Source organism: Cryptomeria japonica, chromosome 10 (assembly GCF_030272615.1).
Source record: "Cryptomeria japonica chromosome 10, Sugi_1.0, whole genome shotgun sequence".
Taxonomy (NCBI): Eukaryota; Viridiplantae; Streptophyta; class Pinopsida; order Cupressales; family Cupressaceae; genus Cryptomeria; species Cryptomeria japonica.
Window position 1 is genome coordinate 592,681,263 of NC_081414.1, and position 72,089 is coordinate 592,753,351.

The 72,089-nt window shown below is 36.2% G+C and overlaps 2 protein-coding genes across 2 annotated transcripts; both read left to right on the plus strand.

Moving 5' to 3' along the window:
* Window positions 1-9,618: 9,618 nt before the first annotated feature.
* On the plus strand, window positions 9,619-39,153 carry LOC131859088 (cytochrome P450 750A1-like). Its single transcript, XM_059212616.1, has 5 exons — window positions 9,619-9,719; window positions 10,014-10,117; window positions 10,508-10,575; window positions 38,318-38,403; window positions 38,574-39,153. The coding sequence occupies exons 1-5, from the start codon at window positions 9,619-9,621 to the stop codon at window positions 39,151-39,153; spliced, it is 939 nt and encodes a 312-aa protein (XP_059068599.1).
* A 26-nt stretch (window positions 39,154-39,179) lies between these two features.
* Window positions 39,180-40,231, plus strand: LOC131859089 (cytochrome P450 750A1-like). The gene is made up of 2 exons (XM_059212617.1): window positions 39,180-39,341; window positions 39,611-40,231. Exons 1-2 carry the CDS (start codon window positions 39,180-39,182, stop codon window positions 40,229-40,231), a joined length of 783 nt encoding a protein of 260 aa, XP_059068600.1.
* Window positions 40,232-72,089: the final 31,858 nt, after the last annotated feature.

The window sequence follows — 72,089 nt, forward strand, 5'->3', positions numbered from 1 at the left end:
GCTCTAGCTTCCATATATAATGGACTACAAACTTCATCTACAACACCTCCTTATTTTTTGTTCTCTTTTGCTATCACTTCCTTTCTATTTACATCAAAACTTATGACAATTCCATAAGTAATTTATCTTTAACTTTCTCTATAGTTTCTTTATCTACTAGAGGAGAATCATTGTATAGATCAATAGAAAATTCCAACAATTTATCTGGATAGATATCATTTACTACACTCTCAAGCTTCAAAGACACATAATTTAGATCATCCTTAGGTTTCTTCTTGTTCTTGGTCTTCTCTGCCTAGATTCTTTTTCTCTTTCTTCTTTTTAGTAGGGGTCTCTTCTGAAGAGACAATAGTTCTCTTTCTTTTAGCCAAAGGTTTTATCCTCTTCCTTTTCTTTGTCTTCATCTACCTTACTCCTTTTATGTCAAGTTCATATAAAATATTATTCCTTTTATATTCCTCATCAAAGTTGTTGCTCTCAACTCTTTCTACTTCAATATCTAGATCATGTGCCTTCCTCATAGCCTCTTGTTTCTTGTTGGGTTCCTTCTTCACATTTTTCTCTAATAGATTAGGTATTATAGAGGAGCTTAAAAACATCAAAGGGGGGTTGGACATAGACCTTGTCCTCCTCTATCTATATCCCGATGACCCCTCAAGAGGAGTCACACCAAAAATTTCTGATATTGTCCTCAATCCAATATTTTTGAACATTTTCTTTATTCTTTTATCATGCCCTTGTTAGCCTTCCATTCTTATTCTTGCTTCAAGATCCTCTATAGTACCAAACTTGGTCTCAATAGGATCCCTCTCCAATTGAATAATAAGAGATTTTTTTCTTCCACCTCTTCTATTGAAACTTCATAGGGTAATTCAAGAATCCACGATGTCCTAGGCTCTACTACCTCAATGTAATAATTATCTTTACATACCATGAAGGTAAAGTTGTCTTTCTACTTCCAAACCACATCTAGAGGAAATCTCCTTGTTGCTTGCATAGTACCTCAAAATTGTTTTAGCCACCCAAATAAATATTATTGATTCTTTACTATCTATTCCAAAACTTCTAATGTATTGACTGATGTGTATATAAATGGGGAAATGTTTGTCCCAAGTATGATTACCCTTCTAAGAAGTTCATTTAAAGCATTATTGCTAAAAAAATAACCAGGGACCCATATTTGAATGCATACTCACTTTTCTTTATTTTCTCTAAATTCTCTATCAATTGTTGTCTCAAGAGCTCATAAATATCAAATATATTGTTCACAACCACCATCTGATGTGTTGCATAAATTGTAATTGCAGTTGTTGAACCCTCTCAATTTTGAAAATAGACATTTTAGGCTAGACACTTATTCACATACTTGACTCTTGGATCCTTTGTATTTTTAACCATCATTGCTCTTATATTTTACCTAGACCCAGTTAGGGTAACAACTATGTCATTCTTCACCAACTTCTTAACTAGAACTATCCTATTTATTCACATCCTAAATCAATCCCTAATAGCTTCTATATGCGGGAAAAGTGGGTCGATAGAACTCAATATGTGAAAAATGGAGCTCTAGGGAGCCTTGCCCACACACCCACAAGACTTCTTGGTGCAAGCTATGGAGTCATGAAGTATGGCTCAGCTTCCCAAGGTTGGTTCCATGGTTCTCTATTTTGCACGGTCCCTCAAACCAATGTTTTTGCTCTCAGATCACTGAGCAAAATGGTTTAGGGATGACAAATGCAAGAACGAGGGATGCTTTTGTTGATTCTACGATGAGATGCATCCTAAGCTATGCATGATGGTATAAATGCAATAAAATAGTTATAAGATGACAAGGTTAGTAAACAAGACTATCCTAGCATACTATGTTAGTTTGGTATAGTGAAAGTTTCTATATGCTGGAAACAATATTTAATGTTTGGGTGGAAAAACATATTGTATTATTCTATATGACAAAGACCATGTGCTATTATTTGAATACAATTCTTATATTCTATGTGTGTTACTCTATGAAGTTCGTAGATGATCTATGGATAATTCAAATGGCTATTTATTACTATTTTTTCTAATGGTAAGGATATCTGTATACTTCTTTCTAGCTCTATGATTTAGGACATACCTTAGATGGACCATGCGAAGGGGAGTGAGCTTGTCCAAATCCAACTTTCCTTGAGTTACCAATACTTAAAACATATCTTGTGTTATTAATAGTTCAAATTTCATTTGCAATTTTAAAAGATCTAGTCCAGAATGAAAAGATTCACCTAAAGACATTCTCCATATCTCCTTATCGCCTTCTCAAAAAACTTGTTTTCCTTGTCTTCTATCTTCTCTTTATCTTTCTTTTCTTCAATCTTTTCTTCTTTCTCATTTTCCTTTTCTGATTCCTCCTCTCTTTTTTTTTAATCATTTCCTTTCCTATCTCTTCTTTGTTATTTATCTCATTTCTTCTAGAATTTTGCTAGCAATGACATCAATTCTTTGTTTCCTATCTAGCTAACCATCTAGATCAAGTTTCTAAAACTTCTGCTCATCCACTCTGTCTTTCAGAATATACCTATTGCAGCTTGTTTCTCCAATACAGATTCTTACATTTGTCTTTTCTAAAGAAGAAGACAAAAATTTTCTTTCTAAAATCTTTATTTCTAATACACCAGTTTGATAGACTAATATCTTTTAGTCATTTGGAAAATCTCCCATTATCAAATTCACTCTTTATTTTATTCTTAATCTTATATTGAGTGCTTCTACAATCTTAGCTCTAGCTTCCATATATAATGGACTACAAACTTCATCTACAACACCTCCTTATTTTTTGTTCTCTTTTGCTATCACTTCCTTTCTATTTACATCAAAACTTATGACAATTCCATAAGTAATTTATCTTTAACTTTCTCTATAGTTTCTTTATCTACTAGAGGAGAATCATTGTACAGATCAATAGAAAATTGCAACGATTTGTCTGGATAGATATCATTTACTACACTCTCAAGCTTCAAAGACACATAATTTAGATCATCCTTAGGTTTCTTCTTGTTCTTGGTCTTCTCTGTCTAGATTCTTTTTCTCTTTCTTCTTTTTAGTAGGGGCCTCTTCTGAAGAGACAATAGTTCTCTTGCTTTTAGCCAAAGGTTTTATCCTCTTCCTTTTCTTTGTCTTCATCTACCTTACTCCTTTTATGTCAAGTTCATATAAAAAATTATTCCTTTTATATTCCTCATCAAAGTTGTTGCTCTCAACTCTTTCTACTTCAATATCTAGATCATGTGCCTTCCTCATAGCCTCTTGTTTCTTGTTGGGTTCCTTCTTCACATTTTTCTCTAATAGATTAGGTATTATAGAGGAGATTAAAAACATCAAAGGGGGGTTGGACATAGACCTTGTCCTCCTCTATCTATATCCCGATGACCCCTCAAGAGGAGTCACACCAAAAATTTCTGATATTGTCCTCAATCCAATATTTTTGAACATTTTCTTTATTCTTTTGTCATGCCCTTGTTAACCTTCCTTTCTTATTCTTGCTTCAAGATCCTCTATAGTACCAAACCTGGTCTCAATAGGATCCCTCTCCAATTGAATAATAAGAGATTTTTTTCTTCCACCTCTTCTATTGAAACTTCATATGGTAATTCAAGAATCCACGATGTCCTAGGCTCTTCTACCTCAATGTAATAATTATCTTTACGTACCATGAAGGTAAAGTTGTCTTTCTACTTCCAAACCACATCTAGAGGAAATCTCCTTGTTGCTTGCATAGTACCTCAAAATTGTTTTAGCCACCCAAATAAATATTATTGATTCTTTGCTATCTATTCCAAAACTTCTAATGTATTGACTGATGTGTATATAAATGGGGAAATGTTTGTCCCAAGTATGATTACCCTTCTAAGAAGTTCATTTAAAGCATTATTGCTAAAAAAATAACTAGGGACCCATATTTGAATGCATACTCAATTTTCTTTATTTTCTCTAAATTCTCTATCAATTGTTGTCTCAAGAGCTCACAAATATCAAATATTTTGTTCACAACCACCATCTGATGTGTTGCATAAATTGTAATTGCTGTGGTTGAACCCTCTCAATTTTGAAAATAGATGTTTTAGGCTAGACACTTATTCACATACTTGACTCTTGGATCCTTTATATTTTTAACCATCATTGCTCTTATATTTTACCTAGACCCAGTTAGGGTAACAACTGTGTCATTCTTCACCAACTTCTTAACTAGAACTATCCTATTTATGCACATCCTAATTCAATCCCTAATAGCTTCTATATGCGGGAAAAGCAGGTCGATAGAACTCAATATGTGAAAAATGGAGCTCTAGGGAGCTTTGCTCACACACCCACAAGACTTCTTGGTGCAAGCTATGGAGTCATGAAGTATGGCTCAGCTTCCCAAGGTTGGTTCCATGGTTCTCTATCTTGCACGGTCCCTCAAACCAATGTTTTTGCTCTCAGATCACTGAGAAAAATGATTTAGGGATGACAAATGCAAGAACGAGGGATGCTTTTGTTGATTTTAAGATGAGATGCATCCTAAGCTATGCTTGATCCTATAAATGCAATAAAATAGTTATAAGATGACAAGGTTAGTAAACAAGACTATCCTAGCATACTATGTTAGTTTGGTATAGTGAAAGTTTCTATATGCTGGAAACAATATTTAATGTCTGGGTGGAAAAACATATTGTATTCTTCTATATTACAAAGACCACGTGCTATTGTTTGAATACAATTCTTATATTCTATGTGTGTTACTCTATGAAGTTCGTAGATGATCTATGGATAATTCAAATGGCTATTTATTACTATTTTTTCTAATGGTAAGGATATCTGTATACTTCTTTCTAGCTCTATGATTTAGGACATACCTTAGATGGACCATGCCAAGCAGAGTGAGCTTGTCCAAATCCAACTTTCCTTGAGTTGCCAATACTTAAAATATATCTTGTGTTATTAATAGTTCAAATTTCATTTGCAGTTTTAAAAGATCTAGTCCAGAATCAAAAGATTCACCTAAAGACATTCTCCATATCTCCTTATCTCCTTCTCAAAAAACTTGTTTTCCCTGTCGTCTATCTTCTCTTTATCTTTCTTTTCTTCAATCTTTTCTTCTTTCTCATTTTCCTTTTCTGATTCCTCCTCTTTTTTTTTTTAATCATTTCCTTTCCTATCTCTTCTTTGTTATTTGTCTCATTTCTTCTAGAATTTTGCTAGCAATGACATCAATTCTTTGTTTCCTATCTAGCTAACCATCTAGATCAAGTTTCTAAAACTTCTGCTCATCCGCTCTATCTTTCAGAATATACCTATTGCAGCTTGTTTCTCCAATACAGATTCTTACATTTGTCTTTTCTAAAGAAGAAGACAAAAAATTTCTTTCTACAATCTTTTTTTCTAATACACCAATTTGATAGACTAATATCTTTTAGACATTATAGAGGAGCTTAAAAACATCAAAGCAGGGTTGGACATAGACCTTGTCCTCCTCTATCTATATCCTGATGACCCCTCAAGAGGAGTCACACCAAAAATTTCTGATATTGTCCTCAATGCAATATTTTTGAACATTTTCTTTTTTCTTTTATCATGCCCTTGTTAACCTTCCTTTCTTATTCTTGCTTCAAGATCCTCTATAGTACCAAACCTGGTCTCAATAGGATCCCTCTCCAATTGAATAATAAGCGATTTTTTTCTTCCACCTCTTCTATTGAAACTTCATATGTTAATTCAAGAATCCACGATGTCCTAGGCTCTACTACCTCAATGTAATAATTATCTTTACATACCATGAAGGTAAAGTTGTCTTTCTACTTCCAAACCACATCTAGAGGAAATCTCCTTGTTGCTTGCATAGTACCTCAAAATTGTTTTAGCCACCCAAATAAATATTATTGATTCTTTGCTATCTATTCCAAAACTTCTAATGTATTGACTGATGTGTATATAAATGGGGAAATGTTTGTCCCAAGTATGATTACCCTTCTAAGAAGTTCATTTAAAGCATTATTGCTAAAAAAATAACCAGGGACCCATATTTGAATGCATACTAACTTTTCTTTATTTTCTCTAAATTCTCTATCAATTGTTGTCTCAAGAGCTCACAAATATCAAATATTTTGTTCACAGCCACCATCTGATGTGTTGCATAAATTGTAATTGCAGTGGTTGAACCCTCTCAATTTTGAAAATAGACATTTTAGGCTAGACACTTATTCACATACTTGACTCCTGGATCCTTTATGTTTTTAACCATCATTGCTCTTATATTTTACCTAGACCCAGTTAGGGTAACAACTGTGTCATTCTTCACCAACTTCTTAACTAGAACTATCATATTTATGCACAGCCTAATTCAATCCCTAATAGCTTCTATATGCGGGAAAAGCAGGTCGATAGAACTCAATATGTGAAAAATGGAGCTCTAGGGAGCCTTGCTCACACACCCATAGGACTTCTTGGTGCAAGCTATGGAGTCATGAAGTATGGCTCAGCTTCCCAAGGTTGGTTCCATGGTTCTCTATCTTGCACGGTCCCTCAAAGCAATGTTTTTGCTCTTAGATCACTGAGAAAAATGGTTTAGGGATGACAAATGCAAGAACAAGGGATGCTTTTGTTGATTTTAAGATGCAATAAACTAGTTATAAGATGACAAGGTTAGTAAACAAGACTATCCTAGCATACTATGTTAGTCTATGATTAAGCTAAATGATAAGGAACATACTCTAAATTTGCATATTTAGATTAATTCCTATTTAAAAGAGAGGCTAAATGATGAGCACAAATGAAATATGAAAGCTTTGAATGGATTTTAGTATAAGTGTGATGCTAGAGACTTGGATATATGAAAATGGAGGAATGAGAGCTCTATTTATAGAAAAAACAAGGCAATGGATGGTTAGGATTGAAAGAGGCAATCAAGGGTTAAGTTTGAAAGTTGGGAATCCATGTTTGCAATTGGCACTAATGAAATGGTGAGAATTGTCAACATGAGTTTGGTTGAGAGGAGATGTAAGAAGCATTAAATGCTTGAGAAGACCTTATGGTTACCCTAGGGGTTAAAGGTTAAGGTTAAGTTAGGTTTATCAATTGGATGAAGAGTTTACCCAAAGGATAAACTCTTGTGCAAAGGTTTTAGGATAACCATGGTCAAAGTAATAAATGCTTGATGAGACCCCTGGGTTATATGGAGGTTGAGTTTATGGAAATTCTTTAACCATGTAAGAGGGTTGAGTTAACCATAAATGGTTATCAAGACTTTGGGGACAAATTTGTAAGAGTCCTTCCAAATTTGGGGGTTTTCAACAAGTTAGCTTGTTGAATGGATAAAGGCTTTAATGCCTTTTGAAGACTTTACTCCAAATTTGAGAAGTGACCTCCTCAAATTTAGGGAAAAGGGATAATGGATGGGTTTGGGTTAATTAATCAGGATTAGAAGAATCTTAGAAGAGGTTAGAAAGAGGGTTAGGATGCAAGTGGGAGGTGTAGGATTTTGCAAGTGGGTGAGGGAAAATAGAATTAATTTAAAATAAATTGTTTTATTTCTAATTGGTTGCAATTAAATAAATTAGATTTATTTAATTTAGGATAACTATTTTAATTAAATTTGAATTTAATTAAAAAGTGGATAGGGGCTTTAATTGAATAAAATGAATTTATTCTATTAAATGGGTATAGTGAATTTAATTGAGTAATTTACTTATTTAAATAGAGGAATACGGGTAATTTAACTAAATTAGATTTAATTAAATAGAGAAATGAACATAAAATATTCATTTAGGAATATGGTCTTTTTTATATGTGTACATTTTGCCCCTCTTTGAAGCGACGTGTGTGCACATGTTATTTCAAAGAAAATGATGTGTCGTTGCAATTTTATGATCAATGTCATTTTTATGAATTTTCATGTTGTGCCCCAGATTTGATATGTGATGCTCCAGATTTGATGAACGATGATGATAATGCCCCCTTGGGAGATGAATCAAATTTTTTTTGGAAAAGTTGATTTGATTTGATAATTGCATTTGGTGTGTAAAATTTTGGCTAGGTGAAATGTTTAAATTGATTCATCTCCCAATAATTGATGTGTGCGAGGGTATGAGGGATTCCGCAAGCAAATTACATGCTCATTTTCCTAACCCTAATTTCGTTTTACCCTATAAAAGGGAAAAAGTGCATTCTTTTGTCTCATTTGTGCTTGTTGACTTTGGAGAAAGAGACGTTTGGAGAGAAGACAAAATGCCTATTACCTATTCTACGCATCGATTTGAGCGTGTTCGGAGGCATCGGAGGCCCATCGCGTATGGACCACCGGTAATTCAACCCTTTTGACCCCTTTGGGATTTTTTATTTGATCATTTTTGGTTAGTTTTTAATTTTGGAAATTCGGTTTTAACATTTTAGCACATAAAAGTCTTAGTTTTGCGCATACAAAAAATTCAGTAGCGCATAGGGTAGCATTTTAGGGTAGCATCCAAAAATGTATAGGTTAGTGCATGAACTTTTTAGGTTAGCGCATGGCCATAGGTTAGTGCATGATGGACATAGGGTAGTGCTTCAGGTCAAAAGGGTAGCGCATAGGCTAAACCTAGTGCATAGGGTCCACAGGGGGTCGCATGGGTAGGTGAATATAGCACGTAAGTTAGACCTAGCACATAGGGTTAGATAGGTAGCACGAACATGGGATAGGTTAGCGCATGGGTCAGTTTTAGCGCTTAGTGTAGATTGGTTGGTGCATGGAGAAAAAAAGATAGCGCATGGAGTTAGTCTAGTGCATAGGGTAGATAGAATAACGTGTGGAGAAAACAGGGTAACGCATGGATATAGTTTAGCGCGTAGCCAAAGATAATTAGCGCATGGATCGGGTTTTGCGAGATTTAGTGATTTTTTAATGTAGAAAATTACATAGGAAAAGGTCAGTTTTGCCTAGGGAGGTGGATTTTTGCCATTTGTTGTGTCTTTTGTCATGTTTTTGATAATTTGTCCAATATGAGTATTGATATAACTTGGTTTAATTTGCGATTGTTCAAGTTATTGATGTAGATATTAATGTGTTGTTTTGATCGAACCATGATTTGATTTGCCTCATTTCAAGTTCATATGTGTGGAACCTGATTTGTGTTACAAGCTGATATGAGTTGGAAACTTGAGTTGTTTTACAAGCTGATATGGGTGGAAAACTTGATTTGTTTGACAAGTTTATGTGATGTGGAGACTTGAGTTGTTTTACAAGTTTTGATATGGTTTTTGAAAACTTGAGTTGTGTTACAAGTTGATATGGAATGATATGATGTGGAACTTGATTAGATTTGCAAATTGTTCATGTTTTTGATGTGATTTTTGGTTTTGATAGCTTTGTTTTGATGTGGAAACTGATATTGGACTTGTTTTTCTTTTTGACAAGAGCGATTGGGAGTGGTTCAGTCATGGCAGCAGTTCCCCAGACCTTGGGCATTGATACCATGGTTGGCACAAGCTGACCTAGATGTCATTGAGAGATGCGTCTTATCATCTTTGTTGGATATGCCTTAGTTCACTATGAACCGGGGTTTACTCATAGCGCTCACTGAGAGATGACATAGTGATACGAACACTTTTCACTTTGCTACTGGTGAGATGATGGTTACTCCAGAGGACTGCTACAGGTTATTGTGGATTCCTGTAGCAAGTGCATTATTGCCATTTGAGAAAAGTAAGGAGGGTGGGACTGAGGCACTATGGTGCTTTTTTCATGATGAGATAGTCTATGGATATGAGATCCCTGGCAGGAGTTCCTAGATCTGGACTATGTGCCTCTCCCGTCAGTACTAGCAGGTTTCATTGGTGGATTCCTTTGTCCTGACCATAGGTCGAAAGGATTCTCCATGGGTTGGGGATTGGTGCTCGAGGAGATGGTGACCTAGGGCCATAGGTTTGCTTGGGGATTGGCCATGTTAGCTCACTTGTACAGGGACCTACATGAGGTTGTGTATCTAGGTTATGACAGTTTGTCATCTGGTGTGACACTCTTATAGGTATGGGTGCTGGGAGCACATTCCAGCAGCGAGGCCACTAGTGGATAGAGATAGGCTTGCTGAGCGGGCATATGCATATGGTTACAGGAGTCTAGTTGTCCAATGTAAGCTAGGCAAACTAGAGCACTGGAGGAGGGTGCTGGATGATATAGATACGGTCGTCTGGCGACCATATACAGATTGTGAGGTCTGGGTCGAGGATGGGCTAGAGATGCCTTACATTTTCATGAGTTGGTTCTTGATAGGGTGGACACCCTTTGTGATTGAGAGATTCCAGGCTGGCAGGGTTTTGTAGCAGTATGGTCAGCAGTAGGGGATACCACAGGGGACCTACTTGTATGCGCACTGGAGACAGAACATACTGGATTGGGGCCCTACTATTGATAGTGGAGCAGCTGTAGAGGAGTTCTCCAGCTTAGTAGGTTAGATATGGGACTATGCTCTCGAGATACTAGATGTGGGGATGACACATGAGTTTTCTGGTTTGTTTGCAGCGCATGCGGTGGCCAAGATATCATATCCTGAGGAGATGCAGCCTGCCTTTGATGATGACAAGGATGAGGTAAGGGGAGATGGAGATGATGGAGATGATGGAGGTGGAGGAGGACAACGAGGGAGAGGATATCGGGGGAGGAGAGGAGATAGGGGTAGACATGGGGGATGTCAGGTGGAGAGAGCAGTTCAACGAGCTGTGATGGACAGAGGGAGAGAAGGGTTGGCAATCAGAGTAGGGGAGGAGGGGAGAGTGGGAGAGCTGATGGCAGTGGTGGGAGGGATAGATGAGTGGAGATGACCAACATAGAGGAGGAGGACTGATGAGTTACCTCCACCAGCACCTAGGATAGGCAGAGGGATAGGGGGTACCCCTTCATAGGTGCCCCTATGGGTTTGGGTCCCGACACATGTGGAGGACGCCCAGATCAGGACACTGTAGTTGACAGTACAATAGCTGCAGGCACAGCTATTGACGCAGCAACATCAAATTACTGAGCTGACCCTAGAGCATGATACAAAGATAGAGCAGTGCAGTCGAGCAAAGGAGCTGGTAGGGAGCATTCAAAGAGTGGCAACAGGTGGTCCGATGAGGGACATCATGAGAGAGTTGTCCTCAAGAGTGAGGGAGGTGGAGTATTATTGACGCCATTATGAGGATGTCGTGCCCAGGGAGCGCAGAGTGCAGATCTTTATGCAAGCAAGATTGAGTCGATCTCGAGAGACTGGGTCACAGTCAGAGAGCAGAGGCATGATGGGGCCCTTGAGATAGGATCCTCCTAGAGATCCAGGAGCTAGGACATCAGTTGTGAAACCATCCCCCTCAGGAGATAGTCATACTTGAGAGACGACATCTCTATTGTATTTTGGATCATTATTTTGTTTGTACTAGGCACAACGTCTCTATTGTATATTTTGATCATTTTATATATATATATATATAGATGACACCATTTTCTTTGATCATGTGATGTGTTATGGATGCATGTTCTACGTGTTCTTTCTATACTTTATGATGATGCAATGCTTAGATAGATGATATGATGCATGATTTAAATGTATGATGTATGATTTGATATGCTGTGAGATTTATATTGAAAATGAGATGTATGATTATGATAATGATGTGAGATGTATCTTGAAAATGAGATGTATGATAATGATAATGATGTGAGATGTATCTTGAAAATGAGATGTATGATAATGATAATGATGTGTAACTTAAATGAAATATTTAAAATGATATGCAACTATTTGTATAATGATATGCAACTATTTGTTTTTGGAGCATCCTCATTTTGTATTTGTCATCCCAATATAACCATATGTTATTTGCTTTTGATATAGGTATCATCATTGAGCATTGATTTGTTTGGGATATGTTGAAAATTTATACAAGCATAATGGTATAATTGAACCATAATGACCTGAGAAAAATTTACATGATGTTTGATTTTGCAAGATAGCACAAGCGTTAAGGTATAATTGAACCAGGATGACCAGAGTGCAGATTGCATATAAACAGACAAGATTAAACCATGTGTATGTGTAAAGTGGAATCATCTTTTCAGTGATATTCGATGTATGACGTCTCGAGACAAGTATTTACATAGTACAAGTGATCACCTCCCAGATAGAAGACTAAGAAAATATTGGAGTTTTCCCATGATCTCTAGCTTTGAAGCATTGTTGAGAAAATGCAGAGAATCCAATAATTTAAAAAGTTCAAATGCAAAAACAGTCAAGACTTTATGCAATAATGCAACATTTAGTACTTCAAAAAATCATCCATCTTAGCATATTTTTGTGTTTCTCATTTTAGTGATCCAATGTTTTTCTCTACGATGGAGTGAAGTTTTTGGTTGTTGGATGTGATGTTTCTGAGTTTTGCAAATAGTTTTGATGTCTTGAATGTGTTGCCAGTTTTGATGATTTATTGCCCCTAGCCGAGTATTCTTCTTGATGTGAATATGTATAGTGATTACCAGGCCATGGTAAAATGTGGTGAGAGGATATATGGATAAATCAAGATAGTGACTACGCTAAGTATGTCCTGATTGGATATTTGCTAAGTGTTGGGTGATGGCCGATAGTACTCTACTGCAGGGATATAGATATAGATGAAGGAGTTGTTCTTTTACAATGGCACCTATTACCAGGTTTTCACCAGTTGTTTTTATTGTACCTTTTTATTTGCTTTTTCTTTATTTTTTATTTTTGTTGGTTTTTCTGCTTTTTCCATGCATTAGACTACTCAAGTGTAGTATTTCTTCAGATGAATGTTGTTAGTTGGTTCGTCGAGCACATCTCCTTTTGAAGTTGTAAGCTGATAAGCACCTGACCCATAGATGGATATGATGACATAGGGACCCAACCAGTTAGGTTCAAATTTCCCTTTCTTCTCTCGATCTTGCTGATTTCTTGGATTTTCTTTAAGGACTAGGTCACCAGCTTTGAAGTTGCGAGGGATGACCTTGTGATTGTAGCTTCTGCACATGCGTTGCTGATATGCTTTGAGATGAGTGTAAGCATGCTGACGTCTTTCATCTAATAGTTCCAGTTCTTGCAGTCGGTTGACTTGATACTCTTCATCCAGAATTAAGCCTTTTAGAGAGACTTTGAGAGACGGAATTTCTACCTCCAGTGGTAAGATAGCTTTGGATCCATAGACCAATGAGAAAGGTGTGGCTCCTGTAGGTGTACGGATGCTGGTTTTGTATGCCCAAAGTGTTGGATTGAGTTGTATATGCCAATCTTTGCCTACATCATTTACTATTTTCTTGAGGATTTTTAGTATTGTTTTGTTGGATGCTTCTGCTTGACCATTCCCCTAGGGGTAGTATAGCGTAGAGAACCGATGTTGTATTTTGAATTGTTCACATAGTTCTTGGACATCTTGGTTTTTGAATGGTCAGCCATTATCGGTGATGATGGAACTTGAAATACCATATCTACAGATTAGATAGTTCAAGGTAAAAGATGCAATTTGTTTTCCTGTTACTGTGGTCATGGGGACTGCTTCTATCCACTTGGTAAAGTATTCTGTTGTAGTTATAATGAACTTGTGTCCATTTGAAGATGAAGGATGAATTTTTCAGACCAAATCTAGTCCCCATTGACAAAAGGGCCAGGATGTTGTAAATGGCTACAGTTCTTGTGCTGGTGCATGTATCAGATTGCAAAGGATCTAGCACTTAGGACACTTCTTGGCGAAGTGGTAAGAATCTTTCTCCATTGTAGGCCAGTAGTATCCCATTCTTAGGAGACTTTTAGCAAGAGTAGTACCACTTGAATGTGTGCCACAAATACCTTCTTGAAGCTCATGTAAAGTGGAATCAGATTCATTCTTATCAAGGCAATGAAGAAGAGTACCATCTAGACCTCGACGGTACAAAGTATCAGTAGTAAGGGTATAATGGGTGTGCTTTAGATAATCATATATCGGTCCATACAATGGAGAATCTGAACTGGTTAAGGCATAGACAACATGGGATTTGAAGTGGTCATACGCCGGGGAGAACAGTTGCTCTACCAAAAACTCATAACAACTCTGTTGTTCTGCAATTTGTAGTAATGAAGCAATAGTAGCCATGGCATCAACTACTTTGTTGTTCAACCTTGGTATTTGCTCGAAGGTGATGTGTACAAAATATTTCTTGAAGTCATCCACCGTTCGCTTGTAGGGTAGTAGCTTGTCATCCTTTGTCTGATAGTCATTGTTGATTTGATTGACAACTAGTTGCGAATCTCCATAGACCATTAACTCTGTGATTTTCCATTCTACGACCATTTTGATGCCTATAACCAATGCCTCATATTCGGCCACATTATTCATGCATGGGAACATAAGCCAATATGATCTTGGTATGGTATGCCCTTCAAAAGTGATGAATAGAATGTCAGCACCTAAACCATGTTGTGTGTAGGATCCATCAAAGTATAGGGTCCATTGTGTGGTAGAAATAGTAAGAATGTCTCTGTCCGGAAATTCAGTCTCCATAGTTTGTTTTCCTGCTAGTTGATCTGCAATTGCTTGTCCTTTGATGGCTCTTCTTTCTGTGTATTGGATGTCAAATTCACTAAGAATCATGACCCATTTAGCCAACCGGCTGGTAAGAGCTACCTTGCTGAGTAGATATTTGAGAGGATCAATTTTTGCTACTAGCTTAATTGTGTGTGCAAGCATTTAATGTCAGAACTTTTGAGATGCGAAGACTACTATTAGACAAGCCTTCTCAATGAATGTATAGTTGATTTCATAGCCATTCAATGTCCTGCTGATGTAGTATATGGCTCATTCCTTTCCTTGTTGATCTTCTTGTGCCAATAGTGCCCCTAGTGATATATCTGTCATTGAAATATATATAATAAGGGCCTTTCCTGCTACTGGTGGTACTAGAACTAGTGGGTTCATCAGATACTGTTTGATTTGATAAAAAGATTCTGCACACTTGGCCTCCCATCTGAAAGGTACATTCTTATGGGATTGAATGGTAGACTTTTATCAGCTAGTTGAGCAATGAATCGCTTGATTGATTGGAATCATCCTTGTAGAGATCTAAGCTGACTGATATTTTTTGGTGGTGGCATCTCCATAATAGCTTGTACCTTTGTTGGATCCACTTCAATACCTCTAGCTAAGACTATGTAGCCTAGTAATTTGCCTAATGTAACCCCGAAGACACACATCTTAGGGTTGAGCCTAACTTGGAATTTCTCCAATCGATCAAAGATCTTTGTTAGGATGTTGAGGTGTTCTACTCTGGTGAAGGATTTAGCTAGTAAATCATCCACATATTCTTTCATGAAGGTATGCATCATGTCATGGAAGATTGTTGTCATTGCCCATTGATAAGTAGCTCCTGCATTCTTTAAGATGAAAGGAATAATATTCCAATAGTACATTCTCCAAGGATAGGTGAATGTTGTTTTATCTTGATCCTCTAGGGCTATTTTTATTTGATTATAGCCTAAAAAACTATCCATTAGTGAGAGAATTGAATGACCCGCTGTGAGGTCCACAATTATGTCGATACTGGGTAGAGGAAAGTCATCCTTTGGACAAGCTTTGTTGACATCTCTTAAATCAGTGCAGATCCTGATACTGTTGTCTAGTTTTGATACTGGTACTATGTCGGAGATCCATTCTGCATAGTCGATGGGTCAGATGAATCTGACATCTAATAGTTTCTTCAGTTCAGCCTTGACCATGAGTGCCACCTATGGATTCATCTTTCGTAGTTTTTCCTTGACTGGCTTAACTCCTGGAGAGATGGACAAGTGATGCATGATTAGGCATGGATCAATCCTGGGCATATCTACATATGACCAAGCAAAGTTAATTTGCTTTTCTTTAAAAAAGATGAGAAATGTCGATCTTTCCTCCTCTGTTAGAGATTCTGCTAGGTGTATGTTTTTGACTGCTTCTGTAGTACCAATGTTGATTGATTGAGTGGGCTCAATCAATATGGGTGATTGCTCATGAAAATATTTAGGAAGATTGTCAAGTCTCCCATCCTTAGGTACCTTAAAAAGGTTTTCACCCTTAGATGTGTCCTTTATTTTTAGTTTTTTGTGATCTAGAGCTGCCATTGTCTAGTTTTCAGCATCAGATCTTTTATTTGGTTCATTTTTGTGACTGAGAGCTTGGCACTCCCTGGTTTGTAGACATCATTACTTAGTTCACTAGTAGAGCCTGTTTCTGGGTTAGCGATACATAGGTAGTGGATAATAGATTCATCATCTGGGAAAATTGGTATATCATGTATTTCGGGTTCATCCTAGTCAATGAGGTTGGGAAAGACAAGTGGTAAGGAATCATTTGGTGGATCAAGTTCTGCTACTATAAGTGTCAAGAAAAAGGTTTCATCATGATTTGATTTGGTTGTAAAGAAGTCAAGGATTTCGTCGAGGTCTTCGATGGTATCATCTTCTGTATAGACTTGTTCATAATGTTTCTGTTCGCTTTCCTTGGCATCATAGATATTCTGCAGTCCAAATTCAAGAGGTCTATCTTCTGTGTTATGCTCTTCTTGAGAAAGGGATATGGAGCTAGTATTGTCAGTGATATCTCCAGTAGCATTTGAGTAGCTACCCCATTCATATTCATTGGAATCAGTTTCTAAGTCATCATCCCAAATTTTATCCATGCTATAAACAGGTATGTTGTAGGGTGAAAATAGATATTTGATGATGGATACCAGTTTGATAGTTTTTGTTGATTCGGTGTCGGATCCTTCTTCTACTTTTTGTATTTGTTCATAGACCGTGCCTCCTTTAGGAGATGATTATGCTAGTTTTTGAGATATTGGTGTTTGAATATGAGCTACTACTACAGATATGGCCTTTATATGAATGAGGAGCTTTTCCTAATGCTGCTTTTGTTCTTGACATTCACGTGCCTTGCAGATTGTTTCTGCTGACTCAAATAGTGCTTCCTGCCAGGATTCTTCTTTGTACTTATTCTTTTCTTTCCATTGAGGTTTTGGAGTTATGCGTGGTGTCTTTCTTAATAGGAAAGTGATTTTACAACCCAATCCCATTTTGCCTCTATTGGGCTGTGAAGGAAGGTCAATGGGTTTAGTGACTCCTTCTTTGCATTTTCCAATAGGTCCTTTACCGTCATATCCCATTTGTTGCATGATTAAGTATCCCTTTCCATATAGGTGTGCTGGTAGAACTATATCTAGAGCAGCTACTCTGTTATCTTCTTCCTCATTTTTGTATAACCAACTAAGAATGTCCTTATCTTCTGATTCATGTGCTAGAGTGCTTAGTTGGATGAAGGTACCATCAAATTTGGTGATGGGCTGATTTACCTGATGTGTTGATGTAGTGGGTAATCCATGAGATCTAGGTGATGTTGGTAATTTGGACAAACACATGGGTTCCAAAGAGTATTCTCTCATACCTTGTTCTCTGATTTGCATTTTCTGCTTGAAATCTCCAGGTAATGATTTGGGCTTTGCCTTCTGTAGATCTAATGTTGAGGATTTATGTTTTTCCTTATTAGGGGGAACCAAACTGTCCTGGGCTACCCCCATTGCATTACAATGTTGAAATGGATTGTGATCAGCAGATATAGAGACCTCTTGTCTGTTATAGGGAAATTTGACACACTGGTGATACGTAGAAGGCACTGCATGCATTTAATGTATCCAGGGTCGACCTAATAAAATATTGTATGTGAGGTCTATGTCTAAGACCTGACACATAGTATCCTTTTGGACTGGTCCAACTTGAATGGGTAACATCATGGTTCGTTTAGATGACCTTTCCTCATCATCATATGCCTTTATGGTAATCTTTTTATGTGGATCAATAGACTCTTCAGAGAAGCCTAATGCATGGATAAGTTTTAAGGTACATATATTAAGTCCAGCTCCTCCATCTATCAATACTCTTTTTACTTAGTGTTTATAAATGATGACTTCAATATGGAGGGAAGTGTTATGCAGATGACTTAAGGAAGTATTATCATGCTCTGAGAAGGTGAGATTATGAGGCCCTATCATATGAGTGACCATGGCTTGAAATCTGTCTACATCCAGATCTTGAGGTACATTGGTTTCCAATACCACTTGTTCCAATATGTCTTTGTGTTTCGGCGACAATTTCAGTAATTCTAGTATAGATATTTGAGCCAGAGTTTTGTGTAGTTGGCCGACTAAATCATATTGGATTTTTGGTGTAGTGGTTGTCAACGCTATATGTCCCTTCAAGACATATTTCTGAGCTCTGGTTGTTACATTGATAGATTCATGATCATGCTGGTTTCAGATTGTGATGACATTCACATGATGGTCTTTAGCTGATATGTGATTGATAGTGTTATTGTAGATGTGGTTGATACGAGATCCACATGTATTGTTTGAGGTTGAAGCTCCATCTTTGTTGTAGTTTGGAAGAGGATTTTTAAAGGCTCTGTGGTCACCATTTGTTTTGAGACCATCTACCATCAAATCACCTCGATCAATCATGTCTTGAACAATGTTTTTCAATCTCATGCAATCTTTCGTTCGATGACCTTTGTTATGATGAAAATCAAAATAGTGTGAATCATTCCACCAAGGTGGTTTGATTTGGGATTCGTAGTTGCTGATTGCAAGCAAAGAGAGAATCTTGTTTGCCAGGAGCTCTCTGAATGCTGATTCTAGTGATTGTCCCAGTGGCGTGAAGAGTTGTTGTACGAATTGTTACTAGGTCCTTGATTTGTGGTTTTGTTTTGGGTGTCGTTGGTGTTGTTTGCATTGGGTTGACCTTGATTATTATTCGGTGCATATGTGTTAGCATCTGGGTTAGCACCTTTAGGATTCTTTGTAGCTTGAGGATTTCCTGACAATGCGAGCACTAGTTGCTTAGATTTTGGATCATGCGATTCATTACCGCCTTCATTTTTGTTTCAAGTCCAGAATCTAGACTTTTCTAAGTTGTTGTTGTTTTGGTTATTGTAATTTGATGAATTTGTTCCTTCTTTGAAGAATTTGAGCATTCCCTTTTTGACACATGCCTCTTCTACTTGAATGTCATTTTCAATCAATTTAGCGAAAGACAGTATGCATTGGAGTTTGAGCCGGTAACTCATCTCACCATTCAAGTTGTCAATGAAAATTTCCATTTTCTCCTTTTCAGGAATGTCTCGAGGATATCATGAAACCATACGTCGCCAATGTTGAAGGAACATCATAAATGTTTCATTATTTTTCTATTTGGTGTTGCAGACATCTAGCATGGTTATAGCATGGTTATAGCATGTTGAATGTTATAGGAATATTGTGTTATGAACTTGTTAACCAATTCATCAAACGATCTGACAGGCGGTGTAATTTTGGATAACCATTCCATTGTTTGTCCTCCCAAGCTTCTGGGGAATAACCTCATTAGATAGGTATCATCATGACCAAATTCAAGACTCATGGTATAGAATTCTCTAACATGATCATGGGGATCACTTTTTCCATCGTATTTGTCAAATTTAGGCACATCTGAGTTTGGAGGAAAAGGGATCATGTGCAATCTTCTGTCAAAAGGATAAGGACAGATTTCGTTTAATGAGTACGGCATTGTTGTCCCTTGTTGCATGTCTTGCATTTGTCTTTGTAACATTTTCATTTGTTGGGTAAGGGCAACCAAAGGTGTATTGTTTTGTTGAGGGAAGAGTTCTTCCCTTGCATTGATCCTGGGTTGAAATGGTGTATGGAACGATATGTTTTGCTCGGGGATGTTTTGTCTTGGTGTATGTTGTTATGGTATGTTTTTCTCTGGGATATCTTGTTCAGGGTCGCGTGCTTCCCCTTCCCATTATCGTTCTTGATATTCGTAATTTTGAGGTCTCGTTCTAAACACATCTGCGTCAAGGTCTTCAGGGAGTTTGACTCCTTTGCTTGTGAGCATGAGCAAGTATTTTTCCTTATCATTTTCCATGAGCCTTTCTACAAGCTTTTGGAATGAAGCACTTTCTTGGCATTCTTGAAGAAGCTCTTCAGAAATTTCAGTATCCTCTAGGTGTGGACCTTCAAAAGGATTTGATAACCTTCGATTCATACTGGATTCTGCTTGTGCCTCGCTTTGTTTGTTTTGAGAGCGAGTAACAGGAATTTTAGTAGAAACTTTCTGTGATGAAAGGGACAAAATCCTCTTCAATATGTCTCTCGGGAGTTGGTAGTTCAAGTCGGGGTGTGTTGTAAGTGATGCACTCGTCAGGCAAGAATGCCGGATTGATCTTTCCTCCATGGTTTATGATTTGATTAAATGCAGATTTTTGACAATATGCCCTAGTCTTTAAAGGCTCTTTGTCAAATTCGTTAGATTTGTTTTGGATATAAAGTTTAACGTGATGAAGGAATATTTGATGAGATTTGAAGAGTTGACGATTGATGTATAAAACTTTTTTTCTTTTGATAAATTTGGAAAAACTTGGTTGTTGTTTCTTCAACGTGGTGTTACGATAAATATTCTTTCTTCTTAGAATATGGGGATTAGTCATGCATAAGTGATCAATGGTTTCCTTTGTTTTGTTTTGGATTCAATTGATCTTGCCTTGAAAACTCAAGTTTTACTTTATCAAAGTGAAGGTTTAGATGCCCCTTCACGACAAAGCGTGTCAAATGATATGGATAAAGTCTCCCAATATGGAAACTTGATTTGACAACCTAAGGTTTTAAACAAGTGTTTTTGAGGTGAAATCCATGAGATGATAAAGGACCCTTTTGCCACTTCTGATGATGTTTCCTTATTTTGATAGGATAGATATGTTTTATCGTGCGATCAGTTTTGGATTTTTACAACTTTTGTTTGACACAAATTTTACTCAAGAAATAGTTCTTAAAGCTCTGTTTTCACTACTCTGTTTTGGCAAAAATTGATGCTGATGGAAAGAGGTTTCCAATAATGTTTTTGAAATTTTCAAAATTCCTCACTATTTTGCCCCTTGTTTTTCTGGTTTTTGGTCACGCACTAAAACAAAGACAAGATGCACTACCAAAATTTCTTCATGCGCTAAATAAAAGACCACATGCGCTAAGCTACCCCCAGCCACACACTAAAGTTTTTGACTGTTGAAATTTGTTTTTTTTGTTTAGCTTGAAAAGTTATGCGCTAATATGGGTCTGCTATGCACTAACTGTTAAACTCTATGCACTAAAGTTTGACTCCTACACGCTAAGCTGATACATTAATGCGCTAGGTTGTTTTCCGGATGCACTAACTGGTTAACACTATTTTGAAATTTTGGAAGAACGCTACTATTATAACTGGACGCACTAACTTGATGTTTTGATGCACTAACAAATGTACCACACGTGCTAAGAAGTTGCTCTCATGCACTAAACTATCCTGATATTTTCCTTTGGCTGGTTTTTGCAATTTTTGGATTTTTGTTGTGAGTTTTTCAGTTGTGATGGATGATTTTCTGAAGTAGTAAATGCAAGCACAACACAAAAAGGACAACCATTTTGCTTAATCTAATAGAAAGTGTATGTTCTATGAGGATGTCTTCAAATCCCCAATGTTTTAACAGGTTTGGATACAAATAATACACTCCAAGAAGACTCTTTATTCAAAGGTCATAAATAACATCATAGCCCACTAGTCTCGATACTCCGTTAACTCAAACAGCCATGTCACCCCCTAGAGGGTGCCCATTTTTTTGCTTTTTGCTAGAAATTAACTTAAAGTGAATTGCTTCACAATTAAGTAGTTATCTTGGGAGATATATGGTGAGCGATCTTGGGGGAAGATTCTTCCCCACCCTTGCACTATGATGTTATAAATATCTGGTTACTAACTCAGCTCAAGGTTTCTATTTCTATGGTTCGTAATCAGGCTTCCTATTCAGCTATCAGTGATAAACTCCCTCAAGAGGCTTCCCAATCTTTAGAACAAAGGCTTTATGTATCTCAAGGATGCTGGGGGAAGGCTAATTGCTACGCGCAATCGTTGAAAAGGACTTTCATCACTTTCCACTTTTGATTATAGTGGGTTGGAATACTTGGCATCAAAGTCATTCCCCACTTAGGTCATTCCCTTCACACTAGCCATAAATGGCTTTAAGAGTTGATTCCAACTCCTCAAGAAGGAAAACCTGCTAAAGGTTGTATAATGCTTGAAGTACATAAAGTTTTAAGAGTGGTCTGGATTTTTGATCACCCAGTCAAGGGGAGAGCATATACCTTCCACTTTTGAAACAAGGCAAAAAAATCTTCTTTTTAGGCTTCAAGACAATGATTTGCTAGCTTCTACTTGGAGATGTTGCTCCAAAAAAACATGGTGTTTATTTTATCTCCCCAAATCAGTGATTATCTAATCTAGGAAAAGAACCGAGTCAACAAAGCAAAACTTCGATTTGGACAACAAAAGGAAATCGGTAAAAAAGGGGAATAATGTCCCTCTTTGATTGCAACAAAACTTTTAGGTGAGGTTCTTTCCTTTGCAAATTTTTTGAAATGAATCCTTTTATACACCAAAGGATGGTGAGGTTCTTTTTAAAGCTACTTTTGCAAGAAAGGAAAGTTTGTATTGTTCTTTTTAAAGCCCCAAAATAAAGTTTTTCTCCTATGAAAGCAAGAAATTTTCTGATTTGTGGTTTTTTTTATAGCCCAAAAAGTGAGTTCAATTTTAAGAAGAAAAGAAGTTCAAATTTTAAACTAACTTAACTAAGTTAGTAAAAACTCTAACTATCTTTATAACCTTAAGACTAAGCTCCTATCTGCAACAAAACTGTTAGAACCCTGCAAAATCACAAGTGAAAGATGTTAGATAACTGGTGGACTTCAACAAGTCTATTATTTACCCTCAGTTACAGATTTTATTTTTCTTGTCTCTGTCTGTCTATGATGTGCTACAAAACAAACTATACACGCTACAAAATAACCATGATGCGCTAAAAGAAGGAAGAGATGCGCTATACTGTTTTCAGGATGTGCCACTCTATGTTCCGAAGGCGCTGCTCTATTTTTCTCCCACACTAAGACCTACAGGAAAATATTAGTATTATGATGCGCTAAGGAAAAGACATTATGTGCTAGATGATGGATCCAACGCACTGAACAGTAAGCTGGATACACTAGGCTGGTAACTAGATGTGCTAGGGAATGTTTCTCATGTACTGATTTTTATTTCCCACGGACCTGCAAAAGTGGTTAAATTCAAAAACCAATTTGATATATGGGGTGATACCCGATGGTGGGTGCCAGAAATGTATGCGGGAAAAGCGGGTCGATAGAACTCAATATGTGAAAAACGGAGCTCTAGGGAGCCTTGCTCACACACCCACAGGACTTCTTGGTGCAAGCTATGGAGTTATGAAGTATGGCTCAGCTTCCCAAGGTTGGTTCCATGGTTCTCTATCTTGCACGGTCCCTCAAACCAATGTTTTTTCTCTCAGATCACTAAGCAAAATGGTTTAGGGATGACAAATGCAAGAACGAGGGATGCTTTTGTTGATTTTAAGATGAGATGCATCCTAAGCTATGCATGATCCTATAAATGCAATAAACTAGTTATAAGATCAAAAAGTTAGTAAACAAGACTATCCTAGCATACTATATTAGTCTATGATTAAGCTAAATGATAAGGAACATACTCTAAATTTGCATATTTAGATTAATTCCTATTTAAAAGAGAGGTTAAATGATGAGCAAAAATGAAATATGAAAGCTTTGAATGGATTTTAGTATAAGTGTGATGCTAGAGACTTGGATATATGAAAATGGAGGAATGAGAGCTCTATTTATAGAAAACAGGGCAATGGATGGTCAGGATTGAAAGAGGCAATCAAGGGTTGAGTTTGAAAGTTGGGAATCGATGTTTGCAATTGGCACCAATGAAATGGTGACAATTGTCAACATAAGGTTGGTTGAGAGGAGATGTAAGAAGCATTAAATGCTTGAGAAGACCTTATGGTTACCCTCGGGGTTAAGGGTTAAGGTTAAGTTAGGGTTATCCATTGGATAAAGAGTTTACCCAAAGGATAAACTCTTGTGCAAAGGTTTAAGGATAACCATGGTCAAAGCAATAAATGCTTGATGAGACCCTTGGGTTATATGGAGGTTGAGTTTATGGAAATTCTTTAACCATGTAAGAGAGTCGAGTTAACCATTAATGGTTATCAAGACTTTGGGCACAAATTTGGGGGTATTCAACAAGTTAGCTTGTTGAATGGATAAAGGCTTTAATGCCTTTTCAAGACTTTACTCCAAATTTGAGAAGTGACCACTTCAAATTTAGGGAAAAGGGATAATGGATGGGTTTGGGTTAATTAATCAGGATTAGAAGAATCTTAGAAGAGGTTAGAAAGAGGGTTAGGATGCAAGTGGGAGGTGTAGGATTTTGCAAGTGGGTGAGGGAAATAGAATTAATTTAAAATAAATTACTTTATTTCTAATTGGTTGCAATTAAATAAATTAGATTTATTTAATTTAGGATAACTATTTTAAGTAAATTTGAATTTAATTAAAAAGTGGATAGGAGCTTTAATTGAATAAAATGAATTTATTCTATTAAATGGGTATAGTGAATTTAATTGAGTAATTTACTTAATTAAATAGAGGAATACGGGTAATTTAATTAAATGGAGAAATGAACATAAAATATTCATTTAGGAATATGGTCATTTTTATATGTCTACAACTTCTTTCATAATTTTGTGGGGTTTGTCCAAGTACATGAAATTGCCATGAATTCAAGTCAACCTAATTTTTACCCATGTAGTCTCATAAGTGAAATTGAGGAATTCTTCCTAAATGTCTAACCCTAATGCTACAATGTTCTTATAATCATCTTTTAAGGTCAAATTATCCTTAGTTATCTTATCCCAATCTTAAGAAAAACTTAGAATGGCTTACCTCTTCTATGCCAACATGAATGTATGCACTTATATATTCAGTGTAGACATAATAGATTGACACCCATGAGAATTCATGCTCCTTATTAGTTACCATTTCCACATATTGATAGGGCTTGAGAATCCATTGTGGCTTCATCTTTTGGTCAATAACAATTAGAGAGGACATCTTGCTAAACTTCTTAGACTTCATCAAAGCAAGGTTTTGGATGCACATAATGTTGATCGCATATGAAATATTCTTAGCAAGCAAGAGCTTGAAAAATAGTAAGTATCCAGTTTAAAAAAATGAGATCAACATCCCATTTTATTGATTGTATCGACAAACTAGGGTTGTACTATGATAAATTCATCTTTTTATTTGATCAGGAAATAATTTCAAAAATATTGAAAATATAATTTTTGGAGGTCTTCAGAGAATTTTTAGCCCTTGAAACTTTGGATGGCCTATTATAGTCTTTCTAGAGGCAAAACATTAAGGGAGTGAAGCTAAAACTCTTGGAGATCTTTCCAATGGTGTAAACGGTTTGCAGTTTTGAAACCCAAGTAGAAATTTATGACTAGTCAAAGTTAGGCTAAGTTTTTATATATTTTTTTTTAAATTTTGCTAATTTTTGGATTTTATTGTGTAATAAACAATCTTGACTATTCATTTTTATTTCCAAGAGATTTTGGTGACCCTTGGGATCTCATGAACTTGTACAAACTTGATTTTTTAATGAATGGAATCACTTTTTGGCTTGCTACAATCCTAAAATAATTATGTTGTTGTAATGAAAACTAACAATACCGTAGGTTCACACTTGGTATTGTACTCCAAAGCCATAATTTTGTTAAGTGGTATTAGAGCACGTTCGCTCCTATATGGAACATTGCACGTGATCAGCATATCGAAGGCTTGGGTTGGAAACAAGAATTCCTTTAGACTTCTTTCCTCTAAGATGCTCACGATCGCAAATGTTGAAATTTCAAAATGATGATGACATCAAAGTATTGGTTGAAGACGCATTGAAGAAGAAACATGAAGAAATGATGGAATAGTTTAAATAGATGTTGGAAATTCATTGGTCACAAGCAAACCCATTATTTAGTGGATACACTCCATTCATGGTGTAGGTGAATTTTGATATCCCTATGTTCTAGGGAAAGATTGATGTGGATGTTGTGGATGATTGGTTGTCAAAATTGGAGTGGTATTTTTTTGTTAATCAATTCTTAGTTGAAGAAAAAATTACTTTTTATCTTCTCAAAGCTAAGGGTCATGTGAAACATTCATGGAAAGCAAAATAATTATCCAAAGAGTTACAAATTAGAAATGCATTTGTTTTCAATCAAAAACCTAGATGGGGAGAATTCGTGAAACACATAAAGGAAGAATATTTTCCTACAGATACGTATGAATAGAAGTATATGTAGTGGAAATTGCTTCGATATAAAAATGATCAAATGGTTCCAGAATATACAAACACATTCCACACTCTATCAGCAAATATCGGCATCAAGGATTCTAAAAAACATCAAGTTTTGAAATATCAAAGTGGGATTCATAGGTATATCTAAACTAAGATGGAAGTTTTGAATATACAAGCTTTGTCTAGGGCTTACAAGTTTTATTTGATGATTTAAGAGAAGTCAAAATAGAAAGGAAGAAGCGATAACTTTGCAAATAGTCAATGGAAGGGTGAAAGTAGCAAAACCGTACGAAAACAAACGGGCAAATAATAATTCTCCACTTTGCCAACAAAAAAGACATTTGGTGTGAAGAAAACACAACAAGATATAGGTATGTAGTGTGAGGTTCATAAAAGCCCCTCTCATAATACAAAATCTTGCATAACTATAAATAATTTAATGATGGAGACCAATGAGGACAATGTGGAGCCTAAGGTGGTAGAAATTTGCACAGAAAAAGACCATGAACAAGTCATTGAGGCTGATCCATATGCAACAATAGCGATTACAAAAATATTGCCTTGGGAGAATGAGGAAAGTGTTAGATACTTGATCAGTCCCAAAGACACTGAGAGGGAGGGGTGAATCAGTGTCTAATTGGTAAACAAAAGATTTAGACTTTCCAAGCTAAAATGAGACAAAGGGAAAGGATTCCCCAAAGCATTATGGATAAATATGATAAACATATATGCTTTGTAGTGAAAAGAGATGAAATTTGGATGGAGATAGTTAGACCCAGAACTATTTGGATTACTGAAATGGGATATGAGGTGGACTCTCACATCTTAGATTCATATGCTAAAATACTCCTAGATGCTCCACCAGAACCAACAAAGGAAATATTTGGTAATGTTGAAACCATTGAAAGTAGTGTTGCTATGATGAAGCAGAGGAAGGAAAGAGATAAATTTATGAAAGATGCTTCTAAGATGGTAAAGGATGTTACAAAAGGATTGATGAATCTTGGTGGTATTTCTGCTAGTGTGAATGTAAGTCAATCAGAGCAGAAACCGGTAGCTCACATTTCCCCTATGGCTACTTCATTTGATTCTGACAATGACAAGGAAGCTGAATTCAAGAGAATGGACAGGAAGAAAAAAAAACCCTCACCGACACCTGCTCCATCTCCCAAGAAGTCAAGGACATAGAGAAAGAAACAATAGCCTGTAAGAGAGCCCAATGGTCTGAAGAAAAAAGTGACTCCAAAGAAGAAACCAGAACCTAAGGCACTGGATACTCTTACACCGGAAGAGTTGATCAATGAAATCACCCAAGATGGTAACCTTGGTGATGTGGATAAATTTTATCATTCTTTCAACGATTCAGATAAGGAAACCATAGAAGGAAGTATTATTTTATACATAGACATATACAAGAAAGTTCTTATTGAAGTTGTAGATGTTTTGCCAAATGATTTGTACTTAAGGTTAGAGGCTAAGAGAATGTCTGTAATGGAGTTAGACAAGAAATTAAAGGTACAGGATCTACTTGTTGTGCATCCTGTCAATTCCAAGAAGGAAATTGATGATTTAATATCAGAGGCAAATATAACAGTTTTTATGAGTGGTCACCAGCAAGTTAGTCTTATGGCCGACAGAGTTAAGGAAATTGCAGATGAGACAACGGATAAGTGGGATATATTGTTTGTTGAAGAGAGAAGAAATAAGAGAAGGATAGACAGAAAATGGACATGTCATTTACAAAATTATATCAGAAAGATAAAGGTAAAGGGAAAATTGGAAGTGTACCTGATATCACGGTCAAGGATAACCTTCCTCCACCGACACAGGACACCCCACCAATAACTGGAGAGGCATCGACACAAACTGATAGTCAATCTGAAGAGAAGGCAAAGGAAATGACAAGAGATGACACTAATCCAGAGTCAGACATTCTTTTTACTATGAATATGGACACTTAGGACTTTAACATTGTCATGGATAAGGAAACAACTAAAGTTTAAGAAAACTGAAACCATCCCTGATGATACTCATCTTAACATTGAGAAACCAGTAGAAGCAGAAGTAGAAGCACAAACTGAAACCTGTAGAAGCAGAAGTAAAAGCACAAACTGAAACTGGAATAGGGCATGAACAAAGTATATCTGAAGTGACAGTCAACAAGGCAGTCAGTAAGGATGATAGCAAGGATTAAAATAAAGTTGAAAAACAAAGTGAGCATAAGGAAGAAACAACGAATAAGGAAGAAGTTAAATATGGAAAGAAGATAGAAGAAGTGGTTAAGGAATCCAGAGATGAGAAGAAACCAATTGCAGAACCTCATAGTCCACCTAGTACCTCCACCATGGATTACAGACCTACTAATGTGACATATGTACTTTTAGATTCCATAAAGAAGATCACTAGAGCAACAGATGCATTATCTAACCGGGATGATCAAACAAACTGAAACCATTATTTCTGACAACACTAAATTTATGCAAAGTCTTAATTTGATTTTAGCGCATATCTTTTAGATTGTACATAACCGATTATAGGATTTGAGGTAGAATTTTGAATTATTTGATTCTTTTTTACATCCTTTGTCATTGATGTCAAAGGGGGAGTAGTGTGGGAGAAAAATGTACAGAAGGGATAATTTTCTCAGGGGGAGCACTCTTATTCTTGGATCAGTTTTGGACTTCATTTTTGGATATCAGCATTTGGATTTTTCTCATGAGTGTTTCCTTCAATGCCAAAGGGGGAGATTATTGGCATTATACACTCAGATGAGAATAGTTGATGTTTTCATTGATGGCAACCAACTGGTAACATGGTTCATAGGTTACACCGACAACAAACATCATCTACCGGCACCATCAAGCACTACAATTATTCTCACCGACATCCAACGTACACTGACAGAAGATCTTACCGACACTCCTAGCCAACATGGGAATTATATTGTTTCATATTGTAATTATATTGTACAGCCAACATGACGTATTGTAAAGACTCATATATGTATGAGATCTTGTAGGTCATTTTGTAAGGAAATGTAATTAGGTAATGAATGCAAGTGGTATATGAGAGAGAATAACTGTATATGGATTATTATATAATTATTTTATGAGTGAATAAGAGAAGAGCAGAGAAAAACAAGTTTTATGGCAGAGGTATCTGACAGAGCTTAAACCGGTACTGAATTGAGCATTGCATATGCTATTTTGAGCAGTACATTGTCATTGGATTTAACTATCCAATTGTAGTCAGTGGGACTCCATTTTTGTTGTTGACCAGTGAGCTCTAGGCTATTGGCCTTCCTGCATGTGCAGGCTCCTATTGTATAAGTAATATTTATTCATATTGGCCAATGAGTAAATATTGTGGGTCACAAATCCCACTGAGGTTTTTCCCCTATCAGGGTTCCTCGCCAAAAATATTTGTGTTATGGTGTGCATTGATGGTTATACTTTTGTTTCTCTTTATTGCATTATTACTTGTTTACAGGTATATTAATTTGGGTTATAAAGTAGAAAACAAGTCTAAATATTTTGTTTTCCGGTTAGACACTGATTCACCCCCCCTCTCGGTATCTTTGGGACTGATCAAGTATCTAACAAAAAGATTATTCCATTCACAAATGTGGGTTGGGGGAAAAGCCTTGCATTTTTTTGTTGATAGTGGAAGCCAAAAGAACTTAATATTGGGTGAGACCATAAAGAGGTTGAATTTGAAAATAATAGAACACCCATAGGCCTACTCTAGGGGATGGGCAAGTCAAGGGTGAAACATCCAAGTGAACTAGTAATGCCACCTTCCATATTCTATCAAGCCCTTCAAAGATGAAGTTATTTGTGATGTAGCCCCTCTTGATGTTTGTGATTTTTTTTGAGAAAACCATACATGTATCAATGCCATGGCATATATGAATCCCATCCACATAGTGTGACAATCAAACTGGGTGGGTAGAAACATCGAATACCAGAGGTAAGTCCTGCACACTCTGGATCTTTGATTAGTGCTAAGCAATGTAGAAGGTTGATTTCTCCTTGAGGGAGAAATAAAATCAGTATACATTTTCCATACCACTATGAACACCTCTACACAACAACATAGGTCAATGGATCAAATTATGGCAAAATATCAGAATTTAATGAAATTGCCAATTGGGGTACCCTCACATTGTCAAGTTAGGAACTCTCTTGATTTGATACCTGGAAATTCATTACGTCATGAACTCGTGTACCATAGCTCAGTATTAGAAAATGATGAGATTAAAAGGAAGATATAAGAATTGATTCAAAAGGGACATATCAATCCAAGTGTGTCACATTGTGGTAGCCTAATTGTTTTAGCAAAGAAAAAGGATGGGATGTGGAGACTCTATATTGATTATCGAGCATTGAATAAAATTACAATAGAAAAGAGATACCCAATCCCTCAGATGGATGACCTTTTGGACCAGCTTAGGGGGGCCACGTTCTTCACTAAAATTGATTTGCAATTTGGGTACCATCAAGTACTAATTGACCCAAAAGATTTGTGGAAGACAACTTTTAAATCTAAGGAAGGTTTGTTTGAATGGCTAGTAATGCCCTTTGGTCTAACAAATGCTCCAATCACATTCATGAGGATGATGAATGATGTACTTATACCATTCATTCACTTATTCCTTTGTAGTAGTATACTTGGATGATATACTCATCTTCAACAAAACTTGGGAGGAGCATCTACAACAAGTGGACCAAGTCTTTTCAACTTTGCAAGATAATGGATTATATGCAAATAAAGAAAAGTGTTCCTTTGTTATGCATAGGATTATATAATTGGGACATTCTATTGATAATGAGGGTGTTCATGTTGATCATGACAAAATCCAAGTAATCAAGGACTAGCCCTCTCCTAAAAACCTTACAGATTTACGTAGCTTCCTTGGGCTGGCAAATTTTTATCGTAGGTTTGTGCTAGGATTTTCACATTTATCTTGGCCCTTAAATCCTTCATTGTGAGGAGGAGTGCAAGAGAAATTGAAGTGGATGGGTTCTCAACAACAAGCATTCAAGGAGTTAAAATGAAGTTTATGTTCTGCGCCAGTTTTATCTCTTCCAGATCTACAAAAGTCATTTGAAATACAAACCGATGCATCAGAATATGCTCTGGGAGCAGTTCTCATGCAACATGGTCATCCAGTTGCATATCATAGTGAGACTTTTTCTGATACACTACACAAATATACCACTTACGACAAGGAACTATATGCCATTGTTCAAGCTTGCAAGCAGTGGAAGCATTATATCTTGGGTAAGGAGACTGTCATTAACATAGATCACAAACCTCTTCAATTATTGCAAACACAAGGAAAGTTGCAAAATGATAGACACCAAAGATGGTTAACCTATCTTCAACAATTTCATCTCAATATTTCTCATAAGAAGGGAAGCACTACCAAAGTAGCAGACTATTTGAGTGGGCTATAAGTGTGGTACTGGAATCATGTGGTCATCAAACTGAAACCTGGGCTCACTTGTATGAGAATGATAATGAGTTTGCAGATGTGTACAATTAGTTGGTAAAGGGAAACCATGTGAATGACTTATATTTGGAGGATGGTATGCTTTCTCACTTTCGCCAAATCAGTGTTCCAAATGCAGAGCATAAGAAGTTCATATGGGAAGCTCACTATAGCAAGGTTTCTAGTCATTTTGGAATAGGGAAGACTACTACTATACTCCAGATATTTTTTTATTGGCTGAAATTGAGGAATGATATAATTTCATATATTCAATCTTGTATGACATGTGCTATTGCAAATCCTTCCAATCGTATACTAGACTTATATATGACACTTCCTATTCCCAGAAAACCTTGGCATTCAGTTTCTATGGATTTTATGTCTGGTCTTCCTACCACTAAATGAGAGCATGATTGTGTATATCTTGTGGTAGATAGTTTTTTTTTAAATGGAAATAATAGTGGCTTGTAAAAAGATAGCCTCTATAGAGAACATTGCAAAGATTTTCTTTGAAAACATTTGGGTTCATTTTGGTCTTCCAAACAGTATTGTTCTAGATAGAGATAGCAGATTTCTTAGTAAGTTTTCATCTTCACTATGGGAGAAGATGTACACAAAATTAACAATGTCTATTGTTTTCCATCCTCAAATAGATGGCCAAATAGAGGTAGTAAATTGGACAATCATCTAAATTCTGCCCATGTATCACTCAAAGCATCCCCCACATGGGATGAAAGTCTTCCATATGTTCAGCATAGATACAACAGGGAAATTCATAGTTTGACGGGTCACATCCCCTTTGAATTTTGTCTTGGTTATCAGCCATTAGCACCCATGGATGTTTCCATACCACATATTCAACCTTATTTGGTTCCATGATAAGGAGGAAGACAAGGCAACATAATTTATTGATAGAATTCATCATCTGCAGCAACAGGCTCATGAAATCTTGGAACACACCAATAAGAAATATAAGGAGAGGCATGATGAGCATCGCACTCCCCATTATTTTTAAATCGGGGATAAGGTGTGGTTGCATATTCAAAAAGAGAGATTACAAGGCACCAATAGGAAACTTTTCCCTCTACATTATGGCCCATATACAATCATCAAGCAAGCTGGTGATAATGCATTTGAGCTCAATTTATCCTCATTGTTGGGTCTTCATCTAGTCTTCAATGTAGAACTATTGAAGCCTTATTTTCCTCCACTATTGGATGTTGCTAATGTTGAAAAAACAATTAATAATACAAAACAATCCAAAAGATGCTGCTCCATTATGATGTGATCAAAGTTTAATTTAGTGGCGAATATTCGCCAATGGTGAATATTTCACATCGAAGACCTGGAAAATGGCGAATATATTGTACCGACCAGGGGTGGTCATGTTGCAAGGAATTTACAAATATTTATCAAATGCACGACCCAATCACCCATTATTTTATGGAATTAATTATATCTATGTGAATATTTGGCCAATAGAATCCATGTTTTCCACACGGTAAATTGAATTTTTTTGCCTACACTCTCCGAGGTTTCCTTAATAAATGACCATAATTCGCCAATAGCCATATAAAGATTTATTTTCCAAGAGGACCGAATTCACCTAGCATTTTGTGGACACGTGTCTCCTTTCACCCCAATTTTCACCAACTCTATTATATTTGCCAATTAACTGGTCGGCCCATAATCACCTCAGAAATTACATAAGACGTGTTATAGTTAAGACGAATTCACCAAATATTTGTATACCATATAAAATTCCCTCTGAATTTGCCAAATAAGGATTGGTATAAATATATTCAAAGATCATATTTATCTCTACACAATTTGGTCAGTTTTGGGCTCTCAATTGGGATCAATAGCGAAGTTTTAGACAAGGAACAACCATTGTTGTTGAGTGCATTGGCAACTGCTAGTGACCTATTAGGTGAGTGATCATATTTTTGAAGTGTTATAATATTATTATCAATTCATCTCTATATGTTTGCACTGTTGAGTTCATTCTAATTCAGTGGGGACCCATCAGTGCCAATGGTCACCCTAGAGACCTCAGATATCTAGATTGTAGGCTATAGGGTCAATGAATCATATAGTCTAGTCTATTTACTATTATTACTTGTTCAACAACTTGATATTATTTTGCAGCATTTTATTTTGTTGGAGATGTCAAACAGGAAGAAGGGTAAGAAATGTAAATGTGGGGAAGGCCAGTAGAGGCCAACAAAATGCAGAACATTGTCTTTGTACTTTGGTGCTGGCAAAGATCATGGTGAAAATCAGGAAGGTACATCATCACAAGTACAAGTACAAGATTCACAACCTTCACCGTATATTGAAGAAGGTGGAGAACCTAATATCTCAGATCGCGATGAACTTGAAGAAGATTTTTTGGTAGATAATCAGGTTAGCTAGAATGATATAATCAACTTGGGTGATAATGCCATAGATGATAATGCATAGAAGGGGAAAATAAAATCCATATTAAAAAAGGATCAACCCCAATCAAAAAAGGCTCAACCAAAACCAAAAAAGGATCAGTAGTGGGATATGTCAGGGAGGAATTTTAAAATTAATTAAGTGTCAAAGTATCCATTCATCGAACGAGTGGAGAATCCAATTGAAGGCCAGCCTCCAATAGAATGTAGGTGTAAGATTTGCACTTGGAAACATAAGAAGGAAAGTAGGTTGCAGCTAAAAATTGACACTATAGAAAAACATATGGGTAAAGCTTATGAAAAAAAAATGATAGATGGAGTTGAAAATTTATTTATAATATGGAAAACAAAAGAGGAAGGTGAGAATGTGAGGAATGTCAAAGAATTTTATTTTCATGAGAAAATACGGATGAAGCATGCTGAAATTAAAGGTTCTATTGAAGCTATTATTGGAAAAGAAATGCAAATAGAACACTTGGGAAAAGTTATTCAGTTAAGTGTTTTTTTTATATTTTGAGTAGAGGGTGTGCTATGACAGACTACCCATCAATGAGTGGTTTATTAAACTTTTTGAAAGTTCCTAACTATCCTAATAGTCACTGGTTAGTAAACAGTGGATGGGAATGGGCAAGTTATCTTGCTGAGGTTGAAAACAAAGATGTAAAGAAAAAAAAAGGAGAGTCAAACTTTATTACATTATTTTTAGACGAAGTTATGATAGTAGATAATAATTCATGGGTATGCATACATGTTTATACTATATAGAATCATGCCTGTCAACCTAATCTACTATCTGTTGCTAAAATGAAGGACAATGCGACAATGAAAAGTTTATTTCAACTAGTTAAGAGTTGTTTAATTGAATATGGAGGTATGAATGACATGACGATTGCCAAAATGTTGGTGTGTGTTGGAGCAGATGGAGCTTCAGTAATGGAAAGGTCACAGGAATTACCTTTACGCAAAGATGGAAACTTCTTGTGCACCCTACATTACTGGCATTCAATGCATGGCCCACATAATAAATCTAGCTTTTGGAATTGTGAGCAAGTATGCTCCAGTAAAAAGAATTGAACATTTAGACAGAGAGCTCTACTCGCATATTTGTCGAAGTCCCAAATGATTTATGGAATTTCAACACTTTGCTGATGGAATAACTGATGGGAACAAGCTTCTTAAGGATAATGATACCGAATGGATCTCTTTGGATGGTCTAGTGCATCAAGTTTTTTTCAAATATACATCCTTGATTAGACTATTTCACACAAATCATGACGAATTGGAGAAACCAAAATTTCCTGACCTACTTTGCAGGTTAACTATTATAGAGACACTCTTAACTTTAGCAGTTCTTCTCCCCATGCTAGAGGAAATGAGGAATATTATTAAAAAATCCTAGCAAAGAGCTATATATATATTGTAGAATATGCCAAGTTGTGTAAGATGACAAGCCTCACCTTTGATAATCTCTATTGATTTCAACCAACATTATCTGATGAAAAATTTGCTAAGTGGCGGACACTCATAGATTTGAACAATTCTGATAACATTTTACAGACTGGTGCAAATGGGAAGATATGTGCCAGTGTACGTAGATTTGAGATACCAATTCACTTATTTTCCATAGTCAAGCCCAAGGAACAAGGAAAGTACCCCAAGAAGAAACCAGTAAGAGTTACAAGGGAAGATTTTAGCAAGATTGTTGAGTCTGTAACTGCTTCTATGAAGAAAATTGTCTATGATCCTTCCTCACAGATTAGAACCAAATTCCCTTTTGATAAACTACTTGAAGCCAGGTCTATTGTGTTTCCTCAATATTGGAAATTCAATAGTGCAGTTGATTTTCGAGCTAAGCTACTAACTTTGATAAATCAATTTTGCAAATCCATAGAATTCAATGGAGTAACTATAAATGGAATTTTAAATGAAACTCTTCTTAGAGAGAAATCATCCCATTTTGCATACACTATGAGGGAACCATATGACAGAATGGAGAAACCCCACGAAGAGGGATCAATAACAAGGCTTTGGATAGATCTAGGTAAGAACAAAGTGTTGTAAGATTCAATATCAGACTATTTCAATCTTGTTGAATTATGTCCTACCATGATATTGGGTTTGGTGGAAGATGAAAGATTTTTCAATGCTTTGGGGTTCCTAAAATCAAAGATAAGAAACAAACTAGACAAGAACTTGAAAAATTGCTTGAGGCTCTAGACATTTAGGTATGATGTCCACAGTTTTCCTTACAATAGGGAACTAAAAATTTGGAGGTCGAAATGTGAAAGAGGAGGTTTCAGCAACACTTAAAACCAAAGTGCCAGTGGGACAATTGACTCATGTACTGGACCTACTGGTAGAATTGAGATGCAATTCAGCGGAGGTATGCAGACTCAGAGTGACGAAAACACAGACAAGAATCAAGGAAGCTCTGATTTTAATGAGGATGAATGACAACTGTAAGAGATTTAGGACTACTAGTTTGTAAGTATTTATTAATCTTATTATTGTATCTCATCATTCATAATGCAAAAACATACTATTGTGGTTGATAACTTGATGATATTTTATGTGTCTATCAAGTTTTTACAATTAAAATTTATTATTGAATTGCAATTGCATTTTTCAACTTTCTAAATTCATATAGAAAATAGCAGAATAAAAGAGCATAAGGTGTTTATTGATAGAGTGATGTTTATTTAGACAAGTTAATTTTTTCATTAATTCTTTCCAAATATAACCATATGATACAATTCATTCAATACACAACTCTGTGTGATTTTCTATGCAAAAGTCAATACGAAATTTCAGAACCCTTTGCAAATGACCTAGAATTCCTTTTTATAGAAATAAGGGAGCAACAACAACTTCAAGTCTATTTGCAACATGTGAAGACTCAAAATCAAAATCCGTTACCAAGGCACTAAATCCCTTGTCCCATCAGTATTGCAAACTTAGTACAATTTTACAAGGCTGAAAGTATCTATGACCATCATAGGCTGGATTAGCAATTTAGCAACTGCTTCATGTCTCCTCATCCTATTCAAAAAATTGACTTCAAACTTAAAACTTAATTCAAGCCATGACAAATTAAATATAGAGAATAACAGTGCACGAAACATAGAAATCAGAAATAAAGAAAGGTAGAAAAGTTAAAATTTGAGAGAAATTGAGAATACAAATTTACAAGGATGAAGGTGTGCATCATAGGCTGGATTAGTAATAGTGAGTGCTACACTTTTCCTATTCATAAAACAAAGTTATTTCAAGCGATGCCAAAAGTAGAAAACCTTGAAATTAAGAGTAAAAGCAGAAAAATATGCAATACATACTATGATTCATGAGATCTTTGTGCCAGTTTTTTTAGGGTGCTCCACTCTCTGTCTGATGGAAGTGCAATTTCTTTTAAAGTATAGTAAGTCAACTACAACTTTGTCAGCAATCCATTATTGGAAGAGTGACTTGACTCTACTGTCTCGCCCAATGCCACATTCAAAGTTCTCAATGGTTTAATGAAATCTAGAAAGTTGTGAGGAGTTTTGTTTCTATGAAGCAAGTCTTAATCAGACTTCATTTTGTCCTCCATCCTTTTTTTGAAAGCTTCTTTTCCAATGAATTTATTTTATGTGTCAACATTCTTTGGAAAACCATGATTTAACAAATCTCTTGTGCTTCCCTTAGTTTCAGACATTTTTGAATGATAGATGATACCTTAATTGAGATATCAATGCGAATCTTAATTCCCTTGGATGCCAAATAGTTGTCACTGTTACTGTGGACTTCTTGCAAAATTGGTTTTGCAATATTCTCTTTTGAAACATTTCTATTCTTCTCAATGTGCTCTTTGAGCTTCCAAAAAAATACTCTCAGACTTTCATTCAATTCCAACCATTCACACAAATTGTCACTCCTCTGCATTATTTGCCACCAAATGTTTTCTTTTATATACTTCACTGTATTTTTCATATTGTCCTGCAATCTATCTTCTGAAGTTTTAATTTTATTATTTGCATTCTGCAGTTTTTCTTTCATTTGTGCACATTTTTGTTTCTTCCTCTGCTTTCTCTTCCAAATGTTTTTATTTTTCCGTCTCATGCTCCAATTGGTTCTGTAAATTTTTGTTTAAGGCAGCAGCAGACATCAGGCTTTTGGATAATTTTGCTGAAGTGGCTCTTTCATCATCAAAATTTTTAATGCTTTTCCCTCAGTTCCTGTATTTTCATCATGTCCTTTCAGCGCTTATTTGTAGGCAGAGATGAAGCTCCAATCACCTTTGCTGTTGCAATTGTAGTGATGATGTTGATTTTCTACATGTTTAGTAGGCAGAGAAGAAGATTGCCCCCAGGCCCATTTCCCTGGCCTATCGTGGGAAATCTCCTGCAGATGGGAGAGCTCATCCACCGTAGCTTTTATGACATTTCTAAAGAAATATGGACCAACTGCATCCTTGAAAATGGGTTCTGTTACTGTAATTGTGATTTCTTCTCCTGAGATGGTGAAAGAACTTTTGAAAAGTAAAGATCTAATCTTTGCGGGCCGACCTGCAACTGCTGCAGCAAAGTACTTATTCTATGACTTCAAGGACGTGGGATTCACTCCATACGGGCCTTGTTGGAGACAGATGAAGACACTCTTCATGGTGGAATTGTTGAATGCCAAAAGAATCGAGTCCATGAGATCAATGCGAGAGGAAGCGGTGTCTCTGGCCGTCCGATCAGTGTGGGAGAAGAGCTGCCACGGAACAGTTGCCGTCAATCTTAACCAGATAATCGCATCCCTTGTAAGTTCGCAAATACTGAGAATCCTTTATGGCACCGCATCTGACGATCAGGGTATTGATAGCAATGGCGAGAAAATTAAGGAATTGTTATTAGAGGCCTCAATGACTGTGGGAGTATTCAACATTGGAGACTTTACTGGCTTGACTGGCTCGATTTGCAAGGTGTCAAGCGACGACGACTGAAGACAGTAAACAAGTCTTTCGACCAAATGATGACAAAAATAATAGAACAGCACAGACAGAGGAGAAGCTCAGGCCTGGGGAATCAACAGCAGCAGGTCAATTCAAAGGATGCCATTGATGCTCTGTTGGAGATGCAGGCTGCCGATACCATCACTATCACAGATGATCACATTAAGGCCATTGTATTTGTAAGTATAGTGCTTGAGAGTCTAGTTTTTAAAATTAATTAGTATAGATATTTTAAATATATTTATTTAATAATATTAATTATTGACAATAGATAGGTATTTTGAGATTATACTCTTCACATCTTTTAGATAGATGTATTTAAGATATGTCTGTTAGTAGCAACATGTAAAGTGTTAATTTATTTATTTAAGATAAAAGATAGGAATTTTTGTTAACATGCTCATGTTATTGTAGAGTGAATCCATTGTAAATGTTCTTAATATTTAAGTTTTCATATAATGTTTTTGTGGGTGGAATGGAAATGACATCTACTACATTAGAGTGGATGATGAGCTCATTGATCCAATATCCTGATGTGCTGAAGAAATTGCAAGCAGAACTTGAAGCCATAGTAGGCAGAGAGAGGGAAATACAAGAGAGTGACCTCAAAGGTATGGAATATCTTTTGTCTGTGGTGAATGAGACACTAAGATTATATCCGGCAGTGCCATTGCTAATCCCACACCGGTCAACAGAAGATAGCACTATTGATCGGTACTCCATTCCTAAGAAGAGCGGGGATTTTGTCAATAGTTGGGCTCTAGGAAGAGATCCCATAGTGTGGAAGGATCCATTGGAATTCAAGCCTGAAAGGTTTATGGGTAAAGATATTGATTTTATTAAAGGGAAGGAGTATTTTGATGTGGTTCCCTTCGGTGTTGGAAGGAGGGCATGCCCTGGGATTAGCATGTCCTTTGCCACGATGAATTTTACCATAGCTCAACTAGTGCACTGCTTTGATTGGAGAGTCGAAGGAGAATTAGATATCAATGAATGCAATGGAGCCTTCTTACCTAGAAAACATGATATTCTCGTCTTTCCCTCATTAAGGTTGCCTACCTGCCTATGATTTACTATATCTTCACCTTCTATGTGGAAAATATATACTAGTTAGTATAGATAGCACTTCAATCCATGCATATTTGGTCACTTCTTATATATTGGAATAAGGATTCATTTGTAATATAAGTGATGTAGATATATGGGGCAACTAGCATGTGTAGCAACCCATAGTATTTATGAGCACTTCTGTGTAATACAAGTAATATTGACAAAGAAATAAATTATTTACACTACTATTAATAATATATCCTACATTTCTCAATATTTTCATGGTGTAGTGGAACTCCAATGCAGTGTCGTTGTTCTTGGCACAATGGTTCAAACCCCATTCGGGTGGGGATGAGGTCCACAATTTGTGACCTTACTGATTCATAGCTTCAAATTAAAAGCATTTATCCCTTAAAATAATAAATAAATAATATATCCTATATTTTGAAATAAAAAAATTACATTATGTTCATTCTTAGTGGTACACCAAAGTTCAAGTCACTTGTCATTGCTAGCATCATTTATTCAAAATAATGTATTGTCATAACTCAAATTTTAAGACAAACATAAGATACACAAATGTGTAATGTAATGTCATAGATACACCGTATAGTACATCAATATACATTGGAATCACGTAATATGTTATTCATCCAACTATCTATTTCATTTGACATAAAATGTTTGAGATCATTTTTTTAACTTTTTTTTTTATCAAATTCTAGTGAAAGCCCTTTGATGTTACTCTAAACTCATAAGGGGTTGAAGCTATTAAACAGTTTGTATGTTGTAATTTATATTTTAATTTGAATAAAATTGATTTAAAGTTAAAATATCTTTTGTGCCTATATATGTTTGTTGGTGAAATGCTTTCTCTTTAAAGATGATGTAGCAAGGTTGACTCTTGGTATATAGACATTTTGAGTAATCACTAACTATTTCCATGAGAAATATAAGGACCAATATCATATGTCACATATTATTTATAATTATAATTGTGTTAATTGTATACCCCAACCTTAGTCCATTATATTTGAGGTCTATTTTAATTTGAGTGTCCTTTATGCAATAAAAAATCTACAAGTGTCATGTTCTTATTTAAAATTTTACTTATGACATTAAACAATAATTTCCCTATTATAACACATTGCCAAGAATTTATTTTGAATATAGTATCTCTCATTCACCATCTTATATTAAATTTATGGTTATGTATTTGACTTGGGTTCTTTTAAGAGTTGTAAATTTGAGCCTAAATCTTTAAAAAATTAAAACTAACATTTTATCTTGATAACCTTTCTCATTTGTCATGGTGCACCAACCATGTGTACGTTTATGTGGTTTTGTGTTCTACACTATTTTGTCTAACAAGATTCATCATTTATTTAAAGATAATGTAAGAATTGTCTTAGAACCAATGGAAGATCACTCACATGAGAGCATCATAACATAGTCATAGAGCATCCTAATTACATAATCATCTTGCTTCAATACACCAAGAATACTCTTTGCTAAACCTTTTTAAATATGTTGAATTAGTTTACCTAAAATTTTAATTGAGGAGAAAATTAACTATCAATTCCCAAGTTCTATAATGATGCCCATAAACACTAACTCATTTCAAGCAGAATGATTGTATGTATCAAAATAAGAATTCAACACCAAATTGGACATACACAACATCGGTGGATCATGCACAAGATCAAGTCTTTAGTCCTAGATGTAAATATTAATAAAAATCGGGCTTCAAAAAAGGTCTAGTTTAATATTTTGTGAGAAATTGAAGTTCATTTGGTCTATTTTATGGCTAAACAAGGTCAGAATAAACAAATTGAACCATAATAGTCTTAGTTTATATGTTTTACTAGATAGTTAAAAATAAGATAAATAATAATTTAGTAGATTCAAATATTTTTGGAGAAATATTCAACTAAACCCAAGACACATTATTATGTGAGAACATGATAGTTGAAGTCCAGCAAATCTTTTGATTTTTTTAATGTTTCATTACTTTTGTACTTATGATAAATTGTCTGCTAACCAATATTTGTTATTAGGAAAAAATACCCAAACCAAACCAAAGTATTGTGAGTGTAAATTTAGTAATCCATAATTCGCCTATATGATTCCTTCCTATGTAAATATTCATTAATAAAAGATTTACCTTTAATTATATGTCAAATTTTGTGACTTTCCAATAAATAGCATATAAAAAAAACTTAGCTCTTTAATGAAGAATTTGTTGGTTCCTCCAACTTATTGTCTAGAATTCCTATAAGATCTCCAATTCTTAATACATGAATATCTAGGTTAGTGGCAAACAAATGAGATACAATCATAAGACTGAAATCTCTTGTACTTCTAGTTCTACTAGATCAAGGTGGGTGTACATATAAAATTCCTCTTATATCTACAACAAATTATACAGACACATTGTTCTAAGGAAATGATTCTGAATAAAATTCAACAAAGGAAAGTACACTTTAACATCCAATTGGCTCTATTCTTTGTTATTTAAGCACCACTCAACAATTGAGATTAAATTATTATCCTAATCCTACTCCTACAATAGAAATGTAAAATGATTTTGATAATTGAATTTTTCTAAATCAAAGGACACATGCATAGATTAGTGCCTTAATCCTACAGCTTGGAGTCAAGACTCAAACAATGAACATGCCCACAAAATATAGATAACTCTAATTAGCTAGACTTCGACGTTTATTCCTCACATAAATGCATCCACATATAAAATTACACATCCTACTAACAAATTCATTTTGTTTACTTATATTCACAACAATTGTATATAGAATTTAGTTTTTTCCTTGAAAAAAGCCCATACACAAATTACACAACCAAAACAAATTTGTAATGAAAAATCTGAAGTATAATTGATATTATAGATTCATATGAACATTGAGTCACAACGTGTAGAAAACTTTGTAATACTATCCATTACTTGCTCAAGAATAGTCTGAATCCATTTTATGAATGCGTACATTACAACTATCTTCCAAACTCTAAAGTAGACACTATTATATTCTTATTTTAAAAAAAAAAAAAAATTGGCTTCTATATAAATGAGAATAAAGAAGACAATATAGTTCAGAGAAGAAAACTGAGATTCAAACTACAACTGACACCTATCCTCTTTCAAATCTGATTTGCAAATTATTTTCACTCTCTTTTCTTTGCCTTTAATTTCCATCTTTTGAGCTACAACTGAATTTCTCTTAATATTCCCCTTTTGACACTTGGTAGCTTGAGACAAATCCAACATTTACCTCTACCTTCTATATTTTCTTTGCATTTGAAATATTTTTATGTTTTCCTCTCTTGATCCTCATATTTGTGAATGAATTTCATATTTGATGAAAATACATTTTGTAACAACATTTCACTTCCACTAAGTAAAATAACTTTCCCTTCCTTGAACTCTTGTGAAATATTTTTTCACTCAAGCAAAAAAAATTTTATATGGAACATGATTACTTTTTTACCATTTTGCCTTTTAGAGTGAAAGATTTTCTTGTTGTAGATAAATATTCAACATTGGAATATCTATGCAATATTTCCATTTTTAATTTCTCAAATTTAGTGAAAATATTTTTACCTCGGTGAAAAGAAGAATTATGTGTTATATTGTAGCATTTGTTTTGACACCCCCTTGAATATCTTACCCTTGGTTCAAATATTTAATTTCCCAATTGAAAATCCCCTTTATCTACATATCAATCATTATTTAAAAATTTCACTAGGTTTTGCTCATCTTTCTGTAGTATTTGATTGTCATCATTGTTCCCTATGAGATCCATGCAAACCTAAATACTTTAAAGAATATAAATGGAACATGCCCACATAAAATTGAAGTATTCAATATTTCATTTCCACTCACACAAAACATAAATCTCTGCACTTCTTCACTTTCTTTTTTACCTTAGCCTAATTTTTTCTTTCGTTTTCTTGCTAAAAAAGAATTGATATTTTCTTTACAAAACTTTATGAGAGCTAATAATTTTAAACATCCATTGAAGGGGGTAACACAAATACCTTCATTCACCAGGCTACTCATAATTGTGCCCAATCTCTTACCCCGTAAAAAGTTGTATGTGCATTCCTCTTATGAGTTGAGGAAAAATCACACTTCACTAATGTGAACTTGGAGTGTAATCATCACCCTCATGATATAGGCTATTTCAAAAACACCACAATATCATATTCCATACATGCTTTATGAAACCGATATAATATTGTATATGTTAGGCCCAATATGGAAAGCTAATGTATTGAGAGGGGAGGGGTGAATCAGTACTCCAAAACTTTTCTTCAATAATAACTTTACTGTTATGCATAAACCGAATAGTGCAGTAACATAATATAAAGCTAAAACAAATAGATAACAATCATACATGATTCACTCCATAACACATATATTTTGGTTATGCAGAAACTCTTGCTTAGAGAGAAAAACTATGCTGGGGATGGCACCCACAACTTCACTACTACAATAATAAAGAGTGCTCGGTTAGAGCTACATGTTTAGCTATTTCTGATAGCTTACCCTGTTAGGAGTAACAAGATCTGTTAGATCTACCTTGCTAAAGGATTTCACAACACTTCATCTAAATGTTGCACCTGGTTAGAGGCTTTACAATTTATAGACTTGATTAGAGTCTTTTACCCTATTAAAGGTTTCTCTTACAACTTCTAAATATTACAATAAAATCATTACAAATATCTGCAACTTTACATCTGGAACGTTATAGCAGATTCTATGTGCTCAGAATAAGTTACCTTGCTTATAGCATACCTCGGTAACCCATATAGTAACTCGATAAACCCTTATGTTTACTCTACTCTTTGACTGTTCTCTGAAAACCTTCTCGGTGACCTTTGTGTCTCTGTAATAGTCTTCTTACACTCATGCACACATGCGTTTAATTCTTAACTCATGTTGTATAAATAGATCTCTTATGATGATGATCCATCCATTGCTTCGATCTTACAAATATGATTTATCGAATGAATAACCATGCAAATTATTTCATTGGTTAGATGACCTCAAAATCATACACAATCTTTAAGTGCAATTTTCAATGTGATAACGATTAGATGTTCCTCGATCTTGTAACACGTTTCCATATGTATGTCCAGGTTCAATGAATCTGGTAACACGTTTCACTTGGTGTATATCAAATCGGTGTGTCATCTTTGCTGCTCGGTAGACATGAAATGATACTCAGTAGACAGCTCGGTGTATACTACGTTTTGAGACTACTTTCTTTTGTAACCGACTAGACTGTGCATACCGACTAAATGTCTTGGTAGAGATAACCGACTAGAGTATATAGAATAACTTTGACATGAAACTAGTGGCAACTTGATAAGTAGTAACAATCTCCCCTTTTGACATTAGTTGAGATGTTTGACAAAAACTACTTTCAAAGTTATAACTCAAAAATCTATATACTTGCAAAATTTGACTATGCTGACAGTCTATACAATAGTCAATAAAATAATATATCCAGATATACTCCCCTTATCAAACTACTGTTAAAAAAAAAAAACTCTGATTTTGCATGCTCGGAGATATGTCCTTGATCTTAGCTTACTGTTCTATACATTGCTTGGTTCACTGCTCTTGGATACTCTGCTTGCTTTGCTCGATATACTCCCCCTGTATACTATACTCCTTTTGTTTGATTTATGCTACACTCCCCCAATATTGTATCACTCCTCTAATACTATAACATATTACTCCCCCTTTTTGACAAACATCAAAACTTAATTAATATTCGGGGGTGGTAACTGATCAAAAATGGATTTGTACTTGATCTAGGCTTCGGTGAGAGTGACAGAGAGTGCATTCTTTACACTGTCCATTAAAGAATTATGTTCTTGAATATCAACCAATAATGATATTAAGCCATCTAGAGTGCTTCCCTCTTGTGTAGTAGATAAGGAGGTGGCTTGGTTGATCTGTTCTTGGATGGATGAAAGATAGGGAAGGAATAATGTTTGAAGTGTCATTATGTCCATCCAAATCTTGTGTTCTTCATTTCTTAGGTCCAATTGTTGAGCCATGAGCTGTTGTAGCTTTGTATAAAAATTTTGAACTGAATTTGGCTCTGTGGTCAACTTGCTTGAGAGATCGGTGATCTCTTTCTCAATTGCCTTTGTTTTATTCTTAATGTCTTTAATGAATAAAGAAAATGTGCAGAGTTTCTGAAATAAATAAAGAATGTGCTTGAGTTGAGGAGTCAACTCAGCAATAAATTTGACAAGTTTAACTTTGCCAATAGATATAGCTTTCTATACCTCTTCTATCATTTTTGCAGTGAGCTCTTTGTCTTTTAGCTTGCTCAAATATTCCGATGCATCTACTCCAAATGTCTCTATCTTTGTTAGGAGTTCATCTAGTTGAATGTGGATGGCAGCATTTGTCAATACTGTAGCTTCAGGTAGCATACCTATTAAGAGTTCTTTCACCTTCTGAAGTACCTTATTTTTCTTTTTAATGGCCATTTGCTTCTCTTGTTCGGCCTTTGCTTTGCATAGTTCACCAAAATCAATGAGTGCTTGCCCCTTTAATTTTGATATGTCTACATTGGGCAACACTATTGGCTTTGACAAATCAACTTTAAAACTATGCTTTTTCATCTTCTTTTCTTTACCTTTCACCGATGGAACTAAGACAAGGGTTTGGGAGGCTTGATGACCCTCGGTAGGTTGCTCAGTAGAGGCAACACTTTGATTAGTTTCTTTAGCCTCTATAGAGTACTTTGGTGTCTCGGTACTCGGTGTCTCAGTTTCAACATTCGTAGTGCTAGAAGGTGCTTGAGATGTCTGTTCTTGAGTAGTACCTTCTCTTGTTGTAGACTTGTGACCTTCAGTGCCTTGCTCCATGTCATGAGGGGTTTCGGTTGAGACAGGTTGCTTGACCGGTGGATACGGTTGAACTTGTTCCAAGACTGATTCACTAGATACAAGTTTTGCATATGCATTGCCTTCTATCATTTCCTGTTTCGATGCCTCTGTATCCATGACATCTTCATCTATTTGAATGGTGTCAGTAGGGTCTTTCTCAGTAACATCAGGATCTTGCTTGGTGACATCAACAATTTCAACTGTAGCTTGCTCACCAGCATTCTTGTAGTACCCCTGCCCTAATCAATCTCTAATCTCGGTTTAATCTTGGCTAGTTTATTTTAATAAAATGTTATAGTCAGATGCTTGATTTAACGCATAGCTATTGATGTGGTTTTCACACTAGTTGTATGCAAGTTGTTTAGTGTTCCTATTTCATGGTATTAATATCGAGCTAACGCTTTCATTAAATTTTATATATGTATGCATGTATGACTCTTGGTTGCAGGATATTTTAGGTACAACGCTGCATGAGTGCGAGGTTCGTCTTCACCTGGGTGTACAGGTTTGAGTGTACCTCTTTTATCCTTAGAGTTGGATTAGGTGGTCGTAAGACCCTAGTTGACCATAGTCGTGCTCAGGTGAGCATCGTCAGTCATCGTCAGTGTCCCTTTTTTGTTTGGGTTTGCGAGTCGTCTGTTTGGTTGACCTTCTCGGTTTGCGTGCTTGGTGTGTATGGTTAAATTGATTAATTAGTCCTTAGTAATTATCTTAATTAAATATGTATTTGTGCATTAGAGATTAATGGACTAGATTAATCAGGATTTCGTTATGCGATTTTCGTTGATATTGGATTGCTCGTTTTAAATTGGGAGTAAGTTCGATTAAATAGCTGATTTTGATTATTAAATGCATTTTGTATATGATGTCGAAAAAGAAAGTTCTGTATTTAATTGCCATAGATTAAATTGTATTCTGTTGGCTTTTGAAATTAGAAAGGGTAAATTGAATTAAATGAGAAAATTGATTTTGAATTGAAAAGCAATTTAATTTGTTGTTAAAGTTGGAAAAAGAATTATTTTTAAATAAAAATTTTAATTCCAAAAATAGAATTTTTAGTCAACTCTTCCATATAACCTAAAATTTGGGGAAATTTTGAGGATGGATATTTTTGGAAAATTTTTGGTTGGAAAAGAAGTTTTGGGATGAAATTTGGGGTTTTTGGAGGAGGAAGGAATTATGCTGGATCTGGCAGGTGGGCTCTCCTTCAGCTCTTCCAGGATTGCGTATGAAGGTAGGATTTACCTTAACTGTTCTTCCTTGTGGTTATGGAAATGGTCTGTTGGGTGAATGAAATTGATTGTTGTCACAATCCAATCTTTTAAAATATTGTTATCAGATGTAAATTTGGATTTGTGGGTTTAAATCCATGCTTTAGCTTGTGCTCTTCAAGAAAATCACATAGTTAAACCATTGTGTTAAAATGGTTCTCCTTGCCATGTCTGGTTTGTTTTGTTAAATAAAAATCAATAAATTTAATTGAGGTGTGTGATTCCTCATTGCTGTTTGGGTGTTTGAAACCCCTTTGTATTTGGGAAGGATGAAAATCATCAAAAATATCTTGATACCAAAACACAGTTCGTTTTAACCGAACTTATTAAATCGAAATTTATATAAACAAATTTGAGTTGGGGTTTTTTTTCGTTGTTTTAACACCGAACTGTGCGTTTGTTTTAACTTAAACCGTGGTTGGGGTTTGGAGGGCGGGGAGCGGAGCTCCACCCGCTCCTCCTCCCCTCCCCCGCTCATCCCCCTTCCTCTTGCTCGCAGTCCGCATGTGGCCGCGGCACACTGCGGTGGCCGCAGGGGCCGCGGTGGCCACAGGGCACCACGGAACCTGCGGGCACCGTAGTGGCGCTGCCCACGCGGGATTTGCCCTCGGCTAGTGTTTGGGCGCCCAGCCGTCCCCATTGGGAGGTGGGCCCCACCCTCGCCCCTTTTTCAAATGCTTTTTTTTAAATTAGTTTTTTTTTAAATGTTTTTTTATAATGTATTTTTTTTTATTATTCAATAAAAAAATGCATATAATATTTTTAAGTATTATTTTAATGTTAAGTTTTAATTAGTTTCTTAATTATGATTAAGGTTGCATCATCATGATCAATGTTAATTGGATATTAATTAATTTTATAATGGAATTTATAAGTTAACTATTATTCAATTTCATTTTATGGCTTATGCACTCCTTCTAATTAAGTTCTACAACTATAATTTCGCAATTGGATATTATCGATTATATTCTGATTGATCTTGGACTAATAAATTTATATCTTACCTTCTAGCTGATTAGGGAAGTTGGCTAATTGAGGTAGTATTGTTTAAAAACAAAATAGAATATTATGTTATTGGAAAACTGTTGAAATATGTTATAATTACTAATTGATGATGTTAAATATTATTCCAGAACATATCATTTGAGTAATTGAGAAGTAAGTGAAATATTTATCATTGAATATTTGAATTTAAACGATATGCTTTTGGAAATGATTATCTTCATTTAGACTCTCTTTTTATATTTATATTTCCGTGATCCGTATAGTGCATCTGGTCTTGGAAAAAAAAAAAAAAAATGAAACTGTAGAGGTCGGTTTTGAACCAGTATGTCAATGACGTTTTGATTGGAGATTAAATATCTTATTTAATTGATTAATGGTTGTCTGAGATTTATTAATATGAATTGGTTTAAAAACTCTTTATGGCGTAATGTCTGTTCGATGCTTTGAACCTTAGAGAGTTAGAAAACCAAGAACAACCTATACCTAGATGAGGTAGATAACTGCTTTAATATAGACTTTGTGGAAAATCTTGATTGATGTTTAATGTTTAGATCAATTCGGAAAGATTGTTTCTGTTGAATGTTGCCTTTGCGAGTTTAATTTCTGTATTCGCTTTTAAATTATGAAATGGCAAGTCGTTCTTGTTTTGATAGTACCCTGTCGTATGGAATGATTTGGGGTACCTGTTTCAGTCCTCGGTTCCAAGTTGACTGTGGTTTTGTGGTAGTGTCGTATTTGGTCATATCCTCTATGTGTGAGTCGAATGATGATTCGTGGTTGACCTTAGTTGTCAGGTCTCTAGTTAGAGTACCGTCAGTAAGTGTTCATCTTTGAGTCGTGTTTGATTAGATGATTGTTTCTCCCTTCTTGAACTTCGTTCGTCTAACCATGCCTATCCCTTGGTTTGAGTTCGTCTGAGTATAGTCTAGTGTCGTCTGAGTATAGATGATTGTTTCTCCCTTCTCAATTGGGGGCCGCGGCCAAAGTGGTTGCTGGGTAACCCATCGAAAGTGAGTCTAATAAGTGATAACCTTTAAGTAGATTAGAATGTAATCTCTAAGTAAGATAAATGTGCCTCACACATGGGACGAGTGCTAACATAGACTCGACATGCTGTGAGAAGGCCTGAAATGGCAAACCATCATCCTTGTCTTCACGAGAGGATGTGTGGGTCCACATGAGGCTTGGATGGGCCGGAAGCTCGGATTAGGTTGCCAGGGTAACCCAGTGTATGGGGTCGGGACCTATGAAGACTTGCCATGGTAACCATACCAGGTTGTGTGATGACACTTGTCCCTACGTTCGCTAGTGTGTTGTCGTTTTGTCCTATTAGGAGTACCTTTGTGGGTCGTCCTTTTGTCTCTGCCCTTGTGAGTATCGGTTTCTTGTTAGACCTTGGGTGGTGATGGCTCAGTCTTGTGGATGCTCTTTTGGACCTTTGTATTAGCTTTGATTATGTTCAGCTGGATCCTGTTCTTTTCAGGGATCGTTTATGTATTAATTGACCGATGCGGTCATTTGTATATTGTTTATGTTTCGCCTTGATGGCAGGATTGTAATTGGTGTAACCTCTTGTATTCTTAACTTTATTATTATTCAGAGGGGTCTTGCAGTTGAGCAGACCCGGAGATGTAGCCCTTTAGGGGTGAACTCCGAGATCATTATGGTGTTATGTGATGTGTTCTCTTATGTTTCCTTTATTCAACTTTATCTTGTATGATTAGCTTATGTTAGAATGGATAAGTGGATAAATGGAATTAACTTTAAATGCTTATATTCAGTCCTTTCTTGAATGCCATGTTGATCGAATGCATAAGTGGATGAGATTTATCGTAGATGCTAGTATGCAATCATCTTTTAAAATGTATTAAATTGGAATATGAAAGAATGTAACTTAGAGTAATGGAATATATATTCAGTTGTTGTTAAGGAAATTAAATATGCTTGAAAAGATCTCATATGTATATGATGAAATTCTAGTGCGTTAGAATATTAGATGTATGGCTGGTAATTTTAAACGAAGAGCTTGAATGAAGGTTATGAATAGATCTTAATGGATGAACCTTTGCTTGTGATTTATATTTCCATCTTTTGAAAGAAATTATCCTGATTAAGAATTATTTCGTTGTTATGATAATTAGCTTATTGGATTAATTGGGTGAGTTAAGTGAATTGTAAAATTTAAGTAATCTCGTTGGGAAACTCTTTAGGTGTTAGTTGATGTCTTCCGCTATGTAATCTGACTCTTTGATATCTTGTTGTATCTTAATGTGGTGTAACTTTTTAAAAAAAAAAAATTATTGCACTCTATTCTTGTGTTTTGGCTTATCCCTTCGGGGTTTCCTGGCAGGGCATTACAATCCTTGACTTTAAAGATTTCCCGCCACTTTGCTTTTGTCTCATTTTCCACTTCAATATACAACCCATTCATCAGTTTTAAGGCTCTCTGCTTGACAAGAAACTTTGAATTGTAGGTTGTCAGATGTTCCTTTATTTCAGTTACTGACATGTTAGGAAAGAGATGAACCAGACTTCTCTCTCTAATTTGTTTCTCCAAGTCCATTGCATACTTCCATCTATTATCAATATACAAGTAAAGTTCATTTGGAAGTGACTTAGCTAGTTCCAATGGAGCTAACTAAAATTGTAGAAGTGTACAGATGACAACTTCTTCAATTTGTCTCTTTTCATCTAAATTTCTGGTTTCATACTTAACAAATCTGAATGATCCAAATCCACCGCATTCCTTCAGATTAGCACAGAAGTTTTCAACACTATGTATATTTACCTTCTTGCTCTTGACAATCTGGAATTTGCTTGCATCCTCTGATTCGGTATCACTAGACTCTTTTGCCAAAATAAATCTCCGAGTAGATTTCTTGTAGGTCTTTGTTACCTTGGGAGTAGTAACACTTTTTGTTTTCTTACTCGATGAGGCTGCAGATGCTCTTGTGTTAGGTCACTTTGGAGGTGGAGTCAGTGAGGCCTTTGATGAATCCAGTTTCTTTCTTTTCAACACTTTAGCCTTAGGCAATTCAGTGCTCAGTGTTATTGCTACCTCTTGGGCTTCAGATTCCTCTTCGGTAATAGCAATGGTGCCTTTGACAGGTGTAGAGGAAGAGCCTTCTCCGAATTTCTCTGACAATGCCTTTATCATTTTTGTTGCCTTTCTTGTAGCTTTGGGTACTACAATGTTCATCTTTACCTTTTCCTTTACTTCCTCATAGGTTCCATACCTCAGCTCGGTAGCATGCCTTAGTAATGTAAGAAATGCATCAATTTGTTGTTGTGTGATCTCAAAGTCAATCTTGTAACCCATCGGTGACAAAGATTGAGTCCTTGGTTCCATAGAATTCACATAACAGTAATCGGTGTCAACTTCAAAACATATATCATTTTTGTATTTCTCCACTAGTTGGGGTGGAATCCGGTACCTGTTATGCATTTTTTCTTGAAATTTACTAAAGTAGTCATCCATAATATCATTGAAATTATCCCCTAACTTCTTGACGAAGTCATTTATCTAATGGGTGATTGGTCAGTGTATTTCCCAAACAACTTTACCGACTGATGGAAAGAATTTTTCAAAATAGAAAAACATGCATACCAGTAATGATCCAAACTTTAGAGTATTAGCCGAGTTGTTCTTCTTTGGCTTCCTGATGGTGTTGAGATTTTCAAATAGGTTCTTCAGCAACACCTCACATAGATCAATTTTCATTCCCTTTTTCACAATTTTGTATGCCAGGTCTACTATTGCACAAGGTACATTGTTTTCCCTTACTGATTGGAAGAAACAGTAGCCTAAAACTCTAATGGAAAATTTTAGTTCTTCATCTGTGACATTGTTCAATTTCAATCCTCTACAATCAGATTCTACTCCGGTTAAACTGATCAATGCCTTCTGTGATATCATCTTTTGGGCTCGGGTATGATCATAAATGGGGTAACCGATAATCAGATGAATGATTTCCTTGGTAATCTTAAATGGTTGCTCTTCTAGCCACATGAAATCATTGTGAACTCTGCTCAGAACAAACTTGACCCACTAGGGTTTGAACACATGGGGATAGGATAGGGCTTTAGATAATCCCTTGATCTTGATGTGCTCATACTTGCTGTTCACTTTACCATCTGTGCACAACTCATCATAAGTGTCTTTAATTTCAGCATGACTGAGTTCTTCAACACGACATTTGGTGAAGAATCTCACATCCTCGACTAACAACACTCTGTTTGGGATGAGTGAAAAGGCGGTTTTGTCATCCGGTTCAGAAGCAACTTTGGGAGTCAAAGAGTATTTTAGTGAGGGCTTCTCTACATTCTTCACAACTATGGGATTTTGGATCTTGGGCGCCATTGTAGATTTCAGATAAAAGCTAACAAAGGATCCTTAGGGTTTCACAAATGACTTACGCTTTATACTTAGCAGATAATGGCAACTAGATAAGATCGGTAAACTAGCTTAACAATGTGTTGAGATTGATGTAAATACCTTGAATTTGCTTTGTAGGAGGTTTTGATCGCCTTGGATTCGCTTTTCTCTACTCTCTCAAAAACTTGGTAAGTGTAAATGATCGCGAAAATGCTTTTAAGTACACAATATGCCTTATCAGGCTCCGTGTGGGTTAGGTAAAAAACATTAAATGCACTCGGTTCCATTTTTTTCGCTTTAACCGAGTAACCAAACCTCCTTCATTCACCGACTAGACAGGTTTCCTGTATTCACCGACTTGACAGATTTCCTATATAGTGCTTCAAAAGACTTTGATATAATTTCAAACTTACTAATACATCTTAATTATGCAGATTTGAACTAAGTACATGATAAAATAGGAACTGTTAAGATTTTAACCTTGAGAGAATGCAGTCCCTTCATACCTTTACCAATTAATTTGGAATAGGTGCACCTAACTCGGTAGGTAAGGTTCTTTCATCATTTGACACAGTTTCCTTCTTTTTCCAAATCATCTTTAATTTGTCTTTTATTTCTTCAGTGTCTTTTCTAGGTTGATCTCTGCAATCTCCAGCTAAGTGTCCAACTTTGTGACAATGAAAACATGCCATACCAGGATTTCTCCATGATCTTCAGTTGTATATCCCAAACCTTATAAAACAATTCGCACTTATATGTCCATATCTTCCACAACATTCACACCATATCCTTGTATTGTAATCCCACGATACTACAGAATACTGTTGGTAAGGATGTGTGTGATTTTGGTAACCTCTAGCATTTTCTCGGTGTGTAGACCACATATAGTTCTTTTGCTTAAGCCAGCACTTCTCGGTACTATGTCCATATCTATTGCAGTTTTTACAAAACCCTTTGAATTTTGGCTTTTGATAATTGTTAACAGACTTTGTCCTACATTGATTAGATGTGTGACCATATTTCTTGTAGTTGTAACAATAACCTTTGGACTTAGTGACATTCGGTTGCTTACCTTTTCTGATTTGTCACATGTTGGCAGTATGACCTTGATTTCCATAGTAGTTGCAAATAGGCTTCTTTCTTTTGATGTTATTCTTGTTTCCAACTTGATTTGATGATTCTCCTCTCTCGATAGTATGAATTCCCTTCTCAGTAGAGTCTTTTCCTTTGTAATTGAGTCCTGCATCTTTGTTGGGTCTTCTTGTATTCAGTTTCTCATCCAACATCTTTGATGCTTCATAAGTCTTCTTGAGTGTTTCTTTGGATTTCTTCTCTGATTCAAGTTTATCGGTTAACCTTGATACTTCAAGTTTCAATGCTTGATTCTCATCATTTTTCAAAATTGCTTCATGATGTGCATAACCTAGTTGATCTGACAGATTTTGTTGAATTCCAATCAACCTTGTGATTTCATCATTCTTATCAGATACTAGGACTTCAAGTTGTTGTTTCTCCCTTTTTAGATCTCTTACTTTATCCTCGGTTGTCCTCAATGTAGCAAGATTTTCAGTCATCTGTGTGCTAAAATGTTCATGTTCTCTTTTCATTACTTTTAGTTGATCAGCCAGTGCATTGTTCTTTTCTTTCAATACTCCAATCATTTCTTCAGTTTCTTCAGATATACTGTTCTCAGATGATGTCTCAATTTGTTCCACTAACTCTTGAGAGTCCTGCAATTCATCAGATAATCTTCTTCTTACTTTCAGAGATTTTTGCATTTGTCTTTGCATGTTTGCAATCACTTGATTAGCATGATCCATCTCTTCTTACAGATACACAATCCTCTGAGATTGTTTATAGCCTTCCATTGATAAGATATTTCTCTTTAGGCAATTAAACCCTTTCCCAAGATTCAAGCTCTGATACCAATTGTTAGGCCCACTATGGAAAGCTAATGTACTGAGAGGGGAGGGGTGAATCAATATTCCAAAACATTTCTTCAATAATAACTTTATTGTTATGCATAAACCGAATAGTGCAATAACATAATATAAAGCTAAAACAAATAGATAACAATCATACATGATTCACTCCATAACACATATATTTTGGTTACGCAGAAACTCTTGGTTAGAGAGAAAAACTGCGGTGGGGATGGCACCCACAACTTCACTAATGTAATAATAATGAGTGCTCGGTTAGAGCTACATGTTTAGCTATTTCTGATAGCTTACCCTATTAGGAGTAACAAGATCTGTTAGATCTACCTTGCTAAAGGATTTCACAACACTTCATCTAAATGTTGCACTTGGTTAGAGGCTTTACAATTTATAGATTTGATTAGAGTCTTTTACCCTGATAAAGGTTTCTCTTACAACTTCTAAATATTACAATAAAATCATTACAAATATCTGCAACTTTACATCTGGAATGTTATAGAAGATTCTATATGCTCAGGATAAGTTACCTTGCTTATAGCATACCTCGGTAACCTATATAGTAACTCGGTAAACCCTTTTGTTTACTCTATTCTTCGACTGTTCTCTGAAAACCTTCTCGGTGACCTTTGTGTCTCTGTAACAGTCTTCTTACACTCATGCACACACACATTTAATTCTTAACTCATGTTGTATAAATAGATCTCTTATGACGGTGATCCATTCATTGCTTCGATCTTACAAATATGATTTATCAAATGAATAACCATGCAAATTATTTCATTGGTTAGATGACCTCAAAATCATACACAATCTTTAAGTGCAATTTCCAATGTGATAATGGTTAGATGTTCCTTGATCTTGTAACACGTTTCCATATGTATGTCCAGGTTCAATGAATCTGGTAACATGTTTCACTCGATGTATACCAACTTGGTGTGTCATCTTTGCTGCTCGGTAGACATGAAATGATACTCGGTAGACAACTCGGTGTATACTACATTTTGAGACTACTTTCTTCTGTAACCGACTAGACTGTGCATACCGGCTGAATGTCTCGGTAGAGATAACTGACAAGAGTATATAGAATAACTTTTACATGAAACTAATGGCAACTTGATAAGTAGTAACAGTATAAGAAAAACACCAAGTTGCATTTTGTTTTGTGATGATTGTTTCTTTTTGTATGGTGTAGCACTGGGGAAATAAGTTCCAATATCATAAAAATATCTATGTAGTGCCTGACCAAATAAATGTGCATTGAAATGTTTCATATTTCCACTAGGTTGATTTGAAGTGGGTTACATAGAATTAAAAGAAACAAGCCCATGCCCATAGCTTATAAATTGAAAGTGCATATTAAATAGAAGTTTCTGAGAGTGATAAAACCATCCTAATACTTATCCACTTGAATGAGTGTAGAACTAAATTAGTGGATGTGCATGCATATAATTGGTGAATACACCACATGACTAAGAGGGTGCATGAATCAATATAGACCTCTAACTATTCTATTTATAATCTTTTATACTTCAAACCATAATTAATGTATTAATGCAATTATGAAACATGAAATCATAAAGAACAACAAACACATGAACACCAAATTTATGTGGAAAACCCTAAAAAGGGAAAAACCATAGTGAGAATTACACTCACAATATGAATAACTAATTACAATGTTGTTGAATCAAGGCCAAGGATCTGACTACGCCTTATAGGAATTTCAAGACTAAGGTGAAAAAAATTAGGGCAAGATACAAAGGACTTTCATTATTGAGACTCACTATCTTAGGGCAAAATATAAAGAAATGCACAATCTACCAAAGGAACACACTACCTTCTAGTAGATACAACGAATGAGTCAATTGAAATGAACAATATCTCTTGATCATCAAATTTTCCTTGAAACAATATGTCAAGTGACCAATATCATGAGAAACACATCTGGCGTGAAACACTATATCAAAACATTGTCATACTAAAGATATCATTATCAAAGCTCTTCACTAATCGACTTTTGCACAAAATTTCTTGGCATACCATTCACATTTACTTCATGTCAATTCATGTACATTCCATACATAAAACCATACAAGCACACATATATATATGCAATATATTTCATATAACCCTTAACTAGGTCAACCACAAACATAATATAAAATAGTACATGAATTGGGTCATCCAGATAAATAATAACAAATGTAGTCCACTCTAACCCCCTCTACTTGAAGATAAAATCATTTGGACTAGAACTTCCTCTAGTAGTTATTCAATTGCCTCTACTATTCTGTTGTTGTCCCAATATCTTGAACCTCCCCCTTTTTGATCTAAAGCTTCGATTAGTGGTCTTACTCCCAATATCAATATATTTTTTGGATCTTTCTGTAGAATAAAATCCTCACCAATGATAATATTTGCAAAAGAGGCTTCCATCTACCCAATAGGTGTTACCTTTGCCATAATGAGGAAGAGAATGTTAACCATATAGCTATCCAATGTCCCTTCTCCCATGCTATTTGGTCGCAGATTTTGCAACTTTGGAAGTTGAATTGGGTCTTTCCTGCGTCTATTCAAGAATGTTTCACTAGTTGGAGATGCCTTTCCTTGAAAAAATCCATCGAATTTCTATGGGACCTCACCTTGCCTGATGTGGTTTGGGGAATCTAGAAAGAAAGGAACAATAGGATATTTAGAGACTCCTAATCCTCTCTTGAAGTGGTGTCTACTAAAATTAAGTGGGCCATTGTGGAAAATTTGAAATCTGATGGAAAGCCTCTTCTTTTTAGGAGCAAGAATGATTTTTGCTTCCATAGACATAGATGACAAGAAAAATAAGAGAAATTAGTAAGTGGTATTTTCCTCCAATTGGTTGGACCAAAGTTAATTTTGATGGTGTGGCCAAGGGAATCCCAGGGCCCATTGCGTGTGGGGGAGTGATAAGAAGTGAGGCTGGCTATTGTATTGCAATGATGGCACTCCCCATGGGATCATAGACTAACCACTTAGCTAAGGCCATGACTTCTTACCAAAACCTTGCCCTTGTTAAATTGTTGGGATTTAGTAAAGTCTAGATTGAGGGAGATTCTAACAGCATTGTAAAATGCCTAAAGGTTCTATCCTCCCCATCATGGACCATAAGGAGATAATTAAGTCTTTCGAGCAGTGTGTTGTATCTCACAATTATAGAGAAACCAACACTATGGCTGATTGGGCAGCCAACATAGTTGTTCGTGTTGATCATTTGATGAGTTGAAGAGGTGAGTTGTATCTTCTTCATGAGGCTCGTGTCTTCCTCACTTATGATAGAGTGCATGGTTATGAGGGAGTGATAAGGAATAATGACAGTTCGTACTTATCAATGAAAAATGCCATAATGAATTGGAAAGATGACACTCGAAGATTGAGCTGGCGATTAATGTGGACAAGACTATGCATGGTTTGTGGGTGCCCATTTCTATTATGAAGAACTTCTTGCTCTGCACTTCGATATATGGTTTTGCCCTATTTCGCATTGTGAAGGATAGGAATAATCTGGTAGTTGATGTCGTGGGAGGTAATAGGAATAGAATTGAGTTGTTATCCTATGATGAATGGAAAGATAAGCCAAAGGCATGGGCTATTGTGGAAATGGCCAAGATGATAGGGTGTATGGAGAGAATTGTTGGGAAAAACCCTACTGCTACTAGAATTTTCAAGAATATTTGGGAACATGGAAAAATTACCATAGGACAAAGAAAGGTTGAAATTCACAAAGGGATGATCGTGGAAGTCACTGGCATGCCAATGGAAGGCAGAAATTTTTAAAGAGACAGAAAGCTTACAGAGGCTTCTATCAAGCGATTACCAAAGGAGGAGTCTAAGGAAACCAAGTTGGTGAAATCCAGTAAGACCTACTACTCGTCGAAGGTGGTATAGAAGGTATGGAGATGGGTTATGTTTGTTGTTATGCAATATGTTACTCTTGATGGTAGATACTCTCGTGTCAATGGTTATCAATTTGTGCTTCTAAATCATTTTTTCCATAAAGATCTAGTGTCTATACCCTTCTATCTGTTTAGCTCCCTTAACACTAGCATTAAGGATTTTAGGGCTAATCCAGATAGTAACCCTCCCATGCATGAAGGGTTAATGTTTCTCTTATACAACTATGTCAAGGCCTCCTATGTGCAACATTCTATCATTGCGCTTTTAGATTTAGATGATGAGTCTAAGAACTTAGAAAATTGTGAAGATGAGGGGTTTGATACTGAGTGGGAAGATGATGGTGACATGATTACCTCTTCTAAAGGTTATAGCAAGGGGAAGGATAGAGATATGGAATCTGGGTCTAGAAAAAGAAAGTTGGAAAAGGCGTTAACGGAGAAAGGAGTAAGGTTCAGGAGGAGGACAGTTGGCTTGAAGATGATGAAGAGGATGATGAGAGGATGGAGATTGATAGTGACTATATTACCCCACCGCCTAAAAATAAAAACAAGTAGAGCCTTGTGATCATTGATATCAGCCCACATAAAGGGAATGATTTTCTAAATGTTTAACCCAATCCTCTATACCCCAATAAAAGGATAGGTGTGTTGGCATTTTTGATGTTTATGTTGTGATTGTCATTGATGGACACACACTTGTACTAAGAACCCCTTCATATGTATGAGCTAGAGTTCAATCGGCATTTGTTCGAACCGGTATGTTGTATTCTAGTCTTTAGACTAATGATTTTGTAGAATGTATTTCCCGGTCTGAAGCGGCATGATGACCCCAAGCGGCTCATAGATCTCAACCGGTACAAGGTAGCAAAGCGGCATAACACATTCTTACCAGTCTTCATTTTTGTCAAACTGGCATTTTGTGATGAGTTACCAACCCACCGATGATTGACGATGCTGACACACTGACGGTGCTTTTTGTGTTGTGTTACTAAGTATGTCTAAATTCATTGAACCTAGGAAATTGTAATGTAATCCTATTGGACCAACATGAAATCAGATTCCTTTAAAAGGACATCATGTCTAGGGTTTTGAGTTGTTATTGCTGTTGCTGAAAGGGTTTATTTTGTGGCTAGGGTTTAAGGTGATTGTAGAGTTGTTGTAAGAGAGATCTTATCTGAGAAGATCAAGTTGTAAACAGAAATGGATAGAGAAGACTGAAGTAATGCTGAAGTGTATTAGCAGTGAACTATACAAAATCTAATCAAGTAGTATGTGCTATAAGATAGATCAAACACTTGTTGATTACTCACATCTTTGATAAGTTTGTAGCGCTTAACCGGGTAGGCCTCAAAGCCTTTGTAAAATCCTCTAACAAGGTGGTTCACTTCTGTGAATCTAAAATCCTCTAACAAGGTAGTCTTTAATCAGACTTATCTCCTAAGAGAGATTGAGATTCCTAACAGGATCTGTTCTGGTGAAGAACATTGTAAGACCTTAACCGGTCTGGTTTCTATTCTGTAGATAGTGACTTGTGAGTTCCATCTCACCATGGTTTTTCCCAGTTGGGTTTCCACATCAAATATCTTGTGTTATGGTTGTATTGCTTTTGTGGGTGAATGCTTTATTCGCATTTTGGTTTGCATGTGTGATAACCGGTCTGTCTGTCAGACTATTTTACCGGTTTATCTTCAGACTGTGCAAGTGTTTAAGAACAAAGATTTTTGGCATACTAATTCACCCCACCCCTCTTAGTATTCATCAATTGGTATCAGAGCCTACCTTTCTATAAGTTTAACCACTTGGAAAGAGATATGGGGGAATACACTTTGAGGGAACTTACTCAATGGCTCACTAAGTCTGAGCAAGCCTATGATGATCTGATGGTCAAATACAAGGCATCTCAAGCAAAAAAGAGAGAACATGCAGAAAAGCTGATGGAGCTATCTAAAAGTAGTTCTGAAGATGAAGCTAATATGGAAGCCATGATTGTAGAAGTGAATAAGCTAAATGATTCAAACTCCAATCTAAGAAAGGAGTTGGAAGGACTGACTATCCGGTTTAGTCAAGAGCTTGAAAACCGTAGGAAAGTTGAAGATCAAGTAAAGGACAGAGATCATGAGATCTCCAAGTAGAAACAAGAGATTAGTGCACTGACTGCTCGCCTTCATGAGAGAAGGATGGAAAAGGAAGACATGCAAGGTGAACTAAACATAGTCGTCTCTAAAAATGCAAGTCTAATGGAGGCAAATATTGCTATTTCCAAAGAACTCTCTGAGTAAAAGGAAATACTTACTAAGTTTGGCAAAAGTACTGTCAAGCTAGAGTAAAAGCTTGAGTCATCTAGACTAGCAAAGAATACCAATGGTCTTGGTTTCTCTAGACATGAGGAAGGAGAATCCTCAGGAACAAATACTGAAGCATCAAAGAAGCAATCGACACTCAAAGGAAAAGGTAAGAAAAAATTCAAACCTGTTTGCTTTAACTATCTTAAAGAAGGACACACTGCCAATGTATGTAGGAGCAAAGCCTACAATAATTTTCCATAATTTATCAACAATGTACCTAGATCTAATAAGTTCAATGGTCATTGTTATGCATGCAACAAGTTTGGGCATAGAGCATTTGAATGCAGGTCTGTCATGAACAATACTAGAAGATATCCTCAGAGGACCCAAGGAGCTGGTCCAGAATCTTTTGTAAATCGGAACCCCAACAGGTTCAATGCCTACAATTATCAGTCAAGCAACAATGGTTATCAACTAGCAACCAAATGGAGAGAAAATTGTTGGATTTGTCATGGACATGGACACACTACAACTACATGCAGAAGGAAGAATGGAAATATGAGCAATGGACCTTGGAGAGCACGTGGATTGGTTTGCTATCACTACAACAAGCTGGGTCACATTGCAAGATTCTACAGAAGTAGAAAGAGTATATCTGATGATATACTGGTCACTCAGAAAGGAGAAGTTGATGTTGAAAAAGTTCAAGCAGACATGAACAAAACCTGGAGGAAGAAACCAACAATGTTGGAAGAGGAACCGGTTTCTGCACCTAGTATGGAAATATCGGAACCGGTAAACTAAGCTCCAAAGAGGCTTAGGGGGAGCAAACGATGAAATAATTGTGAACCCCCGGTTACACCGGTAAAATACCTTAACCAGTATGTGATACCTGTTGCTCGGTAGAAGACCAGAAATGGTAAAAGAGGCAAATTAGGGTTTTCACCCTAATAGAGGAGCATTAACGGCGGTAGGTGAGAGACATGTATAAAATCATATTTCAAATCATTTCTCACTATCTGTTTTTGAGCGAAGAAAAGTTTTCAAGTGCAGAGCAAAGAAAAGGCGATTTGAGCTAAGATTTCAAGAAATTGATAAATCTTGAAGGAGATTCAAATCCAGTTTGCAAGGGGTCATGGAGAACACAAAGTGGTGATTCGGCAACTAACGAAGAGTGAAGTGAAGTAGAATCAGGAAGCCCTAAATTCGCATTGTAAAGGTATTTTTTGTGTTCTTGAAAATACTCAACAATGGATTCCGCATCTCATACCAATTCTAGTACATCCATTGAGTCAGAAAGTTTTATTCAGAGGAAGTCCAAATATAATGCCCTAGCACAAGTTCCGGCTGGAGTCATAGTTGAAGAAGGAATTTCTGATTACATTGATTGCAAAATAGAAGACCTAGGGTCTTTAGCTATTCACACCCAGTTAGGTTTATTTTGCGGTAAGGACAAAAAGATCAAACCAGAGTTTAGCATCCTAGAGAAGAAGAAACTCCATAATGCAGTATACTTTCTAGAAGATTTTACAGAGGATCACATCAGGATCATTTTGAGTAGAGTCCACGATGACAAGATGTACCTAGAGAGGACGCATGATATCACGCCTTAGGCAATTCATGCAATCACCGGTTTTTGCAACATAGGGGAAGTGCCAGCCCTAAGAACGGTAAGCAAAACCGAAATGGCCAAGCTCACCGGTTCAACAAGTGACTCACGGGGTATGACAGTTAATCCTATCAAGGATGATCTGGTGAAATAAGCCTGCATGGTGATAGGCTACAGAACGTTTTCAGCCAGCAGGATTAATTTTGTATCTGTTGCAGCAGTAAATGCCACTTAATGGATGATTAAAGAGGATGCATCTTTTGACTTATGCACCGGTATGCAGAGGCAACTCCTGTTGAATCTAAAGGCGATCAAACAGGACAATGCACTGAGGTTTAAGTTTGGACAACTACTAATAGGGTTGTTCTTCTATTTCCAAGGCTACTTTCCTAGAGTAGGAGATGTCCAATGGTCTCCTGACCAACCGGTAACCAAGCAGATTAAGGAAAGCATACAAGCCATTGGAACTAGTTACCCTGAAGTACTGAACAAATATTTCGACGAGTTCAGGAGAAAGATGAGTCAAAGGGTAAGAATCTTAGGTGATATAGTAAAGAAATACGAAGAGGACATCTGTTTCACCATTCGGGTGGACAAATGCTTAATGGAGGTTGTTGAGCCTAGAATGGAGGAAGTGGAGCCAATGGGCTATGAAGTTATGTATGATATGTTGGAAGGGTATGCCTCAACCCTTATTGCCTCGCCTCTTGATCCAAAGGCTAAAAGGACCGAAACCTACTTGGAGAGGATTGCACTTGCTAAAGAACCATCGGTTAAGAAAGGAAAAGAACCGACAACAAAGAAAGCCAAAGTAGTGCCTACAGCATCGGCACCAGCTACCACTACAACTCCAAGAGTGACCAAGCGGTCACCTGCAAAGAAGCAACTGGAGGTAGCACCGGAAAAAGTCTTTGAAAGAAAAAGGAAGATGAAGACAAATGAACTGGACTCTAAAGAAACCGAGTCTGATGAAAAGCCAAAGAAGGCCAGACAGACAAAAAAAATGAAGAAGAATGAACCGGTAGCATCCGCACTGGTAAATATTGACATCTCCTCATACAAACCTTTGACACATTTTCAAAGGACGGTTAATAATATTAGGAGAAAATTACTTCATGATTTAATAGATTATTATGATGATTTTAGTGATGAGGAAAAGGAAGAAGTATTATAGGAAATCATCATTTATTTGTGTAAAAATGACTGGTCGCCATCGGAGATTAAATCTCAGACACCGGATTATTTATTTAAGGCATTAGATAATAAATGGTGCATTGCCATTGAAAAAGAACAAGAGATTAGGGAGAAAGTCTTTGCACAGTACTTTCCCGACCTCTCAAATTCATAATTATTTGATGTCCTGGATCAAAATAAAGGTCTCTTCTTCACAAGGAGAAGAAGACTCTGGTTGTTGGAGGGGAGAATTGATGATGTTGAAAAAGATACTCATCAGCATATGGATTATGCTATCAACTCTCACAAAGCAAAAATGGCAAACCTCCAAGCAGAAAAAAGACCGGCTATATCCAAACCGGATGAAGTTTTTGATGAGGAAGGAAACCTGGTTGAAGAACCAATTGACACTATCAATGTCGATGCCCTAGATGTAGAAGATGTCCCTCAGGACATACCTTCTGAGGGAACAGAACAGGGGCAACAAGCTGAATAGGGTGGTGAGAAGGCTAAGGACACACAGGAAGCAGCTCAAGAACAGGAAGAGAAGAAAGAAGAGGAAGAAAAGAAGAAAAAGGAAGAGGAAGAGAAGAGAAAAGAGGAAGAGGAGAAACGAAAAGATGAAGAGAAAAAGAAGAAAGAAGAGGAAAGGAAGAAGAAAGAAGAAGAGGACAAGGAAGAAAAGAGGAAGAAAGAAGAGGAAGAAAAGAAGAAGAAGGAAGAAGAAGAAAAGAGGAAGAAAGAAGAGGAAGACAAGAAGAAGATGGAAGAGGAAGAAAAGAAAAAGAGGGAAGAGAAAGAGAAAGAAGAGAAGGAGAGGAAAGAAGAAGATAGGAAAAAGAAAGAAGAGGAAGATAGGGAACAAGAACAGAAGAAAGAAGTAGAGAAAAGGAAGAAGGCAGAAGTAGACAAGGCAGTGAAAGCAATGGAGAGCACTTAGATGGAGACTCCAAAGGCAACCGGGAGTCAAGCCAAACTGGCTGATATCTCCAGTCCTATCGATCTCCAATCTGCAAGTGAGTCGAAGCTTATGCAAAGCATCAAGGTTGCTCAAGAGCGCCTTGAGCTCATTCACAGAAAAAAGGAACAGGACATAATTTAGGCAGCTGTAGACACCCTTATCGGTTTAATCCCCGATACTAATCTTTCTGACACTAAATCATTACTAGCATAGATCAAACTACTATGTACTATAGTGGATGATCAGGTGCAGAGCCTGGAAGAAGCAACTAAGGCAAATGTCAAGAAAGAGCACCAAAATGCTCTTAACGTTGCTCTGGTGAAAAAGATGAATGAGCTTCAGTCTAAACTGCTGAAAGACCAAAAGGACATAAGGAATGCCTTGGATGAGGGACACTTGCTACTAAGCAAAATCTATCAACCTCATCTATTCTGCGATGATGTGCTAGCCAAGAAGCAAAAGCTTCAAATGGACTTATAGTCCTACTTGGGCACATTTAAGACACCTTATGATTCCTTTGCAACATATGTGCAAACTGTTCACTGGTTCCAGATCCAGTCAGCAAAAATAGAGCAAGAGATCAGTACACGATCTAAAGATTTGTAGGAGCTACAACTAGTTTTACTTCCACGTCTGCAAATTCTTCAGAAGTGTTATCTGAACCTGGATGCCTTGAAAATTATGCAGGAGCTGAGCATAGTTGATGCCATGGAGGAACAGGTATACCAGATGCAAACAAAAAAAGAAGTGGCCACCTCCTTACTTGAGTCCTGGTCGCTATCCATGAAACAATTTTTGCAGGACTATAAATCAGTTTTTGACAAGTATTATTCATTGTTGTCATAAACTTTTATTTATATCAAATGGAAATTGGGTTGTTTAGTGATACTTTGTCATTGTTGGCAAAGGGGGAGAAGTATCTATTTTTGGTTTGAAAATTTTGATCTTCTGATACAAGGGGAGAAGTACTCTATCTATTTTGAAGACAAATAGGGAGAAGTTTTTTTTGAAATTTTGATATATGTTTTGATATACACTATATGCTCTGATGTCTCAATCATTATGCTCTGTATGTAAAATTTCTATACACTATGTTGATTAAGGGATAGTGTATATGCTTAGGGGGAGCAATTTTGTTAATGGCAAGTTTTTGTTGTAAAACACTTAGATGTCAAAATTTTATTTTCCTAAGTGTTGCCATCAATGCCAAAGGGGGAGATTGTTGGCATTTTTTATGTTTATGTTGTGATTGTCATTGATAGACACACACTTGTACTAAGAACCCCTTCATATGTATGAGCTAGAGCTCAACTGGTATTTGTTCCAACAGGTATGTTGTATTCTAGTCTTTAGACTAATGATTTTGTAGAATGTGTTTCCCGGTCTGAAGCGGCATGATGACCCCAAGCGGTTCGTAGATCTCAACTGGTACAAGGTAGCAAAGCGGCATAACACATTCTTACCAGTCTTCATTTTTTTCAAACTAGCATTTTGTGATGAGTTACCAACCCACCGATTGATTGACAGTGCCGACACACTGACGGTGCTTTTTGTGTCATGTTACTAAGTATGTCTAGATTCATTGAACCTAGGAAATTGTAATATAATCCTATTGGACCGACATGAAATCAGATTCCTTTAAAAGGACATCATGTCTAGGGTTTTGAGTTGTTGTTGCTGTTGCTTAAAGGGTTTATGTTGTGGCTAGGGTTTAAGGTGATTGTGGAGTTGTTCTAACAACGATCTTATCTGAGAAGATTGAGTTGTAAATAGAAAGAGATAGAGAAGACTGAAGTAATGCTGAAGTGCATTAGCAGTGAACTATACAGGATCTAATCAAGTAGTCTGTGCTATAAGATAGATCCAACACTTGTTGATTACTCACATCTTTGATAAGTCTGTAGCCCTTAACCAGGTAGGCCTCAAAGCCTTTGTAAAATCCTCTAACAAGGTGGTACACTTCTGTGAATCTGAAATCTTCTAACAAGGTAGTCTTTAATCAGACTTATCTCCTAACAAAGATTGAGATTCCTAACAGGATCTATTCTGGTGAAGAACATTGTAAGACCTTAACCGGTCTGGTTTCTATTCTACAGATAGTGACTTGTGAGTTCCATCTCACCGTGGTTTTTCCCAATTGGGTTTCCACGTCAAATATCTTGTGTTATGGTTGTATTGCTTTTGTGGGTGAATGATTTATTCACATATTGGTTTGCATGTGTGATAATCGGTCTATCTGTTAGACTGTTTTACCAGTTTATCTTCAAACTGTGCAAGTGTTTAAGTACAGAGATTTTTGGCATACTAATTCACCCCCCCTCTTAGTATTCATCAAGGTGATGTTGAAAAAGATGGGAAGATGGTGAAGGAACGTGATACTCTATCTCCCAATGATAAAACTATTGGTGCTAATATGGAGACCTTGGATAATACTGCTCTTAAGATCAATATTGATAGCAAAAACTCTCCTTTAAACATGTTGAATACTGCAAAGAGTGGGATGATGGATTTCTGCATGGTTATTGATTGGGTCTATTTGGAGATGGATATTTTGAAGAACAAGCAGGAGGATTCATCCAGGAAAGCGGATACCTTAGAAGTTGGAGCAGGTAAGCTCAACACCCTACCTAACAACCTGAATGAATTGAAAAAATCCATTAGAGATGCAAAGGCTATCACTGGAGCATATGGCTCTCAATTTAAGGTTGTGGAGGCTAGATTCAATGATCAGGAGAAGCAGGCTCTCAATCATGAGAACACCCTAAAGAAAATTGGAGAACAAAGCCAAAAAATTATGAAATCATCTGCTGCCAGCTTTAGTGTGGTGATCAACAAATTGGAATAGATCCATCAGGAAAAAAATATTATTGATACTACCAAGGATAAGGTTTTAACTCTTGAAGGAGGGACTACTAGTCATGGAAAAATAACTCAAGATAGTACTAAGAAGATGACCCAGCATGCCAAGGAGCTGGAGGAACTCAAGAGCATTGCTACCTCTATGGTCCAACTGGAGCAAGAAGTGGTGGAGTTTATCATAAAATTTTCTTAGGGTATGTTGCTTGTGGTTGTCCCTTAGTTGTTTATGTGTTATCCCTCTACCTCTTTTGGCTTCTTGCTAGCTTTTTCTCTTTGTCAGCTATCTCTTTTATGTGTTTTTCTCTGTCTAGCTGGACTTTAATGTCTTATCTTTTGATTATCTTTCTGTAAAAGGGTTTCAGGGCCCCTTCAAAACTTGCTTCTCACTTAATCAAAAACAAATAGAGGGGACCCAAACACAACACAAAATATCATTATAAACTGACTCCAATAAACCATAAATGTTAACAAACCCTCCAAAGTCGGTGCCAACATAAAATGTATAAATAAGCAACAAACATGTTAATTAGTCGGCGAAAAAACATCCTCCAAAATAAAATACATAATGTGGATCTACAAACATCATGGTGGGACCCATATCAATGTACAAAGTTATCGTATAATACATATTTGGACTAAAAGAGCATGATCCACATAAGATACATCACCTTATCAACCAGAGACCAAAACTATTGACAACATTGAAAACATAACAACATAACTTCACTCACCAATCAAAGTAGCACTATAGAACTAAACTAGAACACTCCACAAGCCAGATTAACATTTCCTCCAAGCCGCATCACTTGAATTCACACATCAAAGAACCACCAAGCATTCTCCAAGCTAAATCTGAATAGACAACCTCACTATAAAAAAGAAACAACCAACTTTATCATCCAAGTACCAAAGCGCCTGAAAACTTGATAGTGCATTATACGTAGATCAAGCCAAGAAAACCAAATGAGGACCTCAAAATTGACCCAAACATGCTAATACTACTTTGGTGCTTTTGCAACCCAGACTAGTGCTTTTGTAGCCCAGAGTGGTGCTTTTGCAGTTAGTTTTAGCACTTTTGTATATGAGTTGCAACTTTTGAAAGATGGGATTTTGGGCACAGGCTCAATCAGGGTCCAAAATCAACCCAGTAGTCATCAAAACTAAACAAGAAGGCAGAATAGGGTTTGCATAAAACCAAATAGTCTAATCATCCAATAATTTCAGCTTTTATAAGAAAACATATGCATAGGAAGAGTTGCAAACACAAACATACTTAATCAAATCACACCAAAAAGACTCTAGACCTTAAGAGACCCTGAAATAGGATAAGATAGGGCAAATAAAGCCTCAACAATTCAAGATCAACACATAATACATTCACAAGAGAGTATAACAATGCAAATCATAAATTATTCATATACCCATTCCGAGCATTGCACAAAATGAGATTTCTATTTCAAACGCAATCTTTATCAAATCATTCCTTTCAATCAAACAAATAATAACAATTGATTCATTCCAAAAAATTCCCCCCAGACAATCTTTCCTATAGATCAAAATATGAGAATAGGGCAATCAAATCCAACCTGAAAAATGAAGGGCAAAGAAAATCCGATGAAGAACTCCAATTCCAACGATCTCCCAAGCACAATCCAAAATCAAAACCAATTAGAAAATGTCTTCAGAAAAGATGAAAGTGAGACCGAACCCGAAGTGTGATCATTTGGTTTCCCAGAACTACAACACAATGGATTATTTTCAAGATTAATGTGACCTGTTTCTACCAATTTATGCGAAGAGACATTTCCACATCCTTCAACCGAAGGTCCCACTGACAACCTATCTTTATTAAGGGATTTAGGGACAGAGCCAACAACCTACTAGTTTTTCTTAAAATCCATAAGTAACGGAGAGTCCAAAAGTAAAGGAGACTTAAGAAGCTCCATATCTAATTTCTCAATTGACTGGCGCCAAATACCATCACAAGACTTGATATTAAAAGTATGGGGGCAAACATTGTTAGGGTTAATAAGAACACAAATTTTTACCAGAACCTCCCCCTCCACAAAGTCCATTTTAGATGTTAAAAAGTTCCAATAGTATTTCCAATTTGCTCAAGAACATCCGGGTCCATAAATTCAAAATGAATTTTTGATAAACTAAACCAGAAAGGAATAAGTTTCGAACTAGACTAAGCAGGAACAAAAAAAGGTTTCCAATCTGCAATTGAAATTAAATGTTTTCCAAACCAATGATGCGAAGTTATTAATACCTCATCTCTGAAAGAAGGAGAATCAAAGACAATAATAAAAGCATTCACAAACAATAATTTAAAATAATGCATATCCCCCCATCTTTTCTGCAATTTATGATAAAACTTTAAAAAACTAATTTGATCACCCCAAATTTCCCCAAAAATAGCATTTGAATGCAAACAATTCGCTTTTTGATTGACATAGGAACCCAAAATATCAATACAAGGGATAGGAGCCCAAACCAGTGATGAAGAAACCCCCGACAGAATAGGATCAGTAGGTATCTTACTTACCTTTTCCTGACTAGCTTCCTTGAGGTTCACATTTACCTTATTTCCCACCTGCTATGAAGAAACGGAAACCCTAGCCGCAGTCTCCTTATTTGCCAAGCCAACGACCCTAGCAAACGTTCGCTGATTTCCCAGATCCAAAGACCATTTCCCCAAAAAACCCTTCAATTGCTTCTTTGAATTCCCTTGATTCTCACCATTATTAAAATGCCCTCAAATGAATCTCCTCCCATTGTTATTTTGCCTCCATGCCACACTACGTTTGTTCCGAAAGAAGCCTTGAAAGTATTTTGAAACTGGCCGAAAAACCTTGTTATTTCCACTCCGGTTTACCTGTATCGCCATGTCTTTCCATCTGCCATTTGTGTAGACCCACTGCGGAATATGAGGCAGGTCTTCCCAACCCACATTCGCCCATGAACCCAAATGCCTTCTATCGGCCATGACTTTATTCATTTACTGAAATTTGTAACCCTAAATATCTGTTATTGTTGTAGGAAGGAAACGCAGGAGATTCGGAAATAAGCGAGTTGAGAAGGTGAGGGCTATCGCCAAGTCTCCGTGCACTCTACTATTCCTCTTTTTATTACAAGGAGCAGGCAAGGAATCGCAAGTCCACTACAACAAAAAAGATGATGCGACTTCCATCCACTTTGTTCTTTTCCATGTTCGGCAAATTATCATTTGACCCCTGGATCAAAAAAATAAAAATGGCTCTACCAATTTGCACAACTTTGCAGAATCTAGGGAACTGCGAAGTTGGATCACGAAAGGAAAATCAACAAAAGTAAATCACCATGCTCTGATCCATGACCAAGCCATAAGGAAATCATCGCCATAGATGTCACCAACGGGTTCCAAAACTATTCAAGTGCCAAACCCTAACTGTCAAATATTCACTCCGTTGAACTCCTTGGAATAGCCTGCCAGACCGTTCTATTCATTGTCCTATGGGCAAGCTTAAACTATATAGCGGCAAAGACTTTTTCAATTTCACC

Bases quoted from the DNA above. Each gene is read 5' to 3' on its own strand.
- LOC131859088 (XM_059212616.1), top strand. From the start codon at position 9,619: ATGGTTACTCCAGAGGACTGCTACAGGTTATTGTGGATTCCTGTAGCA. The intron at 10,576-38,317 runs GTAAGGGGAGAT...TTTTTGTTTAAG, and splicing joins TTGATGATGACAAGGATGAG to GCAGCAGCAGACATCAGGCT. The intron at 38,404-38,573 runs GTATTTTCATCA...AATCTCCTGCAG, and splicing joins ATGCTTTTCCCTCAGTTCCT to ATGGGAGAGCTCATCCACCG.
- LOC131859089 (XM_059212617.1), top strand. From the start codon at position 39,180: ATGATGACAAAAATAATAGAACAGCACAGACAGAGGAGAAGCTCAGGC. The intron at 39,342-39,610 runs GTAAGTATAGTG...TTAATATTTAAG, and splicing joins ACATTAAGGCCATTGTATTT to TTTTCATATAATGTTTTTGT.